General features: G+C 39.4%; 1 protein-coding gene and 1 long non-coding RNA gene across 2 annotated transcripts; one reads left to right on the top strand and one right to left on the bottom strand.

Annotated features, from left to right (window-relative positions):
• Positions 1 to 18,450: 18,450 nt before the first annotated feature.
• Positions 18,451 to 41,565, bottom strand: TARS1 (threonyl-tRNA synthetase 1). The gene is made up of 19 exons (XM_081231806.1): positions 41,208 to 41,565; positions 37,279 to 37,359; positions 35,229 to 35,419; positions 31,760 to 31,883; positions 30,092 to 30,213; positions 29,476 to 29,593; positions 29,011 to 29,075; positions 28,848 to 28,926; positions 27,642 to 27,788; positions 26,166 to 26,264; positions 24,979 to 25,145; positions 23,843 to 24,005; positions 23,603 to 23,740; positions 23,164 to 23,241; positions 22,945 to 23,045; positions 22,746 to 22,850; positions 21,113 to 21,185; positions 19,431 to 19,545; positions 18,451 to 18,991 (listed from the first exon to the last, which is right to left on the bottom strand). Exons 1-19 carry the CDS (start codon positions 41,223 to 41,225, stop codon positions 18,843 to 18,845), a joined length of 2,133 nt encoding a protein of 710 aa, XP_081087932.1. The 5' UTR covers positions 41,226 to 41,565; the 3' UTR covers positions 18,451 to 18,842.
• A 98-nt stretch (positions 41,566 to 41,663) lies between these two features.
• On the top strand, positions 41,664 to 48,430 carry LOC308615930. The gene is made up of 3 exons (XR_014015640.1): positions 41,664 to 42,066; positions 44,384 to 44,501; positions 47,511 to 48,430. It is a non-coding gene; the product is annotated as an uncharacterized lncRNA (long non-coding RNA).
• The last annotated feature ends 23,659 nt before the right edge of the window (positions 48,431 to 72,089 follow it).

The following is a 72,089-nucleotide window of genomic DNA, read 5'->3' as shown; positions in this document are numbered from 1 at the left end:
ACTCTAATTCCATCCCATGCCCTTAACTACCTCATCTCGTTTGCTGGTTTCCACAGGCTGCTGATCATTAGTTCACTCCACCAGGGGTCTCCAAGACCCAGGAAAGAAAAATCTACCTGGCACATCCCTTCATCCCTTTACAACATGGTATGAACAGGGGCCTTGGAGTCTCAAAACCTGGGTCCCCAAACTCTGACACTTATTAGATGAATTCACTAGCTGTATAATAATAATATTGTCCTCATAGACTTATTGTGATGATTAAATTAGTTAATGCAAGTAAAAACATATGAAAGAGTGCTTTTCAAAGTGTATTTTATGGGTACCCTCCTACACTGTTGGTGGGAATGTAAATTGGTACAGTCACTATGGAGAACAGTATGGAGGTTCTTTAAAAAACTAAAAATAGAGTTATTATATGATCCTACAATCCCACTCCTGGGCAGATACTCAGATAAAACTATAATTCGAAAAGATACATGCACCCCAATGTTCACTGAAGCACTATTTACAACAGCCAAGACGTGGAAGCAACCTAAATGTCCATCAACAGATGAATGGATAAAGAAGACTTAGTATATATATACAATGGAATATTACTCGGCCATAAAAAGAATGAAATAATGCCATTTACAGCAACATGGGTGGACCTAGAGATGATCATGTTAAGTGAAGTAAGCCAGACAGAGAAAGACAAATATCATATGATATCGCTTATATGTACAATCTAAAAAAAAAAGATACAAATGAACGTATTTACAGAACAGAAATAGACCTACAGATATAGAAAACAAAATTATAGTTACCAAAGGGAAAAGGGGGGAGGAATAAATTAAGAGTTTGGGATTAATATATACACACTATTATGTATAAAATAGGTAACCAACAAGGACCTACTGTATATCACAGGGAACTATATTCAATATTTTGTAATAACCTATAAGAGAAAAGAATCTGAAAAAGAATATACATATATATATATAACTGAATCACTGTGCTGTACACATGAAACTAATACAATATTGTAAATCAACTATACTTCAATAAAAAAATAATAATTCTTAAAAAACAAAAACAAAGAGTATTTTATGGATGAATGCCATCCACAAATTGCGTGCTACCAGTCTGCAACTAGATCAATATGAAAGTATAGTTAAGTAGAGAAACTTAGATCGATGAGTTTATAAACAAAAAGAAAGCTCGTCTGTCACATTACAAACTCTAAATATTGACACATACAGCATTTATTCAAAGTGTGTATAAAGGCCCTTAATATGGGGAATCACTATTCTACTCTGTGAAGTTATGCTTGTGAAGTAACAAGGTATTAATAATAGAATAGTGATTGTATTAGTCACTTAAACTTTCAATGGACAATATGTACAAGTTTTATAGTTTTTTTCTATGTAACTTTTTATTAATTCATTTTTATTGTACTTTGCAAAAACATTGCTCTGTGTCAAGTTGGAAATTAAAGAAGAAACTAGTCATTTGTTTCTTTGTTTCTCTGAAACTAGTCATTCTCAGAGAATTTGAGAGACACTGACTTAGGAACTACCTGGTATATTATAAAGAACACAGAAGAGTGCCAAATATAGTAAGTGCTCAATTAACATTAGCTACTGTTATTTTCATGTTATGGATGAAGAATCTTAGGGAGAGAGAGAGGTTCAGCCACTTCCCCAGCACCCCAGGTCCATGGCCCTGTCCACTGGAGCTGCACAGGACCTGGACATACCTGCCTGTCTGTCTTGAGGAAATTGCCAGAAGTTGTCTTAATTGGGACAAGGGGATCCTGCAGAAACTCCTGCAGGACAAAAAGCAGAAGCTGGAAACAAATGAGTGTCTTAGCCTGCTCTCTAGTTGTTCATGGTGCCAGCAGGAGCTGAGATGAAATAAGATCACCCAGAAAGCACCTCTGAGTGCACTGCCTGTGGAACAATAACAACCTGAGTCATACCCACCCAGATGTTACCCAGCAGGAAAGACAAATCATCCAGAAACCAGGAAATTTATTGGGCAGCACAGGTATCTAGGGCTTCCTGGGGACCCCACCTTCCCTGCAGAGCCACAAGGTCAAGTAAACTACTATATTCTTCAAAATCAGACACAATCTTAATAATAAAGATGGGAAGAGAAGTTATATGAGGGATTGAGCATTTTTAACTAATGGAAACTGAATCCCACTTAAAGGGAATACGCTTTAGACAGGATTGAGATGTAATTAATTTTTGCCTAGTATCCCACAGGAGAGGTCTCAGGAGAAAGTTCTGATTACAGAAAACATAATCTCCCTTTCCCTGAACCTCTGAGTTGTGACGAGCTGAATTTTTCTGTCTGGCTGCAAGAATGTCGGCGGGGAAGCTAGAGAATGAATTAAGGAAAGAACCTATGAATCTCATGCTCAGTGATCCATTTCTTTCTTTCTTTTTTTATAACATCTTTATTGGAGTATAATTGCTTTACAATGGTGTGTTAGTTTCTGCTTTATAACAAAGTGAATCAGCTATACATATACCCCCATATCTCCTCCCTCTTGCATCTCCCTCCCTCCCACTCTCCCTATCCCACTCCTCTAGGTGGTCACAGAGCACCGAGCTGATCTCCCTGTGCTATGTGGCTGCTTCCCACTAGCTATCTGTTTTACATTTGGTAGTGTATATATGTCTATTCCACTCTCTCACTTTGTCCCAGCTTATCCTTCCTCCTCCCCGTGTCCTCAAGTCCATTCTCTACATCTGTGTCTTTATTCCTGTCCTGCCCCTAGGTTCTTCAGAAACCATTTTTTTTCTTTAGATTCCATATATATGTGTTAGCATACGGTATTTGTTTTTCTCTTTCTGACTTACTTCACTCCGTATGACAGACTAGGTCCATCCACCTCACTACAAATAACTCAATTTCATTTCTTTTTATGGCTGAGTAATATTCCATTGTATATATGTGTCACCTCTTCTTTATCCATTCATCTGTCGATGGACGCTTAGGTTGCGCCTGTGTCCTGGCTCTTGTAAATAGAGCTGCAGTGAACATGATCCATTTCTGACTCCTTCCCTCCAAGCCACCGTGAGAAGTGAGACCCAGCTCACAGTGCTGGTCTCTGCTGTGTCTGAGCAAGTGTCAGCCCGTACCTCACAGCCCATTAGCTGACTGGAGGACAAGGAAGTTAAGTGCCTGCAGACCACAGTGGAGCGTGTAGGTGTGTTTTTTAGCCGTGGGGAGAGTGGCATCTTGAGGAAGGTGCCTGGGGATTCGAGGGTCAGGTGGATAGGGCTTCTCCCTGCTGCCAATGAGGCATTTCCTGGCAGAGGTACATCCCTCTCCCCACGCTGCACTAGTTCCGCGTTGATGGGGAAAGGACAGGAGAGGCAAACATTCTCTGCAGTGAAGGGCAGATCTCATGCCATGCCCCTTTGCTTGTTTTATCATACGATTTCTAACCTGTTTAAGAGAGTCAAACATATTTTAGTATTACATGTTCCATATCTGAATATTTGAAAGGGAATTGTAATAAAATGTTTAATATTTATACCTGTAAAATAAATTAGAGCATTTCTAAAAGCCCAACTAATTCCTTAACAATTTTAAAAGTCAGAGACATACACAGTTAAGGTTTCTATATGTTCATAGTGGTTACATGACTATATATGTTTGTCAAAAACTCATTGAATTATACAACCCAAAGGGCTGAATTTTTAGCATGTAAATTATACCTCAACGAGAAAAAAAAAGTTAAGAGGAACTTCTTAAATCCCAAAAGCAATTTTAAAGAAATACATACATCTTTTAATCTTTTTTTTGGAAATAACTTCAAACTTACAGAAAAGTTCCAATAATAGCACAAAGAACTTTTCTTCCTTGAACCCATTTGAGAATAATTTGCTGATCTGATGCCCCATCACTCCTGAATACTTCAGTATATTTCCCATAAACAAGGACCTCCTCCTATATAACTGCAAAACAACCATCAAAGTCAGGAACTCAAGATTGATACCCATCCAGCATCCAATCCACAGACACGATTCAGGTTTCACCAATTGTTCCAGTAACGTCCTTTATAGAAAAGGATCAAATCTAGAATTACACCTTGCATCTACTTATCATATTCTCCTTCTGTCTGGAATAATTCATCAGTCTTTCCTCGACCTTTATGGCTTTGACACATCCAAAGATTACAGGCCAGTTGTTTTGTAGAATGTCTCTGAATCTGGATTTGCCTGATACTTTTTCATAATTAGATTCACGTTATGATTTTTGGCAGGAATATCACAGAAGTGATATAATCTTCTCATTGAATTCTATCGGGGGCACACCATTTGAAATTGTCCCATTGCTAGTAATGTTAATTTTGATCACTTGGGAATTCCCTGGTGGTCCAGTGGTTAGGACTCCGCCTTTTCACTGGTCGGGTAACCAAGACCCCGCAAGATGTGAGACACAACCAAAACAAAAATTTTTTTGGATCACTTGTTTGAGGTGGTGTCTGTGTAAGTGTGGGTATGTACACATGAACAGTCATAGCTATATTTATTTTCATACCTATCTATATATACTGAAAATCATGGGTCCACAATGATATCTTCAGTTCCAAAGCAGTACCACAGATTGATTTGAGTTTCCCTTCATATTTGTAACTCCCTGACTCCCACTCTGCTCGATAAATGTACTTGTGGGCTCCCCTCCCATCTCCTACCGCCACCTCCCCCCACCTCCCACTGACCCGTCCCTCCCCTGTGCTCTGACTTCCGGTTCTGGGCCACCACCGCTACCCAACATGGACGCCCTCTTCACCCTGCCAAGACTACCAGGGGTGCAGGGCCTCTGCTCCTGTCGTTCCTTCACCCACACAAGTGCCTCCCTCACCCCGTGTAGGCTCTGACACCCTGCTCTGGTACTGTCCCTCCCCTTACAATAGGTGGTCCCAATTTTTCTCAGGTCTACCTAGTGATATTTGGACTAAATTATTCAGGAAACAAGGAAGGAAGGAAAGGAGGGAGAGAGAGAAGCCTTACCCAAATGCTGGTGCATGAGTTTCTGTAGTCTTTCTAATTCAGTCCAGAGCATACCTAGAATGAGTTCTCCCCTGTCTTGAGGCTGGGCACTAGAAGGGTCCTGTCTTTCCTTATCCTTACTCATCAACACCCCTCTGTTTCATAGCCACCACCTGCGCCTCTAACCTTAACTAGCCACCACACAGTTAAGCCCACCACAGACTAGCTCAAGTCTGGGGAGTCTCAGTGTGTACCTACCTCTTATGGGCCGGGTGCCATCCTGGGTCCCCATTTCTGCAGAGGAAATGGTACTTTCAGGGTCTTGAAATGGTATACCTTACAGATAACACCAAGACCAAATGGGCTCTATTTAAATCCAAAGGGAAAAAATACTCCTTGGGGAGATTTCAGACCCTATGACATGCCTTCAGGGAAAGGAGGAGAGGAGGGTTATTCCCAAGGACCCACACCTGCAAGTGCCTTGTTAGAAGGGGTCAGGTATCAACCGAAGGCCCCATCTCCCTCCCAGGTAAGGGGAAGCTCTGCTGGCTTGATCAGGGCAGCTCAATTGCTCTCACCTGAGCTTTGCTGCCAGTGACCTGAGCTGAGACCCATGTGCCAAGGCTCCCTAAGGAGTTCATCCATCCTCACTGGTAGCTAGTGATGGCTTTCAGGCCATGATCTCGGGCAAGACAACTTCTTTGACCTTCAGTTTTTTTAAATGAGGCTGATCATAATAATGTCTTCCTCACAGGGTTGTTGAAACGAATAAGCAAAAGTATTAACTTCCTAAAGCCCTAAGAGGTGGTTACATATCACTGCCCTCAGGAAGCACAGCCCACAGGTGAGAAATGATGATGAACAATTGGGCTCCATGTCTCCTCCACAGGTCACTGCAGCGTCTCTGCAGGTACAGCCAACACAGGGGCACAGCCCTGGAATTTCTGTACACATGATGCAACACTTTGATCACCCCAATTTGTCTGCATTCTTCCTGAGTCTGAGACTTCACTCATTAGAAACTGTCCTACACAATTCAGCTATCCTCCTGTGATTATGACAGAAGGATAATCACAAGGGGATCTGGGGCAGTCCAAGCAGTTTGAAGGGTGGTTCGTGCACCAGCATCCACTGGGGTGAGTGCCCAGTGTGCAGACCCCACCCACATCCCAGGCTCACTGAGTCAGAAGCCTTGCAGACTCCACAGCTCTCTAGATTTTTCTGATGCACATTAAGTTTGGGAAGTACTGGCTTCAAAAACTTAGCTCATGGGAAAATTTGATGGAATATTTTTCCTTGAAGGAGGATGACTGTTACATTTCAAAAAATAAACGCCAATTCCAGGCTAAAAGCCCAGTAGGAGGGGAAACAAGCTCTATTTCTAGTTCTGCTTTCAAAGACAATGATTTAGAAACTTAGGTAAGAAGCTGTGCCATGATTGTGATGATTGGCTTAGAAAAATGTGGACTAAGGACTCCTAGGAAACGTTTAGACATTTGAAATTCAAATGTACTGATAAAAGTAAGACACTGTCACTTTGGATTTTGTAGACTACAACGTAAATAGCAGATATTACACCGAATCAACAGAGACTAGAATAAATAATACAGTGTAAATGGTACACTGCTATATTAATTAATTAATAAGCTTTAAATTTTTAAGCTTTGTTTCCTCAGGGTACCTATACTTCCCATATAAAGCAGTAGTTCTCAAGGTTTGGTATATGGAAGAAATCGTTTAAGGAGCTTGTTAAACTATACAGGTCTTGACCTCCACTTACGATGGGGTTACGTCCCCCTACACCCATTGTAAGTTGAAAATATCATAAGCTGAAAATTCTTTTAATACACCTAACCCACCAAAAATTATAACTTAGCCTAGGCTACCGTAAAGGTGCTCCGAACATTTACTTTTGCCTACAGTTGGGCAAAACCATCTAACACAAAGCCTATTTTATAATACAGTGTTGAAAATCTCATGTAACTTATTAAATACTGCACTGAAAGTGAAAAAAAGAATGGCTGTATCAGTTGTTTGTCCTCATGATCACATGGCTGACTGGGAGTTTTGGCTGTTGCTGCCCCCATCACGAGAGAGGATCGTACGAAATATCGCTGGTCCAGGAAAAGATCACAATTCAAAAGTCAAAGTGCTGTTTCTACTGAACGTGAATTGCTTTCACACCATTATAACCATCGTATATTCCAGATGATATTCCCCAGGTATCGATTCATTAAGTCAGGAATCAGCCTAAGATTTTAACAAGGACCCTAGGTGATTTTGAAATGTGTTAAAAGAGCTAACCCCTGCAAAACAAACACTTCAGAGCTGACTGACCCCTCTGCCCAACTACTCTTCCTCCCCTCAAAAATCCTCTTTAAGACAGCTTATTCAACCAACCTCTCCATTTAGCTGCACATTGAATTAGTATTCAATGAGACATTTAACCTAACACGTCCTTTTCCAGAGCCGTGAGCACAGTAACAACTTTCACTCCCCAGAATTGATTTTTTAAATATTTTTCATGTGATGGCAAATTAACATAGGGTGGTTCTCTGGTCCCATGATGTATGAGCATTCACAAGCAAATCAAATGCATTAAGTGATGCATTAAATCTCAGTTTCCTGGATTTCTGCCTGTAGGATGATATAATCACAGCGGGCAGGGACATTTGCTATACTCTTTGGTGACGCAATATTTTTGAGTTCTGTTCCTACATCTGGGCAATTACTCCCTTAGGCATGTTACCTCCCTGAGGCAAAGCCCTCTACCAACCTCCCTTGAAACTAGAGCACAAGGAGCAAGATTTTCACTGGGAAGAAGGAGGCAGGCACGCTGACAATCCAGCTGGCCAAGAGAGGGGAATGAATGATGATGGCAGAGAGATGCCCAGCTTTACTAGGCAGCCCTGGTGGAGATGCGAGGCGGAGCCCCGCCCCAGCGCAGGTGCGGTGAGCTGGAGTCCTCTGGAGGCTGTAGCAAGGGCTCCACCAGGAATCCAGCACTGCCCTCTGGGCTGTTCCTTCTTGCACAGTTTCCACGTCCAACCCCAATCCTGACCTGGAGGTTCTGTGAAGTAAATACTTAGTATCTTTTAACGGGCTCTTCTCCACCAGATCTAGAGCCAGTTCTGCTGTTTTCTGCTAAGAAACTTTTTTGGTTTTTTAATTAATTTATTTATTTATTGTTATTTTTTGGATGCGTTGGGTCTTCATTGCTGTGTGTGAGCTTTCTCTACTTGTGCCTTGCAGTGCATCTCATTGCGGTGGCTTCTTTTGCTGCGGAGCACGGGCTCTAGGTGCATGGGCTTCAGTAGTTGTAGCTCATAGGCTCCAGTAGTTGTGGCTCATGGGCTCTAGAGCGCAGGCTCAGTAGTTGTGGTGCACAGGCTTAGTTGCTCTGCGGCATGTGGGATCCTCCTGGACCAGGGATTGAACCCATGTCCCCTGCGTTGGCAGGCAGATTCTTAACCACTGCACCACCAGGGAAGTCCCTCTGCTAAGAATCTTGATAGAGAACAGTAATTGTCAATTCTGCCATCTACAAACCTTTATTCTTTATCTGAAATGTCATCACATCCACTTTGCTGATTTTTTTTAACATAGGCATATCGTTAGTAAAATACTATTCCTTTTGTACATTTAAAATAAAACTCGTGTTAAGGTGGAACGATGCCATCATATTCGAACCTCTCATTTTATGCAGGAAATCAAACTGAAGCCCACAGAGGGGAAAGGATTCGACCACTTCTAGTTGGACTTTGGAGCCCAGGTCCCCCGCCTTCCCCTTCAGTTCCACTCCCCCCCCACTGCCCTGCCCATGTCCAGCTTACACATTGCCCAGGATCAGCCACAGATGGAGGTTTTATCACATAAGTGCTGTTTCTTCTCTTAGTGCATGAGCTGGTGCTGAGACTTCTCAGTGCATTGAATTTATTCATTCCAAATCACATAAACCAAGACCTTGGGCCTCTGTGTATGCAGTCAATTGAGGATAATTGAGGTTCCAAGTGGTAGATGCTTTTTGAAAATAGTGGCTACAGAAAAAAAATTCAGAGTCTCACTTATATTTCAGAGAAAAGGCCTGGGCTGAAGTTTTGACCTTTGCAGCCAAAATATGCGTGTGTGAATTCTCTCTTATCTACCTGGCCATTCTCACTGGCTGGAGTAAATTTGAATAGGAATAAGAATCTAAACAGTTTCTAAGAGGGGATGTTTATTCTCTACTCCTATTTAGACCCAGTGTCCTGGTCCCTCTCTTCAGCTTACTTCACTCCCCACTCCCCAACTAAGGGGACAGTTATCTGATAGAGGAGAAAGAGCCAGTTGTGTCCAATCAGCCCTATCCCCTTCTTCTTGTGAACCAACTAGTCCAGGAAGCAGGTATTCTCTGCCTCACATTTTATCAGGAGAGGGTTTTGAAGCCCTGCCTGGACTGTATGAAAGAATTTAATTCTGTCTTTGTAGAGAAGTGGCAACTAGCTAAGGTTATTTTAACTGATTTATCTCAACCTTGTCAAATGTATGTCGATCTGCATAAGGAGGGCAAGATTGCCCTCTGCTGCTTAGAGGTAAAATAGACGTGAATATTCATAGATCAGGCTTTCCCTGCGTAAATGAAGTTCTGGCATCATTGGAGACTCATAATGAACTTTGAGATATTGAAAACTCCAAGAAGTCATACCTCGAAGAAACTGTTCTACCTAAATCTCTCCCAGATTGATTATCTTTAAGAGCCTCTAGAAAGCACATGACTTTGTATTTTCAGTCAACATATAAATGTCACTTCACACAGGCCACTGTGAGTCTAAATACAATTATCTATGCAGTACCTCCTAGGACGGCACCATCCCTTAATCATACCATCCTCAATTCCACAGTAACCCTGCCTCTTATTCCCCAAAACTCCCCCCATCCCATCTCCCTCCCATGTCCAGTCACTTCTTTCTTGTGTGAAATAAAATTCATATTTTATGGTGAGACAAGAAAAATTTAAATGTAGAAATCCTTCTCTGCCCTTTGGCCTCCTCTCTCCCCAAACTGTGCATTGTGTGTCTGCATTATGCACTGACCAAACCTCCCCCATCAGTGGAAATACCTGCTCAACCATAAAGGGCAACATTCTCCTAGCATTAATAAGACAACTCCTTAAAAATAACATTCCTTCTTGATAGGGGTCGCATGGTGCTTAGATCTGGATTGTGTAAACTGTCAATAATATGTCATTTCATGTACAGCTTCTGTCTCAAAAAACTTATATAACTGTGCCTTGACTTCTGATGGGTGGAACAGTTCTCAGAGCTTTTTTTGAGATGCTCTTCCTAGGTTATAATCCTCAAATTTGGCTTGAATAAAGATTTCTGTTTCTTTTTTAGATCGACTGATTTATTTTTCATTGACATATGCTTGGTGTAGTCAGCAGGATATCAGAGACACCTGGCAGAGGACACTTGGAGTCCACCTGGAACTGGCCCTCAGTACCAGCATGGCCCATTGAGCCCCACTGCTTCTCGGTACTCCTCAGGAGTTCCGGTGAGTTCTCCTGATATTTGGATCTTATTGTTTGGGTGATGATCCTCAAAATTTTATTTGAGCTGGTTTTCACTTAAGACTTGGAATCTTAAGGGGCACTGGTGCGTTTCCTAGGCAAGGCCTAGGGGGTCTGGGCAAGAGGCCCAGGGAAACATAGGTGGTTGGGTTTTTGTTAAATTTGGCTTAAATTGAAAAAAAATGAGTTGATATATGGCCTGAACAAAACTTTTGCTAGTGAAATGAGAGACTGAATTATTCAGCTCCAAAGAATAAAAGGATATTTTTCTCCTTCCAGCCACACGGCATCCTCAGGTGACTGAGGACCTTGCAGAAGTGTCTGAGGATCAATCCTCGTGACACGCAGTGGTCCCATAGGGGAACCCTCACCATGACCACTAAGTAAATAGTGCTCGTCTAGGGGGCTTGATGGAAACTGATCACCGAGCGCCTCTGAGCACCCGTGATGGTTTTAGGCTGTCATTGGGAGAAACCAAGCCTCATAAAAGAAGTCAAACCGACCCTCCTTGGGGAGCTAGACTCAGAAGCAGCACATGTGTGATCCACTACACTGTCCTCAGAAAGTTGTTCGGATATCTCATATCTGAATTGAACTATGAAATTAATACTGGGAAATTGTGCCTCAAAAGCCAAACAGCCACCTATGGGAATACCAGCCGGGCTTATGTATGCTTGCAAGTACTTAATTGGGAACTAAAGGAAATCAGGCCCTGAAATGGCCAAGCTGGGGTTCTTTTGACACTCCAAAACAATTTTGAGTGCACAGTTAAAGCCATCAGTCTTCAGGATCTGTGCCTGCGGGGTCTACTGGAAACAGCAGTAGTAAATGTTTTTGAAACCGTGCAATTCGGATTGGGACGTGAACCCACGGTCTTTTAATTGAGATCACACACCTGGTCTCAGGACTTAATGAAGCTCAGGTTCTTGATGTCTCATCTCAGAAAGAATTCAATGAGAGACAAAGTGATAGTTAAGCAGTGGATTTATTTAGAGAGAGAAACACACTCCACAGAGTGTGGATCATCTCAGAAGGCGAGAAGCCCTGAAATATGGTGTGGTCAGTTTTTATGGGCTAGGTAATTTCATTGGCTAATGAGTGGGAGGATTATTCCGACTATTTTAGGGGGAAGGGGCAGAGATTTCCAGGAATTGGGCCACTGCCCACTTTTTGACCTTTTATGGTTGGCCTCAGAATGGTCATGGTGCTAGTGGATGTGTCATTTAGCATATGCTAATGTATTACAACGAGCATATAATGAGGCTCAAGTTCTACTGGAAGTTGAATCTTCTGCCATCTTGGACCTAGGTGGTTTTAACCAGTGTTTGTCATGTCCTATGACTATCTCATTCTTTTAAAGGTTGTCCCCTGCCCTTCCCTCCTGCTTCATTTTCATCTTTTATTAGCAGGGAAAAATATTCATAGAGCTACCTCCACGGATCCTTTGAACTGGAGAAATATCTAAACTTAAAATTTTAGAGAGTCCTCATTTTAAACTATTGTACCTATTTTAATTGGTACGCAGAAGCCCCAAAGGGCTTCAAAATTCCAAAATAGCCTCATTGAAAGATTTATTATAGAAGGCTAATGAAAGATTAATGGTATAAAAGGTACCTAAAATTTTAACCACCGCTCCCCTCTATCCTTCTTTGAGTACTCATTCTAGTGATCTTCTGTCTGATTGCCTTTCCACTCTGAAGACACTACTAAACAGTTACCTTTGGAAATGGGACTACCTGAGGGTGTAGGCAAATCTCTTCAGATCAAAGGCCAAACTGAGCACCATAGTTGAAGAATTTCTTAAACCCAGAAATTTTTCTGGGATCACACAGAACTTTTGAGGTGTGTGACCCCCAAAAGTGGTTGTAAATAGGTTACCAAAATGCAAGGCCACCAGTCTGACTAAACTGACTGTAGCTGATATTTGTAGACTGATAGGAATTTGGTGGGGAGAACTTCTCTGCTAAGGAAAAGGAGGGAGAGTAAAGCATTCCAACACAGGGAACGGGTGTGTCAGTCCTTCGATCTCATTGAGGTGACCACCCAGTTCTCTGAGGAAAAAAGAACTGTCCTTGTTTTACAAATCTAGTCTTTATGAGACCAGAGGTGTGGCTCCAGAAATAACCTGAAAACCCATCAATCCTTTTACCACTCCCCAAACTGCCCCTACTTAAGAGGCTTGTAAGTACTGAGGAAAAGACTTTTTTCTGGCCTTCAGGAAACAAAGTTTTCCAAGGAGGAACTTGCCTTTCTCCTCCTATGCCTCTGAGATGCAAGTGTTCTACCTGCACTTCTCCAGGAACCCTTCTTTCTGCCAGCTTTTTTAAATGCAAATATATTATGGGGGTCTTTTCCATAAATATTAGTAGAGAGGGTTTAGTCATCTAGACAGGTGACCTTAATTTGTTCCATCTACCAGAAACCCAACTTGAATCCAACCTCCTTTGTAAGTGATGGGTTTTACATTGTCGTGCCTGATTCATGCCTGAAATTTTGGAATGAGAACTCATGGTCTCTGTGTTTGTGTGTTTGTACGTATCTATGTGTGTGTTGTAGATGTATGGAGTTGCCAAAATTAATTTGTGAAAGGTCTATTTAATTGGTTTAAAGGAAATTAAGCACTTACTCAAGAAATATAAAGGAAGCTGGGCAGAATGAATTTCAGGTTCACATGATCTGGGAAATATTCAGTATTGAATTAATACCTGGTATTAACATTAGCTTAAGCTTGTTGGTTTGATTAATTCAGAGTCCTCAACATTAAGTATAATATTTTTATTGTACCTAGGTTTACTGAAATCAAATAAGACCTTATTATTCCTGTTACAAATTTTGTTAGCAAGAAAAATAATAACATGGCAAAAACTTTTTTTTGGCCACACTGCGCAGCTTGTGGAATCTTAGTTCCCCGAACAGGGATTGAACCTGCACCGTAGGCAGTGAAATCATGGAATCCTAACCACTGGACAGCCAGGGAATTAGGGAATTCCTTTTTTTTGGCTGTCAAAAACTTTTAAGTAAATAAAATAGAGGTAACTGAGATAAGAGCTTTTAAGTAATCTTTTTAGGAATAATTGAATTTGGGGAATGTCTGCTTTAAGGATAGTATCTACAGATTAATAAATCAGTTGTAAAGACTCCCAGTTCTGCTTCCATGGTAAGGATTAGCCTGAAGCACATTTTTGCAGAATTTAAACCCCCCTTGAGCACTCAACCACCTGATCAACTGGAGACTAAGGGATGATGATGTTGACATTTTCTGACCCTTGTGACTTCATTCAACTAAAGCTTGGCATCTGTCAACCTTTGCCCCAATTCTATGCTGAATTCTCCTCTGTTCAAACAGCTTCATGAATATGCGGGTACCCTTAGCTTAAAACTTCCCCAATTTTGCTGTTGGGGAGATACTGCTTTGGGAGAGATCCCCAGTGTTCTCCTTATTTCCTGCAAGTAATTAATCCTTCCTTCTCCAGATCTTTGGCTTGGTTGTGTCTTTTGGCTCAACACCCACCAAGAGGCGAACCCAGTTTTGTGGTAACAGAAGGTAAACAGGGCATTGGTATATGATGCAGCAGAGAAAAGGAAGGTCAACTTTAAATTCCTGTAAAGGGTAGAAAGAGCAAGATCATTTGCCCTGAAGAACCCAGGAAGTCTCAGGAATTAGAGGCACTAGGTACAATGGAAGAAAGGGGACTAAATATAAGGGTATTATTTCAAAGTCTTCATAAAGAGTAGTTAGACCTCTGTCTGCAACCCTACCTGCGTAGTCAGGTGATTGTTCCATGCTGCACCTCCCAGAAGACTGTTTGGTTTATTCTCTGGAGAATCAGAGAGATTGTAGCCTTCTGGGACACCAGGGTCCAAGGAACACAAGGATGAGGTTCTGCCTGGACATTGGGAGAGTAAAGTTACAGTCTGCATACTGAATGATAAGACTTCCCCTCCCAAACCCTTCCTGCATGCAACGCCAAAAAGCCATAGGCTTACCTTGCAGGGAGATTGGAAGAAACTTTTCTAAAGAAACTTACAACCCCTACAGTATATTATTATATAAGGAATAGGCTGAGAACAAAGAAGAATGCTGGAAACCTAAAAAAGTGACAGTTGAAACCTTTTTTTTTTAATCAATAGAATGAATGGGAAGACAAAGTTAAGGAGAACTCTTGAAAGTAAATCACCTAAATGATAGAAATTCCACTAAGAACAGAAGGAAAAATAAACTGCCCACCAGATCACAATTCAGTACAGTTCTCCAGTCTGTGCATGTATACACACACACACACACAAACACACACACACACATGAAATAATGGAAAGAGAAAGTTAAGGAAATCTCTCCTAAAGTAGAACACCTAAATAATAGAAGGCCCACTAGGAACAGAGGTAAGGGAGGAAACCATCAAAGACAACACAAAAAGCATTTCTCAGAACTGCAGGGCACCATCTCCAGAATGAAAAGGCTGCTCGCCAGGATGGGAGGCAGAAGACCTTCACCATCACCATGAAATTTCAGAACAATAAGCCTAAAGAAAAGAGATCTAAACTTTTCATAGAAAAACGTGACAGGTAACGCACAAAGGACTGGGAATTGGAACGGATTCCTCAGAGAAACACTAGAAGGCAGAAGGAAGTGACGGCAATGTCTTCCAAAGTCTGAGACAAAACATGATTTTCAACCAAGGCTTCTATACCTAACCTCATGCATCCTTCTTTGAAAAGCAGCTGGAAAATCCTGTCCACCAACATGAAGTAGTAAACGAAGAGAAAGGAAGACATGGAATCCAGGGAAGAGGATCAAACATGGAGGGAAGGTGGGAGCTGACCCAGGTGAGGGCTGCCATGAGCAGGACACTGGAAGATTCTAGAAGAGACTTGCCTTGGAAGATAAATGGAACTAGTGAATTGTCTGTCAGATTTGACGTTTGGATGGTAATTAGAGGGGATGGAGATGTTAACTAACTTTACTGCAGTAAATCATTTTGCAATATTTAGGTGTATCAAATGATCACATTGTACATCTTAAACTTATTACATATATGTCAATACCTCAATAAAGCTGGGGAGAAAATTGACTTTTGGGAAAACGGTAATGAAAGGTATAACAAAGAACTGTTTAAGTCAGATACTCAAGGAAAACATTTTTTTTTTTTTTTTTTGCGGTATGTGGGCCTCTCATTGTTGTGGTCTCTCCCGTTGCGAAGCACAGGCTCCGGACGCGCAGGCTCAGCAGCCATGGCTCACGGGCCCAGCCGCTCCGCGGCATGTGGGATCTTCCCGGACTGGGGCACGAACCCGTGTCCCCTGCATCGGCAGGCGGACTCTCAACCACTGCGCCACCAGGGAAGCCCTAGGAAAACATTTTAAAAGAAAAAATTAAGTCCAAAAAAAAGGTTGTACTAGGAAAATGTAATCACAGAATATGATTTATTAGACCATAATATTTGTGGACATAGTAACAATAACACCTACTATGGATTTAACAAAAAGTTGAGATATATTAGGATGGAGAGAGGAAATAAACTGGTGTAAATTAAAATCCACATCTTCTAAAACAGTAAGTTGGCAGAAGGGTTTTAAAAGTGATGAATCAGAGAGTAATGTATTTAGAAACAGGAACAGAAGCCTACACCAGCATGGCTAAAGTGGTTGCCTGGGAGCATGGGAATCAGATGAGGGTCCAAAGTACAATAGGCTGGTTTCCTTATAGGCCTTTTACTACAATTTGATTTACCTTCTCCTCAGACTGTGCTTCTCAGCAACAACTTGGAGCTCGTTAGATGCAGGATCCCAGGACCCAGACCTACAGAGTGAATGCACATTTTCACGCTATCTCCTGCTGATTCCCATGTCCAGCACAATTTGAGAAGCACAGTCTAGCAGTCACAGCACAGATGTCTGGGGATGTATAAAGGTGAGGAAGTGAAGCAAGTGGAGGCACTGGGCACACAAGGTCACTCCGGTTTGACCTCAGCTCACCGTCCCAGGTCCTTCGCCCTTTCACTTGCCTAAACCATCTTTACCTGCCTGTTCAGTACTCCTGACTTTATGTCTCTACAGATTCTGGTTTAACCTGATTGTGGTTTTGGTGCCTGTTTTACACATCTTGGTACCTACTTTATTTTTGGTACCTATTTTACTTGACAAAATCTGTCTTCGCAGATTGTTCTCACATAGCTCCTGTCTGTATATTTCATTACCAGATCATATAACTCTCGATAGTCGTAGCAATTGGGTTCTGTCACTTTTTTTTTTTTTTTCTTTTTGGCTGAACCGCAGGGCATGTGGGATCTTAGTTCCCCGACCAGGGATCAAACTGGTGCCCCCTGCAGTGGAAGCATGGAATCTTAACCACTGGACCGAAAGGGAATTCCCAGCAATTGGGTTCAGTCAATTCTTCATTATATGCCAGAAGAGATCAGAAGGGTACAACGATAGAAGTCTCTGCTCTCCAGAAAAGAGAAGGAAAAGAAAACAAAGCAAACTACAGACATAAGAGCTTTGATGGGATATGATTTGTCCCCTACGCTTCCACTGGAAGTGGGGACTAAGCTAAGAAGGTGTCAGTTACAAAGAGGAGTCTTTGATTCCCAGTCCTGCCTACCTATGTCTTTATTATACTTTTATATCTTATGTTTTGTAAGATTTATGAAGCTCCTCCAAATATTTCAAGGAAATTATTAATATACAAGCCATTTGTTGCTTTAAGGGTAAAACAGGTACTAAAAAAATCTATGTAAACCGTAGTTGGTCTTTGGACTACGTTATTACAGAAGCCATTTAAAATAATGCTGTAATATGTTTTTTTTTTAAACTGAGGAAAAATCCAAACTAAGATACTGTGAATTTAAAAAAAATAAAAGTCAAATACAGTTTTAAAATGAATCAGAAATTTTGGTGTCAATGACTTGAGAATGCAAAGTTCTGGTTCAAATACAAAATTGGTTTCCTAAGGATAAGCATAGAAGTTAATTACAAACCTATCAAAGGCTAAGTTATAAGACAGTCATAAACAAGGCTTAATTATGAAGTTTCAGGAAAAAAAATCCCTATGATTAAAGATCTTATCTCCTTTATTAAAGTGAGGATTAATCTATGCAAATGGGCTCTGCTTTGAAGTGACCCTAGCAAACAACTACTGGAGTTACTGGCGAACTGACAAGATGTTGTCTTTTTAAGATAACTAAAGAGGAACTGATATGTATCCACGTAAGAAATTCCTTATTTTGTGGTGTTCTCCCAAACACCATTCAATGGTTTAAAAAGAAAATCATAAATTATCCTTTATGAGACAACAGGGAATTTGTATAAAGGATTCTATGGCCCAGAACAGTCTGCCATAAACACACATTTCTTTTTTTTTATTGAAGTGTAGCTGATGTACAATATTATATAAGTTACAGGTGTACAACATAGTGATTCACAATTTTTAAGGTTATACTCCATTTATATTCATTATGGAATGTTGGCTATATTCCCTGTGTTGCACAATATATCCTTGTAGCCAATTTTATACCTAATAGTTTGTACCTCTTAATCCCCTACCCCTATTATTGCCCCTCCCCTGTTCCTTCTCCCCACTGGTAACCACTAGTTTGTTCTCTACATCTGTGAAGACTCATCCTTCTTCTTAAAAATTTGTGCGAATCTACTCTAAATTAGCTTCATGGTTGGTTTTGTTTTAAAAGGTTTGTATCCCAAAACAGTTAAGTGACATTCCTACACGATGTCACCCTGTGACTGAGAAGCAGGCACCTGGTTCATACCCCAGTTTGAGAACAGCAGTACACTACAGATTTTACCCCTCCACCCAACTTACATCATTTGTATTATAAAAGATGAAAGATAAATATTGAATCACGCAATTTGTTCCAGGTAGGTTTGTATGGACACGAGGGACAGAGCAGTTGAAACTTACGTGAATAAAAGTTTTTATTTCTATATCATAATCCAATTCTAATCTTTCTTTTCCATTAATCAAATTTGAAAAAAATTTTATTTTAGCTGTATTAAATTTACAAAACCATTCTTCCACATTACATCAGAGCATTCCTCATGTTTTTATTCCAGTGTTCAGAAATTTAATGAATAAAATCACTTTACTGTGTCACTTTTAACTACCTCCTTCAAATACATATTTTCTAAAATCTGTCTAGGTCAAAAAAGGTTGATCCTGCAGTCATCTCTGCGGACTCTGCCAAACTATTCCAAGGTCAGTAGAAGCTGATGTTTTCAACGGTACAAAGTTACTGTTATGGAAACATGCTCATCCTTTTCCATTGAGCCAATCTGGGCAAAGTTCTTCCTTAAAATTCTTCTTCTGCCTGTTTGCTGCGGGACTGCTTGAGCTGCTGGAGCCACTCGATGGTTTCAGAAATAGTACGTTCTCCGTGCACCTTATTATCTCTGGTACGGATATTGACAGTGCTGCTGGTTTTCTCTTTCTCACCAACAACTAAACCAAAACCCACAAAGTTTTGTTAGGTGAAAGGACTCCTATTGAATATTGGAACAGAAACCCACCCTGTAGCTTCTGATTCATTAAAATGTACCAGTGACCAAATCTAGTCATTAAAAAACAAAACAAAAAACCCCAACTCACCACTTTGCAATGACTAGAACTGCTGTGTTTACCAAGTCACTTAATCCAGCCAACTTAATAAAAATTCACCATATGAAAAAATAGGAGGTGAAGGGGAGATTTTTAGACAAACCTTTCAAGTACTCTTTTTCAAACCAAAGTGTTTCTTTGTTACATCAACAAAACAAACATACAGTTTGAGATCAGGACTGGAAAGAACTACTGATGACCGCAGTTCTCTTAAGCCTAAGTCTCAGCATTTCAAGTTTCTCTAAAGGTTGGCAGGTTTTCTTTGGTGAGTCTCCTTTCTTACCTAGGATGAAGTTATACTGTGCTAACTGTGCATTTCTGATCTTCTTGTTTAATGTACAGCCCGGATCCAGATCAATGTCCACCATGAATTTAGCATCGTGGAATTGTTGCCGTACCTATTTAAATAGAGATAGAGGATTCTTCAGATCTAAAATCAGAATTATATTTTGATCTTAAATTATTTTATTTAACAAACAATTTGGATAATCATGCCAGCATTAAAAAGGAATGTTAATAGATATACTGAAGCATATATTATTGTGACTTAGAACTACAAAACTACATACTCTGCTCGAGAGATAAATTGTGAATTAAATTAAATAAACTAGCTTACATTTTCCATCTATCTAACAACCAATTACCACTAATAAGACAAAAAGATCTGAATGAACCATTTTTATTTCACTAACAGGTTGTTGTGCCTTAGTGATCATTAACCAATGAACCTCCTGGGATTTTATAAGTATGCAAATTTCAGAAGGGTTCTTGCTTAGTTTATTAGAGTGCCAGGATAAGACTACACTCTCAACTGTAACCTATTTTAAAGAATAAGCACCAGTGTCTCTCTTTTTTTTTTTTTAACATGAGTCCTCTGCACATGTGAGTTGAGCTATTCTGTAATTGGGGAGGAAGCCTGGTAATTTTAGGCTGTTTAACAACTGTGGTCTCTAGTCATTAAGTATCAATAGCAGTGCTCACCCTCCCCTCCACTCAATATAACCAAAATCCACCCCACATAATTCTAAACGCTACTCCACCCCCAGATGGAAAGGAGAAAGTCAGTACTATCTCCAGTTGAAAAGTGAGTTAACTAATACAGACTTTTTTCCTACTGTGTGAGCTTTCTTAATGCAAATACAATAAAGTAAAATCCATTAAACATGGAGCATAGCTGATTCTGATCATTTCTAACTAAAACTATCATGTGCAGTAATAGGAACACGGTATATCTTGAATGGTTTGCCTATCAGCTGTTTTAATGATCATTTACTTCTTAAAGACAGTTGAGACCCGAGTGCAATTTATTTTGATGACCTGAAAACATGGTGGTTTTGATGTTACAATGTTATTCATTGATATTTAGATTTTTGTCTGTTTTAACTAGCCAATTTATTACTTTGCCAGTTATGAAACAATGCTTTTTTTAAAAAAGCTTTTGATAATTTGAAATTCCTTAGTATGAAATTGTTGCTATAATAGAACAGATTGTTTTAGTCTTTAAGGTATGAAGTATGAACGGATATTTGTACATTTGTTAGTAAGGTAGCTTTTTGGTAGGTAAGGCAAACATTTCTCCGTCATGCCATTAACCTGAAAAAAAGTTTCAAATTAAAGAAATGTGCATTTGAAACAAAGCAAAATTACTGAGTCAAAGAGCAGTTTAAACTGCACTATGCATTTGAATTTACATGTCATACTGAGGTATTTGCTATTTACTAATGCTAAAAACTAAAAAATACAAGTATGTACAAAACATTCTCTAAATTAAGTCTGCTAAGCATGGAACCACATAAAAAAGCATTAAAGAGGTAATATGATCTACTGAGGCTTACCATAGACTGAAAATAGAAACATTTCTCTATATCGCAAGCAGCTTGCTTTACCAAGAATACATGTAGTTTATGAGAATGAAAAGCTGAAGGACAGCTCTTAAATTTAAAGTAAGTCATACTTAAGGATTACCTTTTGGGCATATTCATCACATGTTGGTCCCACTGGAACTACCATTACCTGGCGAGGAGACAGCCAGAAGGGCCTTTAGAAGAAATTAAAAACATTTAATGTGGATTTGTGCACTTTCCTCAACAAGGATGGCACATTTCTTAGTTCACTCTTAAGTACCATTTCCTGAAACATGCAAGGGCCACTCTAAAAAACTTGGCTTTTTTTCAATATCCGAAAAGAACTAAAGGGAGATTCAGGAGCAGAAAACTAACCCTAAATCAGGAAAATCTGTAACTAAGATTTGTCTCGCTAAGCAGATATAGCGAAGCAAACAGAGGGCAGGGACTACACCCCACAAATCAACACATCAGGTAACAGAACACCATATGCCTGCTGCCAGAGGGCTTAACAAAGGTTAAGAAACACTTAGTGATTCAAGTTATTTTACTCAAAAAGTTATTTTGTTCAAGGGTTATCTTATTACTTTTTCTTCACTGGGGGACAAAGACTGTACCTTCAGTTTATTCAAGACCCATTTTGCAGGATTCAACAAATTGGAACCGATAATAACTGGTGATGGTACTTGGTAAAAATGAGTGTGTTTTCACTACTTATTAAAAGGTGACCCCATCCTCAATTCTACCTTTCAGGTATTTCAGGTGTCCAACCCCTCCCCATGCTGCAGACATCAGGCCAGTGTTTCTCTTGGTCACTCCTCTATGTTCAAGTTGTTTGTTACATTAGGGAAAAGGCTGGAGTAGGCACTAAATTCTAGTCAAACTGTGGGCTTTCCCCCACCTCCTTCAGGTTTCGTAGAGCAGTTATCTGAGGATCCCCCTATTCTCTAGACTGTGCATAGAGAATACTGCCCACAGTTGATCTGATTTCATGAAATATAACTAAAAGATTAGCTTATTTCATTTAAAGTATGACACCGCCACCCCACCCCATGTCTGAACTAACCAAATTGCAAGTGAAACTGAGATGACTGCGGTGTAGTCTGTCAGGCTCTACAACATGGGGGTTTTATAACCATGTGCTATGTTCAACTGCCTTTACAAAATGTGGGCCCAGATAAAGCTGCTTAGAAAATAAAATGCAAGTCATGTGCTTATATCTTGCCAGTAGAAACATAAGCTTCTAGAAATAGGACACAAAAATGTTGAGCAGTTTGGAGTCTGTACTTACAATCAAAAAAGAAAAAAAACCTTGGCTTCTAAAGAGTCTAAAATACTTGTTTAGTATGATCAGCAACACTGAACAAAGTATTGCTAAAAGCCTACTCTTGTTTACTCAGACAAAAACATCAAAGTTTCATAAATGCCCAGAGTTACTTGAAAAGCAATCAAAACAATAAGCTTCTTACTGACTACTAATTCCTAGTTAGAAAGCATTTGTATAATATTCAAACAAATCAAGTGCTAAAATAAAAATAATTACTCATAACAAACATTCGTAGAGCTAAAAAGTTTGGGTTTAGATTGTGATTCCTTACTTTTTAGTGAATACTTATCATTAATTAGAAGTGACCAACTAGAATCATTCTTCCTTTCCATCATATAACTAAATTGGACAGCAGACGTTTCTGACATTTACAAGTGACATTTACACGGTCCAGACCAAAACAGAAGGAAACAATGACAAAAATTACCATTTGCCCCCATAGTTTTCAGTGAGGATAGCAATCATTCTTTCCAATGACCCCAAGATGGCTCTATGGACAATCACTGGCCTTTTCTTATCATCACCATCATGGCTAGAAAGAAAAGATTTGTTTTGCTTTATTATATATATATATTCCTTTTTATGTCCTTGAAGAAGAATATTGAGAGCAGACACTAGAAACTCACCTTACAAAAGTAAGATTAAATCTAATGGGCAACTGAAAATCCAACTGGATTGTTGCGCACTGGTGGTACCGACCAATGGCATCTTTAATCTGTATGTCAATCTAAGAAGCAAAGATTCGGTTGTATTAGGGTTGAATTTTTTTAAACTTATTTTAAAATAATCTCTTCTTCACCCAAAAATGAAAGACATATTACTCTCAAATAGACTTTGGTACTGACCTTTGGACCATAGAAAGCTCCATCTCCAGGATTTAATTCCCACTTTTCACCAAACTCATTCAGACTGTTTTCAAGTTGCTAAGGATAAAGCAAAATGATTTTAACTTTTTGTTCAAATGCAACTTCTTCCAGCCTAATTTGAGACTAAAAAATACTACAACTACTTTCATGTGTCACTATTCTTTGTTTTACCATTTTGTCCACCTAGACATACTCATACACAAACCCCTTTAAAGGTTACAGCTTGATGACTGAAAGAACATTCAACCATTTCTAAAATACAAAATCATAGAGAAAAAGAACTAGCTTATACAAGCCTAAAAACCATTTCCAATTTTCTTTTGCTTTTATCCATTTAAAGAGGCTTTGCTTTCTCACATTATGGCGCAAGCCAATTTCAGTCAAATAATATTGAAGCATGCTGAAAATCACCACTTACTTTCTCAGCTTGATTCCATACTTCAATCTCTCCAAGGAATTTTTCCGGGCGAGTAGACAGGTTCAGTTTAAAAGAAAACCCAAATACGCTATATACTGTACGCAGAAAATCCAAACAACCTTTTATTTCATCCTCAATCTTTAAATAAATTAAAAAAAAAAACAGGGACACAGTGGTCATTAATTTTCCTCAAGTTTTGTGACACTTCTTTTCCAAGTGTTTCATCCCAGAGTCTCATACCTGCTCTATGGCACAGAATATGTGAGCATCATCCTGCTGGAACCTTCGTACCCGAGTGAGTCCTGTGAGCGCTCCCGACAGTTCATTCCTATGAAGCACCCCAAAATCAGCTATTCGCAGAGGCAACTCTCGCCAGGATCTTGGCCGATGATCAAACATAAGGCTAAAGAAAACAGAAAAGTAAAATCCACTGATATTTAATTTCACAAGAATAAAACTGCTTCTCTAATACTGTAAGGAAGGCTGTAAAAAAGCTACTGGTTCTAGTTGTTCACACAAACAACACTTTTCAAAGTCTGGGCTTCATACAACAGTGTAAGCACTTGCATGAATAAAGTAGCAAATAAATTTTAATACAACCATCTATAACTAAGAGAAAATAAAAAATGTATTCCCATAAGTCTTGTGCTCAATCTCTATTAATTTGAGGACTGCCTTTAAGGTTCATATTTTAAAGAAAATCTTATCTATATACAAATCATTTATATCAGCAGAAACTAAAGTCTGTACTTTCTTGTTGCTCTCAAAAGTGCTTCAGTTCCCTCTTAGTCTGAAAGTGCTTCAGAAACTTTAAAGAATCTGGGAAAACTAAGAATGAACTTGACCTTGGTTCCCTGACGTACAAGCTAGTCCCCTAGTGGAGACTCCTCTGTCTCGGCCCTCTGCCCTCGAGGTCTTGCTACTGGGAGCAGTGCTAGGAGCGATGACTCAGCTACCTACAGCCACAGCGCTCCCTAGTCTGCCGCCACGCTGCTCTTCACCCAACTTCCAAGGATAGAAAAGTGAGCGGCCTCAAGGCAAGGAAGATTTTCCAAGGAGGTCAATTCATCAGCAGTAGATTTTGTTACATGTTTCTTTAAAAAAAAAAAAAAAAAAAATCTGCTGTGCCCCACATTCAGTTGGCCCTGTTCTGTATTCTGCCTGTTCACTTCTGCTACCCCAGTTCCATTCTTGACTATCTGTAGATCTGAGGATCTAGCTGGGCACAGAAGATGTTACAACACCACAATGATGGTGCATTTAAATACTCCTCTGATTACATAATTTGTTTTTCACAAAATACTTTCAAAGGAGGGAAAACAATCTGGGACTGATTGCAAGAAAATCTTTGATAGAAACTCAAAATTGCAGAATACCAGTGTCCCGGGCAGTTCATGGGTTTCAAAGCAAACAGCTCCTTCTCCACCTCAAAGGAGAACATGTTCTCACTGTAATGCTGCCAGTGGCCCGAGGTCATCCAGAGTCGGCTATTGTAGATGTTTGGGGTGACCACCTCCTGGAATCCTCGTTTCCTATATTCACTCTGTTAGCAAACAAATACAATGCCTGTGTAAGGAAGAGATGCTCATACTTCTGGTGGAAGTAAAAATTTCAAGAGCAATTTTATACTATCTAGTAAAGTTCAAGATGTACATCTTATAATCTAGAAGCTCCACCTGGAGGTATACACCAAAGAGGAAGCTCCTGCACATGCACATAAGGCGGCTACTGCAGCACAGTTGGTAATATGGGAGAATGGGAAATTACATCAGTGTCCCCCCAGTAAAGAAATGAACACTGTGGTAGTTATATGACAGACTAATACGAAACAACTGGAAACAAACTGGATCTGTACCTATCTAAAGTGAAAATCACAGTGCAGACTGATATACAATGGGGCTTCATGTATGTAAGTTTGAAGCACACAAACAAACACTATAAATTAGGGTACATATTTATGAGATAGATGTAAAAGTAACATGGACAAAAAGGATCCATCCACGCTAACTTCTAAACAGTAGTTTCTTCTAGGAAAGGAGGGAAATGGACCAGAAAGGGGTCTCAAAGGGGAGTTTTTTTTCCCCTTACTGTATACGTATTACTTTACCTCAATTAAAAAATCTGAAGCAAATATAGCCCAATGCAGTTGTGTTAAATTAGGTGGTGAGTACAGAGATGTTGGCGGTATTATTCTCTATAAATTTATGCTTGAAACACTTCATAGTTTACAAAGAAAAAAAGCAACGTAAAGATTAACTTGCTTTTTCTAGGAAAATACAAATGAACGGTCGGAAAGCCACAGAGCTCCTGTGTAAAGGGTTACAGGCCCCATTTCAAGCTCACCAGCTTGTCTCATGCGTGCACACCCATGTATGTGGACAAGATCATGTATTAGAAGGAAAGAATTTTTTAAACATTTTATGAGACCCAATACGTCCATTTTCATTTATTATTTGAAATGTTTCTTCTCAAACAAAAGATTATCTTTCCCTTCGGCAGATCTTATTTAATAAAATCAACTTATGTCTTAAATCTACAAAAGAAAGTAATGAATATGGTTTACCCTGATGAATTCAATAAGTGTATTATAAATGTATGCTCCCTTCGGCAGGAAAAAGCAACTTCCAGGGCTGAGTTCATGGAAGAAATATAGTTCTTGGTCCTGGGTAAAACGAAAGCAAAAGAAAGTTTATATATGTATATAATATCAATGTAAATTTCAGGGTTCTTGAGTTTAGAATATGGCCATGATGCTTCATATTTTGATTGGTGCCATGCCCAAATCAAGGAAAACATGTTGACATTTCTGGTGTTGCAGGTGCTTTACAACTTAGCACAAGTACATTCTCTGACATTCTCTGTTACATTCCTGAATCCAGTCAAGTTTACCCAAGAGTCACACGGAGCAAGGGTCTTAGTTCTCTTCTACTATGCATAGCAGGGGCTTCTCAGAGTCTTAATTCCTCAAGGCTCAAAGATCCTCCCTCCCCACCTTTTCTTCTCTCTCTCTTTTTTTTTTTTTTTTTTAAGTAAGAACAGCAGGAAGGAGACTGAGTAAAAGACACTGATAATGAAATAGAAGATGGAGAAGAAGTTGGCAACTTTGGGTCATGGTGAAAGAGGCACACCCTCCTACCTTTTTGCCCACCAAATGCCCAAGTCCTCAGGGAGGGACCCCACTAACTGTTGCTGGCCTCCTTCCTGCTGGATCTTACTTCAGGCAGTCAGCAGCACAGGACAGTGGATGCTGCCTCCTGCTCAAACTTCACAACCTAACAGCCGTGACCTGACGCCCAGCACACAGTAAACACTCTTCTAGAAGGGAGTATTTTTACCAAACCTAACTGCCAGCTTAGAAAACAGTCAGGGGTAGAAGAATAAAGAAAAGGACACCACAGAATCCATCAATGACTTGCTGTGTCATCTTGGGCAACAAGCAGATGAATCTTCCTGGGACTTAAGTTTCCACAATTTTTTTTTTTTTTTTTTTTTTTTTTGCGGTACGCGGGCCTCTCACTGTTGTGGCCTCTCCCATTGCAGAGCACAGGCTCCGGACACGCAGGCTCAGTGGCCATGGCTCACGGGCCCAGCCACTCCGTGGCATGTGGGATCTTCCCAGACCGGGGCACGAACCCGTGTCCCCTGCATCAGCAGGCGGACTCTCAACCACTGCACCACCAGGGAAGCCCTCCACATCTTTAAAATAAGTCAGTGAGACCAGGGGATTTCTAAAGCATCTCCCAGCTCTATGAAATGCTGCTATGCTGCTATACTTTTTTAAAAGAAAAATGTAGGTTATCAGCATTTGTTCTCAATAAAAGGAGTAGTCAAAATGAACTTCTGTGCGGTACTGAACACACTCTAGAAAGATAATGTGGACAATGAATAAGTAATTTATAGCTTTCACAGGACAGTACAATAATTACTGAAAGCTACAGCATCTCTGCAGAAGTAAATTCCTGGTACGTAATACAATTTCAATGCAAGTGAAAATAAAGAAAACGCAGTCTACACACATCTTTATTCTTTTTGAACATACCCTTCCAATTTTCCTATGATCTCGGTTTTTAGCCTCCTCTTGGAACTTCTCCCATTCTTTCAACATTTTAGGATCTGGGAATGAAATGCCATAAATTCTCTGCAGAGTCTCCATATCTGCCTTGCCTTCCCAGTAGGTGGAGGAATTCTGAAAAGAAGGGATAACCATGAGATAATATTCCAATTTTTTTGAAAAATAGATTTATTTATTTATTTTGGCTGCATTTGGTCTTCGTTGCTGCACGCAGGCTTCCTCTAGTTGTGGCGAGCGGGGGCTACTCTTCCTTACAGTGCACGGGCTTCTCATTGCAGTGGCTTCTCTTGTTGCGGAGCATGGGGGCAGTAGACTACAGGCTCAGTAGTTGTGGAGCACAGGCTTAGTTGCTCCACGGCATGTGGGATCTTGCCGGACCAGGGCTCAAACCCGTGTCCCCTCATTGGCAGGCAGATTCTTAACCACTGCGCCACCAGGGAAGTCCCCAAATTTTTTAATATCTCATTTATTTTAAGAGTTTGATGTTTTCTCTCTCAGTCACATCATGAGTCAAATTCATATTTAGTCCTTATGACAAGAAAAATGGCACAGAAAGTGCACATGTAGTAAGCATCTCAGTTGCTGAGGCCTCGCTAGGGTGGTTGTACTCATTCCACAGCACAAAGCTGGCTGCTTAATGCCCTTGAAATTGCCCTGCCCTCAAGACCCACTCACACCACAACTCCACGAACAAGACTGACTGCAGGGGCATCTCCCACAAGATGATTCAGCAAAAATGGAAAATCAACCAACCAACCAGCCAAAAAAAAAAAAAAAAATCTGATTGGCAGGATTAGTTTGGTTAAAAAAGAACAACTTGGGTAATTACTACCTTAGACATACAAAAGGCAAGAGCACACACTCCTACAGTGAGTCTCAAAGCTTTTAGAGCCACGATGGCCCATGACTGTGATTTTGTAAATCCTCCAAATCTCCATCCCCGTGTGCTCTGGTGATGAGTGGTGAGTCACTCAGTCAGTGCTTGAGAGAATTTCAGTTAAAATAAAGGCTAGTGACATGTAGTGCCCACAGTCAGTAGACAGCACGAGAAAAAAATCCAGACTTAAATATGCAAGAGAAAAATGGCTGAAAAGAGAAACGAATGCAAGTTTAAACATACATCTTTAGTATACAAATATGTTTATATAGTGCCTTCAAAGTTACATTGCTTACTTTGTGTATTTTCAAAGTCTTGATTTTGCCAGTGTGTCTGACATGAGGACCCCGGCAGAGATCTATCAAGGGGCCACACCTAGAGATAAATTAAAAGGAATTTTAACATAGACTTAAAATGACATATACACCAATGGTAGTTAATGACAATTGATATTCTCACCTATAGACCGTGGTAGTTGGAGTATTCACTTTTTCATTCAGTATCCTGCATTTGAATTTGTTGTACTGAAAATAGGAAAAATTATTTTTTAAATAACCATCCTTTAATTTTTACTTCTAAATACTATAGCTAAAATACAATTAAAAGTACATCTAAGCACCGTATGAATATAAGTATGTATTTCATGTTTTAAAAACATTGTTAAATTTTTCTAAAGAACTTAGTACACTAAGCCCCAATGTACTTTATTTTTTTAATTAATTTTTATTGGAGTAGTTGCTTTACTATGTTGTGTTAGTTTCTGCTATACAGCAAAGTGAATCAGCTATACATATACGTATATTCTCTCTTTTTTGGATTTCCTTCCCATTTAGGTCACCACAGAGCATTGCGTAGAGCCCAATGTACTTTACGTAACATTAATGAGTGAAATAAAAGTGGAGGCCATGTTACAGTTCAATTTACCTTAAACATTTCCAGTAAAGTTTCCTTCTTAACGTCTAATCTTTCAAAAGCTTGTTTTTCTTTAATGATTTTCTTACATAAAGCCTCCAAAGAAGAGAAATCATTGCTGGACACACCCCTGAAGAAGAAAATATAATTAATCTCTTTCCATTCCATTCCACTCACACCGCAGCTTGGGAGAACATTTCTTTAGAATACTTCAAGGGTTTTAATATAAAAAATTAGACCCCTGCATCATTTATTAAGAATTTTAAACTAGACATTTTTTAAAAACTATTTTCATAATTTCAGTGGCTTTGACCTTGGTCATCATGAAGACCATTCCAACTAGTGAACACTCCTCTAACTTTATAACCAGGTTTAAAGAACAGGAGAGGTCCAAGCTTCATTTTATTTCCCGACATAGCTTAGGGTTCCACCTCCACTGATCTAGAAGAGAACTCTCTACTACTTCGTGAGTTACTACAACACTTTAAGTTTTGTTAGTGGGAGTACTTGGTGACTATGAAGCAATAAGTTTTATATCATTCCTCCTTAATTGAGAACTCTTTAAAAATAATGTATGGACCCACAGTAATTCAGATTTTATTTTTCTTTATCCAGTTACATAACTTACCCTTCTTCAAGGTACATGTCGTAATAGAATCCATTTTCTATTGGTGGACCGTAACACAAACACCCACCATAGACTCTTTCCATGGCTTCACCCATTATGTGAGCACTCGAGTGCCAATATACCTGAAAATCAAAGAAAAATGGGATGGTTTGAGTCTGGGCATACAAGCTGTAAATTAATTTGTTTGTTTTGAAAGATATATAAAGTTTATTATAAATAAACCCAAGACGTGAAAACCTAAATTTACAAATCTATAGACTGCAGTGTGATTCTATTCAGAGCCAAAATAATTTAAAATGATTCTAATTACTAAATTGTATTTGTACCTTAGAAATTATCTATCTGGTTCAGTTGTTTTCAAACTAATTAAAATACAAGTTTAGCATCATTAATTAAACGGGATGGATTTTGTTTCCTGAAAACAATAGGCACTCACAATGTGACTGTCTTATTAACTGCCATGGCCATGGGATCTTTTGAGTCAATCCCTGGAACTGACTCAAAATATCTGAGTTGGTGGTCTGGAACTGAGCCTGCAATATCTCTGAGGTATGCCTGTATATTATATATAGATGTACATTTATCTTTCTGAAGTAAAATGAAAAAGTGACAAAATTCAAAAAAGTCCCTAAGAATATAACTAGAAGATGCTGAAAATTCAGAACACTATTATTTGACCTCATTTAATGCTTCTTGTTTAAGCAGACATGGCAACTGTGATAAACAATAACAATTTCCAGTAGTTTATCTTTAAATTTCTCCAAAATTAGTAAAGGCTATGCTCTGGCCTTTACTTGGCTGGGGAACATCACTTAAGAATTATAGCTGCTTTTCTCTTATTGGCCCCAAACAAAACTAAGATGGTACAACTTGACCCTACAATACAATTATAAAACCAAGGACCAACATACGGGCCTTGAAATCAAAAGGTAGTACTTGGTTTTAAGGTGGTAATTCAGATGAGATAGAATATACCCAAAGCAATGTTTTTAAGATTAATTAGTAAGGTACCAAAATAAAAATTTTTTTAATTCTCATAAAAACTGTACACCTGAAACTAATAATGTGAGTCAACTATACTTCAATAAATAAATAATAAGTAAAATTAAATTCTCATAAAAAACTTAAGGACTCCAGAATACATTTGAAAACCACTGATTCACATACATAAGTAAACCATTGTCACTAAAACAACGTATTTTACTTCTTATATGGTATTCCATCATGGGGAAATAAGGAGAAAACTTTGTCATCAAATGCAGATTGATTTTTACAGTGCTTTCAGCAGATCTGCATTTTAAGGTAAGAAAAATACAGAAATCAATTGCCCAATACGAAGAGAACTTTAAATCATGCTCGAATTTGTTAAATATATGCATCTTGATTAAGTGTTGACTAATAATGCAGAAAACAATTTTTACTTGCTTAATCAATTTTTAATAAAATTCCCAGCACTTTTTCCCACTGAAGTATCTAGAGTAAAAATAAACTTGAATAAGTGCACTTCTTAATTTTATAAGACAAGCACTTTTACTATGTTTCCTACATGAAAGACAAAATGAAGATTTCAAATATGACAATGAGACATCAATCAACTTTAGCCACCCGTTGTTGGCTTTAGTAATAAGCTGGAAAAGTCTGCAAATGTGAATCTGAATAAAAACTTACTGCTTGGGCTTCCTCGTCCTCAAACTTGAGAAGCTCCAAGGTACAATCTTCCTCCAGAGCACGGTCTAGGTCCCAGACGACTTTATTCACTTTAGCAATAACAGTGTTGTCAGCCAGGCCTTGACTTTTTAAAAAACATACACACATGTATAAAAACACAAGACTCTAAAAAAGAATTTTCTGCAGCACAACAGTTAATTTGAGAACAAGAACAGGAAAATAAACATTATATACAAGCATATCTCTCCTTTTTTTGCACTGTGAAGATACTGCATTTTTTTGTGTGTGTGTGGCAACCCTGCATCAAGCAAGCCTATTGGCATCATTTTTCCAACAGCATTTGCTCACTTTGTGTCTCTGTGTCACATTTTGTTAATTCTCACAATATTTCCAACTTTTTCATTATTATTATATGTACTTGTTATGGCGATCTGTGATCAGTGATATTTGATGTTAGTACTATGACTCACTGAAGGCTCAGATGATAGTTAGCATTTTTTAGTAATAAAGTATTTTTAAATTATGACATGTACTTTAACAAACAACTGCACACTTAATAGACTGCAATACAGTGTAAACAACTTTTATATACACTGTGAAACCAAAAAAATTCGTGTGACTTGCTTTACTGTGATACTTGCTTTATTGTGGTGGTCTGGAACTGAGCCTGCAATATCTCTGAGGTATGCCTGTATATTATATATAGATGTACATTTACCTTTCTGAAATAAAATGAAAAAGTGACAAAATTCAAAAAAGTCCCTAAGAATATAACTAGAAGATGCTGAAAATTCAGAACACTATTATTTGACCTCATTTAATGCTTCTTGTTTAAGCAGACATGGCAACTGTGATAAAGAATAACAATTTCCAGTAGTTTATCTTTAAATTTCTCCAAAATTAGTTTTCCATAAAGCTAAGCTATTTAGATTCCAAAGGAAAAAAAGGAGGGTGGAGGTGCTTCTAAATAACCTCTCTGCTTTCATCCTGCTTGAAATCTATCACAGATCTTTCCTCTGAGAAGCAATGCTAATCTCATAATTCTGCAAATGCCTAAGATGATATTAGTTATAACAAATATACAGGTGAAGTGAAATACTATTTAATGAAACATTTTATAATACGGATAAAAATGTCATCTAAATGTACAGTACACAGTACAAAAGACAACTCTCTCCTCAAGTGATGAGATGTTAGACCCACCAAAGGTAGAAGTCACAGGAGTTCTGAGGAGGGGAAAGCAGCACAGTTCAGAGTAGTCTGGACGGGCTTTAAAAAATAAAGCAGGGCTTCCCTGGTGGCGCAGTGGTTGAGAGTCCGCCTGCCGATGCAGGGGACATGGGTTCGTGCCCTGGTCTGGGAAGATCCCACGTGCCGCGGAGCGGCTGGGCCCGTGAGCCATGGCCGCTGAGCCTGCGTGTCCAGAGCCTGTGCTCCGCAACGGGAGAGGCCACAACAGTGAGAGGCCCGCGTACCGCAAAAAAAAAAAATAATAAAAAATAAAAATAAAGTAATGAGGGGATGAAGCATCAAAAGATCTGGACAGGAAGAAAAGGAGAGGAGATGGCACTTCAAATGTTGAGAATGGGCATGGATGCAAGCAGGGATATGTTAGGAGAGGTCCAGGAAGCTGCGTGGCTCAAGCAGAATTAAGTAAGGTTAGCCAGATTATAGATGTGAATGTGCAGCTAGAGAAATGACAGTCTATAATAGTCTAGCAGTTTCCCGCCTCAAATATTTTCAAACTAATATGTTATGACACTTACACCGCAATAAAAGTTTTAATTCAAAAAAAGAGAAAATTAGTTTTCCAATTGGCCACTTGATAAATTACAACATAATCTGAAGAACAATATTGTAGCATGTAGAGAAAAAGTTCTTGCACTAACAGGAGCCTGGATTTTAGTACTGACACAGCTACAATCTCATTGTGCAACAACGGAGGAATCTTTTAACCTCACCTGCGAAATTATCTCTCAAGTGAAAGGCTGAACTGATATTTAAAGGTCTATCTAGTTACTTATGATCTCACATGGAAACTTGTTTAACATTACAACTTTCTTACTTACTTCCTTTGGAGTAAGGCAGAAGTATGTTAGGTAGAAGTACTTGTCAAATTAACAGCAACATTCCATTCCTTTTGTAAGAAGGCCAGGGCATATACCAATACATAGCTCGTGGGCCTAACTCCCACCAGTTGCATAGTAGGCTTACCAAGAATCAGCTGTGATGGTTCCCAAATTTGTTTATACACTTGTTATTTTATGTCATAGGTTCAACAATATGAAACTGATGATAATCAACCACTTTTGACAATTCATATATGATTTCATTTGTTTCAGCTCAATATATAATTATTATAAATAAATAGAAATATATAAGTAATACAACGAGGGAATTACAGTTTCTTGGTTTGAATTACATTCAAACCAAGTTGAATGTTTGGGAAGGCTTGATAAAGGGAAGTCACTAAAAAAATATTGTCAAGTCAGGTGTGGATGAAACAACTACATAAAAATCAGGAAGGATTCTGCACTCAGATGGCTTCTCAAGTGTGTTAAGATAATGTAGAAGTTTCATTAGCACTCCACCCCCCAAACTTTGGCCTTATATACATATTAGTGAATAAATGAATATATACATGTTTTAAGTTAAAATGTTTAAATGGCGGTTGGCAAACTTTTTCTGTAAAGAGCCATATAAATATTTTAGACTGAAGGCCATATATGGTTTCTATTGCATATTCTTAGTTGTCTTATTTTTTTCAAACCATTTAAAAACATAAGAACGATTCTTAGCTCTTGAGCTGTACAAAAACAGGCTATGACCAGTTTGCCAACACTTGGTAGAAGATACATGTATCACTTTATGCCTTCCCAACTTTATCATTTTTTTGATAAACTTACCAACTATTCATCCCAATCATATTAGATTAGGAAAGCATTTACTCTATTACAAAGTATGCATCTAATTCTCAGTTACCTGAAATAACTTCTCCCCAGCCTGACAAAAGTTTTAACATTAGCTTTATAAAAACAGTACATTTTTTCATGTTAGTTTCATATATTTCATATATAGTTTCATAATATATTTCATATATTAGTTTCTTAACTTTCCCATTTTGAGATGAGCTACCTTCATTTTTAACTTTAAAACTGAGACTTTTTAGTCAAAATAGGTAAAGTACTCTCTACTTGGTTATGTGACATTTTATGATCAAAGTAGAACTAATTATATAAAATCTTTTGTAAAATAAGACCAAAGTTGACTCTTTCAGATATTAACTTTGAATCTTGACTATAAAGCTGTACATTATTTTGATTTTTTAAAAATCCCAAATAAGGTAAATTAAACAATAAAAACATTGAACAGGAACATAAAAATATTATGAGGATAAAACTGGGCAAGATAAAACAAAAAAAAAGTTTAGTTACAAACAACAGAAGGTCAAGACAGGTATAGCTTATACCTAATTCCACAAGCAATTTGATATGGTGTAGTTTTCCAGGATTCTGCATCCAACTGTTTACCGTCAGGCAGGGTGACTTTAATTGGCTTGCTATCTTTTTCTGCTTTTTCTGCCAGAATGGAATCGTGTTCTGCTTTTAGTTTATTATACATCTCAAGACGTATGTTAATATATTCAGGCCAAGGATTCAACTGCAAGACAACAAATGAAGAAATAAATAATCAGTACACACTTGCTTTCCTTTTTAGAAAAGTGGAAGAAATAATAAAAACAAAGTTTACCTTATATGAAGTACTGCTTTTATTATTTTTCCCTTATACAAAATTTCCTTCTCATTTCAATCATATTTTTTCTTGTCCTTCAATTTTTTAAATGGAAGAGCCTTAATATCTTTATAATTCCCTCTGACCACAGTCCTTCCCTTTCTTTAGTCATTTAGGTGCTCTTTGGGGGATTTTCATTAAATTGTCACAGGGGTCCAAAATCCTCAATGAAGAAGCATCAATAAATTAACTAAAAGCTCAAAGCCTATCATTCTACAACCCTGCTCTGAATCCCTCAGGCCAAAGCACATTACATGGTCCCACATACTCAGACATCACTACAGTCCTACCCACCCACATGACCCTCTGTATCCTACTGCAGTTTATCTCCACATCCATTTGGCACTTCCTGATCAGAAGAACTTAGTGTCAAACTTAATTTATTCAACATTCATGGAGCAGATACTCTCTGTGCCTGGCTCTGCGGATGCAAGAGAAGAGTAAGACCTGCCCACTGCCCTTAGAAGGGGAACAAGACAAGTACACAAATGATGGGAGCATGGAGGAGGAAGAAAGGTCTTTGACATCTCACTGTACACTTTTTTTCCAGACAGATCATTTAAAACATATATAATCAACCACATGTCACATGCACAATTCTCTATTCAAAAAAGTCCTCTAATTATACCCTTTGTTTCCTATTTCCAGGCTAAATCTCAAGCTGTAACAGAACAGCATGTACTACTTGTATTGAAAGTACAAAAAGGAAATTAGGGAACATACGCATTTTCTTACTTACTTGCAAATTCTGAAATTCACAATCAACAATTCCCCACAATTACGGTGGGATATAATGGACAAAACACAACAGAAGCGGTCATGCAGGGCTCTCGCCAACACTTAGTGATTCTTGATCATCTACGAACTTACCCTAAATTAAGTGGAAGCACTATAAATTTAGCAATGCAACATTTATAAAAACAGCTCTTTAAAGTCAGTTTACTGTGCTATATAGCATACTTCTTAAAAGCCTATTCCTTTGTCTTGCATTCTGGTCGTTTTCTAAAGAGTCTCTAATAAAATGGTTGCAATGACAAAAGCAAAAAGTCAAGCACGGTTCACAGCAGTTCAACTTCAAAAACTAAGTAGGAAGACAAGCTTAACTGCCTCCTAAAGCAAGACCCAGGAACCAGGTCAATTCTGGATGACTCTTGAAATGCCAGTTCCTTTTAGTGTGAGCCTGGTGAACTGAAAGCCTTTTCTCTACACTTGAGAGGCATCAAGGAGATTTGTCCTGGCTTAAAACCAAACTCCAGTGGCAGGTCCAGGTGGAAACAGTGCTAATGGGGTGAAGGAACAAGGCTTTCTTTGGTTTCTGTTGTGGTCAGTAAAAGCCCAAACACCAAGTCTCTTAACGTCTCATCGAATGAAATGGTCAGACAGCTAGCATTCAACCTGGCAACTAATTACCACAGTCCTCTTTTCACCAACGTTTGTTCTCTCTAATATCTAATCTCACAGATTATTTTGCAATCATACTTCAGTTGTTTTCATATCTAATCCCACACATTATTTTACAATCATACTTCAGTTGTTTTCCTTTTTCAATAACAAGTAACTGCAAGTCTTTCTCCCCCTCTCAGAATTTCCTAATTCTTCTCCCTGATTTTTCCATCTAGTGCCATCTTATAAACCCCACGAAAACCATTAGAATCTCGCATAGGATGAGTGTGAGACAGCTCCCTGCCTCTGTCAATCTTCGATGACAGAGCCCTGAAAACATTTACCTCTGCTCGACCTCCATCCCCAGAGCCTTCTTTGTTCTTCTTCTTGCCTCCTTCCTTTCGTTTCTCCTCACTGGCACCTACCTAAATAAGCAAAAGACATGAAGGTTTTACCTTTTTTTTTTTTTTTTTTTGCGGTTCGCGGGCCTCTCACTGTTGTGGCCTCTCCCGTTGCGGAGCACAGGCTCCGGACGCGCAGGCTCAGCGACCATGGCTCACGGGCCCAGCCGCTCCGCGGCATGTGGGATCTTCCTGGACTGGGGCACGAACCCGTGTCCCCTGCATTGGCAGGTGGACTCTCAACCACTGCGCCACCAGGGAAGCCCAGGTTTTACATTTTAATCTCATTTGACACCCACCCATGCTGCCTCCAGAAAAGTTTTGAGGATGTTATTTTAGCATCTAATTTTTTTAAGCAGAAATCTGATTTTGAAAGACTAGAAAATTTCACCGTCAAAGACAAGTTAACAACTTACAATAAAGACAAGCCCTAAAAAAGTAGAAGAGTTACTTGATAATATTCAAGTCCTCAAATTTCATTCATTTTACCTGTTCACATGACTCTCGCTTCAGGTTTAAATGGACATATACTAAATATATAGCTACAAGAAGCATGCAATTTATTCAGTAGTATTTTCAGGAAAAAAAAATCTAATGCAATATATATCCATCCATTCCACAAGTACTACCCAGAGCCTCTGTGCTCACCGTATTTTTTTTTAAACCCTGTAGAATAAGCAAACATAAGACCCAATCCCTACCATGTACAAACTTAATCTCTTTGGGGAAGGTAAGGTATACATATGTGAGAAACTCCTGGAGGAGAAAAGAACACAGCTGTAGTACTCTGATCAGATGTCAGATAAGCTAAGACACTAGTAACTGTTAGGGCTTTAAAGGACTTTAAAGGATGGAGAAGATTTCAACAGGCTGGATTTTGAGAATGGAGGAAATTTCATTCTAGGTGTACACAGAAACTTATTGTTGGAAATGTTAGAGAGAGAGAGAGAGGGGGAGAGAGAAAATTACTAAACCTTTTAGGAAACACTGTCAGTTAAGACAGATGAGGGCTTAAACAGAAGCAAGCACTAAAAGTTACCACAAAGATGTGGACTTCAATTAGAATTCAATTCAATTCAATTCCAGGAAGTCATAGAAAGTTTTACAGTAAGTCCTGTGCAAAAAGGTAACCAATGGCAAGAACTGGTCTTACCCGTGGTTCTCAACCAGAAGCAATTCTGCCCCCAGCAGACACCTGGCAATGTCTGGAAACCTTTTCAGTTGTCACAACCGGAGGTGGGGAGTGGGGGGAAGGTGGGAGGGCGGTGCGGTGTGGTATGTACAACAGGCAGAGCGTGGGTAGAGGCCGGGGAGGTTGCTAACCATCCAACAACGCACAGGACAGATTCCCACAACAAAGAATTAGCCAGTCCGTGATGTCCAGAGTGTTGAGGTCGAGAAACACGGAACCACGTTATGGAATACTCCAAAGAGTATCTTCTCAGGAATAAATTACTTACTTCTTTGTAACTGCTCAGATAGAAACATCCTAATGCAAATTTCACTACATAAAGTTCTACAGTTCACAAAGTTCCTCCACAATCACATCTGATTCTCATAGAAACACTGTGAGATGACTATCATTATTATTCCCATTTTATAGTTAAGATTAAATTTTAAAAAGTTAGATGATTTTTCTAGGTTCAGAAAACCTACAAGTGGCAGGAAAAAAAGATACCCACCCAGATGTTGACAGTGGTCGGCTCTAAGGGGGGATGTGATCGTCAGCAGTGAAGGAGTTTTGAGGGTAGAACTGGGGATGTGTGTCGGGGGGACTTTTGTTTCATATATTTTTTGATCTTTGAATTTTTAAAAAAAGTTTTATTAAGACATATTTCTGTACCATAAAATTCACCCACATAAAGCATATAATTCAATGGTTTTTAGTGCATAGACAGTTGCCCAACTATCACCAGGATCAATTTCATCACCCCAAAAGGAAACCATGTATCCATTAACAGTTACTCCCTGTCCTCCCCTCTCCCCAGCACTTGGCAACCACTAATCTTTCTGTCTCTACAGTTTTGCCTACTCTGGGCATTTCATATAAGCGGAATCATTAAATATTAGTTTTTTCTGACTGACTTCTTTCAGTTAGTATAATGATTTCAAGATCATCCATGTTACATGTATCAGTATTTCACTGCTTTTTATTGCCAAATAACATTCCATTATTTATCCATTTATCCCTTGTGGACATTCTGATTGTTCTTTTCAATTTCATAAAACTTATGACTTGTATAATTTAAAAAACAAAACAAATTTTAAAAATATGACTCCAAATTTCATGTTGAGCTAACACTTCCCCCACTCAGGAATTCACGAATTAATGAACTTTGAAGGTTCATTTATAGCCAATAGATGAACAATGAACACACCTTAAGTGCATTCTTATCAAGTAAAGTACTAACCAACATGATTATAAGATTACCTGCATGCCTTCACCATACTATATGATTAATGTAACTAGTCAAATATATCAGGTGAAAAGAAGGGTAAAAAGGGACTTCCCTGGTGGCACGGTGGTTAAGAATCCACCTGCCAATGCAGGAGGCACAGGTTTGAACCCTGGTTCGGGAAGATCCTACATGTTGCGGAGCAGCTAAGCCCGTGCGCCACAACTACTGAGCCCATGTGCCACAACTACTGAAGCCCGCGCCCCTAGAGCCAGTGCTCCATAAGAGAAGCCACCGCAATGAGAAGCCCGCACACCACAACAAACAGTAGCCCCTGCTCGCCACAACTAGAGAAAGCCTGCGCACAGCAACGAAGACCCAGTGCAACCAAAAATAAATAAATAAAATAAATAAATTTATTTTTTAAAAAAGAGGGGAAAAATTAATTGCAAGTCTGCCTGTATAGCTTTAAAACAGAAAGAGAGGGAAATAATTCTATTTCTCTGATTAAATGTTTTTGGTTTTGATCATATGGATATTTGCTAAATGAACAGGAATAAAGGTAAAGAAGAGAATTAACATCACGTTTTTTTGTCTTCTAAATACCTCTCCATTTTACAAATGAGAACAACGGCTCAAAAAGAGTAAGTAATTTCCCATTTGTACATCGCTAGTAAACAGTAGAGCCAGGGCGTTAAAATGGATCTCTCTGGAACCTTGAGGCCCATTTCACCTTTCCTATAACAAGTGAAATCACAATGGGCAACTGTTCTTTACTTCCAATGAAAACAAAACAAAAATGGGCGAGTTTACATATTATATGTGAACGTAAAAGCAATCTAAAATTTCAACCCAAAAGTTGGTACACAGAAGAGGATTGGGAAGGTGTTCCTAAGCAAATAATGACACTAAAGGGAAAGTCCAGAGGTGAAATGAGCATTTATGAATGGGATAAGGCATGCCTCCACCACCACGCAGGGAAGTGTGTAACTTTTCTAGAGTTTGTCAGCTGGGGTCATCCGGTCTCCACCATTTACTATAAACCACCCAAAACTTGGGCAGATCTCGATAACTTGGCCTTCCCTTCCTTAAACTGGGGCTTTTTACCCGTACGTGGTTTTAAAAGTAAATGAGGCTCTGCAACATTCTTCCCGACTAAAGTGAGCCAGAGACCCTAGTCTAGGAGTTCGAAGCCCTAGATTCTAATTCTGTCTCGGCTTCTAATTAGTTGTATGTCTCTGAGCAAGACACTCAAGGTCTCAGTGTCCTCATCTACAAAAAGGGGATGGACCCAGAGACGATCTTAAGCCCCGCCCTGCTTTATCAATTTGAGATTCCTCTCCAAAGGGGGCCCTGACTTGTCCGGGAGCTCCATCGCCCCCCTCGGGTTCCTCCACCCCCTCGCTCCCCCGGTTGGGCAACACGGGTACCAGGAGAGACCCAGCCCGGCCTCCAGGCTCCACTCAACCCACTCACCGACTTCTCGTCTCCCATTTTCCCCGAAGGGCTACTGGCCTTCTCCTCGGACACCGGCAAACCACTAAGAGAAAACTAAACCCCAAAACTTCGGTCGGGAGGAAAGGACAGAAGTCGCCAGGCAAAGGTGGGTTGGAACGCCCAGGAACACTGCGCTTGCGCCACGTAGTCCGGGAGGGACCTGCTGATGCAACAGGAAAGCGCCCAAACTCCGCCTCCTAACCTGATGGATGACGGGCAGCTAATCGACAACGGGGAATGGCGGGTCCTCCTTTCTTTAAACCAAGCTTGTTGGGTGACAACCCTTCTAGAAAATCGGGGTGCGGCGGGGCGGGAGATGAAACTACGGACGCTAAACCTGCACTCTCTGCCCGTCAGGTATTGAGCCTTCCCCAGAGCCCAGAAGTCCGCAATGCGCGTGCGCCTTCTTCGGTCTGACTTGGCTTACAATTCCAGGGCCTTTTCGGCCACCGTAGCGAAGAAGAGGGGCTAAGTCTTGAGCTTCCGGCAAGTCTCCGGCAACCTGAATACCATCCCTGGCAGTGGGTTGAACACCGGAATAGAGGCCGAAGTTCCGTGCTGCTTTGGCGCCACGACCTGGTGTGACTGCTGAGTTCTGGGGACTACTCAGGGCCCCGAAATCTGTGGCGGTGAATCGACCGAGCCCTCCTTATTGCAGTCCAGGGTTCCCAAGACCCAAGCCTTGGTGATCCAGGGGCGAGCGCCCTTCCTCGGACATTGCTTAGTACACGCCACCGCCAGTCTATCGGGGAGCATTTCCACAGAGCCCATGAGAATGCAGCGAAACTTTTGCTTAAGAAAATAACCACGCCGACCCCAGGGATTCTCTCACTCAGAGGTCTCGGTGTTTTTAATCCAATGGCTCTATTTTCATTTGTTTTACCAGCCAATTTAAAACAGTTGCTGATTTGAAATCAGAATCAATGAGCTCGTTTATAATTTATATACTCCATCACCAAGTTTTGTGGATTTTACTTTCTCAACATCAGCCCTCGACAGCTTGCCACCTTCAGGGTCATCCTTCCATGAAGCTCAATAATCAGTAGCCTCCTAACCTGACTTTGCGTTCATTTTTCACATGGCACCTGAATAGTGTTTTTAAATACACATATGATCATGGCAACCTCCAGCTTAAAATTCTTTAAGTGGTCTTGAGTATAAAGATAGTCATGGCTTTGAGGGCCTCTGCCCTGCTTTCCCACTTCCCCACCGTACACTGAACTGAACCGTAGTGACCTTATTTCTCAGGTCTTCTCCCACAGATTTTTTGGTACCTGCTGAGATTATTCTCCCCATTGTCTCTGCCTGCCCCACGTCCTTTTTTGCATATTTAGCACATACTTAGTTGTTAGATCTCAAGCATCGTTTCCTTAGGGAAACCATTCTTGACCACCCTTACCAGATGGGGCAAGTCTCCCTGTTATATATTCTGATAGCTTCCTGGAGCTCTCTTTATAGCACCTATCAGTTCAGTTTTACAATTAAAAAATTATTTTATTGCCTCAGATTGAAAACTTCACGAAAGCACAACTTGTGTATTTTTGCCAGCATCTAGCAGGTATAAGCCTGGCACACAGTTGATGTTCAATACATGTTGAGGGAATTAATGAGTGTTGAGACAATCCTTGCTTGAAAAACTACCTCTTAATCTGGATTATGAAAGGAAGAAGCCCAAACCCCTGTACTAATGAGATTTAGAAGAAGCTTTATAATAAGAGTAGATTATTGGTAGTACTTGGTGAGTATTCTCTTTAAGAAGTTCCAGTAGTTAGACGCAATTTTATAGGCTTAAGTAAACCAATCTGACTTGCCATATTTAAATTGCAATGAGAATCAACAGGATCTAGTCTTACCTTCTAATGCAAAACTGTTTAATTATGCTCATTAGACATGTTTTCCCGAGAATTGTATCTTAATTATTTTTAATTTTTTTAAAACAACTTATTTATTTATTCTTGGCTGTGTTGGGTCTTTGCTGCTGTGCATGGGCTTTCTCTAGTTACAGTGAGCGGGGGCTACTCTTTGTTGCAGTGCATGGGCTTCTCATTGCGGTGGCTTCTCTTGTTGTGGAGCACTAGCTCTAGGTGCGCAGGCTTCAGTAGTTGTGGCACGTGGGCTCAGAAGTTGTGGCTTGTGGGATCTAGAGCATAGGCTCAGTAGTTGTGGCGCACGGGCTTAGTTGCTCCGCAGCATGTGGGATGTTCCAGGACCAGGGCTTGAACCCGTGTCCCCTGCATTGGCAGGCGGATTCTTAACCACTATGCCACCAGGGAAGCCAGAACTGTGTCTTAATTTTAAATGAGAATAATGAGGACCAGAAAGATCAAGATACTGAATTTGCTAGAGGCAGAATAATAATGGCTAAAAAATTACAGATTGTTCTTATCCCTGTGAAACTTGGTCTTTAGCAGCCTCTCTTAACCCCTTGTTCTCATGTAACCTCAGAACCAGACCTGGCCTAAGAATGGCAAAAAGGGAAAGCAGAAGGCTTTTCTGAAAGGTTGAATGTGGTGCAGGAATGTATTGATAGAAGCAGCTGCAAAAAATCCGTTGCTGGGGCTTCCCTGGTGGCGCAGTGGTTGAGTCTGCCTGCCGATGCAGGGGACACGGGTTCGTGCCCCGGTCCGGGAAGATCCTACATGCCGCGGAGCGGCTGGGCCCGTGAGCCATGGCCTCTGAGCCTGCGCGTCCGGAGCCTGTGCTCCGCAAGGGGAGAGGGCACAGCAGTGAGAGGCCCGCGTACCGAAAAAAAAAAAAAAAAAAAAAATCCGTTGCTGGCAGTATCCTGATGGCACAGTGCCCTCTGGTGTTAGGAAGGGGTACTTCCATCATGCACATTAAGGGCTAAGCAAAGATGATGGGAGCTTCCAACAGATCTCAGATGCAGAGCACAACATGCTCTTTTGCAACTTTATTTTGTATTTACCAACAAAAAAAATATTGACTGACATCCAGTGTTATAATTTATGCCTACTACTCTACATACTTTCTAGGACAATGATTCTCAACATCTCTGCTTTGAGAAGTGGAACAAAATTACTTAAGAGCTACGCTACAAAAAATGTTAAAAATAATAGAAGATTGCACATAATCAACTTTTTAGAAATATGAATTAGAGAAGATTCAAGATGATCTATAATCTCTTGTTCACTCAGGTAAGAACATTAAAAAAGAAAGGAGGTACAGAGGGTATGTAACAATGGAAGATTGCATGCAAAGTTCTCCTTTGCTGTTAGTACATCTTAGGAAAACATTCAGCTGGAACATAACCAGGTAAGAATGAATCTGATTACAGTGAGAATGGGGAGGTGTGGTCTTTTGGTTGCAAGAAGGAAACTCATTTGGTGATTTTGACAAATAGGAAATTTATTCTTAAACAACATGAAGTATAAAGGGAAAGGAGAATCTCATCTGTGTAGCCAGGCCAGGTGGATTGCAGGAAAATTGACAATTGGGCCTCATGCGAGGCTGCAAAGACTGCAGCTTGATGCTTGATCAGAATCCGAGGTGCTCTGTAGTATAAGGAAGTTGTGCCTTTAAACTCTAGTACTCTGCTAGTAACAAGATTCAGTCAGTCTTGTCTTCGGCTTCTCCTCCTATTACCAGCTGGCCAATTTATTCCACGTGTCCTGGTTCAAGTTACCAGGGAGAATCAGAGTAGTTGTCTAATTACCAAGCCACATCATCATAAATCACAGGCCAACTTATGGATGGATTGGTTGTTCCTTAGGTCGGGTGCCTCCCCTGGTCTTACCTGTAATGGCTGAGGGGCTGTTCATGTGGTTTAGCCATCGTGCTGCAGGGATCAGCTGTTTTCCTCATGGACTGTGGGTACCTTTAGAAGGAGATGCTGAGCATGACAGGTGCTGCAAGTGTTATCTCTAAGGCAAAACGTGTTTGTGATTCATTTAGCAGTATTTACAGTTACTATAAAGGAATTTGGGTGCTATTTCACTTAAAAAGAACTAAGAGGGTGTTTTTGTGGAGGTTTTTGTTGGGGGAGGGGATGCAAGGGTGCCTAACTTCTAACAACATCTGACAAAACTAGTTGTTCCATGCAATGCACTTTGGAAAATGTGACACCACTTATAAGGTGTTCATTATTATGATAAAATTACTTACCAGTCACATTTGGAGTGACATAATGCTTTACAAATAAATCTTGGCTTATGTTTTAGTCTGAAATCCTTAGAGCTATCAGACATATGGTCCTTACTGATATGAATTTTTTCCCTTCTGATTTCTTTGCAGTTAATCCTGCAAATCATTTTGTATCTGAAAAATATGGTTAAAATTGTGAATGCTGTTGAAGATGATACCAATCATCATGCAGATTCATAGCATATAGCATCATTCTAGACCACAGCACAGAAGATAATGCTGATGCAGATTTATTATATATATACATATATATATGCATATATATATATATATATAAAACCATATGTTTACTCAGGGCACAAGCATAATTACTTGGTCAAATTGAAACTCACTGTCTAAGTCTTTGAGTATTTTACACCAATGTTTCTGGTTTACTTTTCAAAACTGTCCAAATGTTCTATGGGCATTTTGAATGACAGTGTCAACCTTTAGTAGGTGCTTCCAAAATAGAAAGCCTATCCACACCTTGAAGAGGGCACTCTGTGGTGTTTGAATCCTGGATTCTTCTGAGTTTTCCAGTTTGTTTAGTGGCTTTGCTTCCCATCCTGTTAGATTTTATTTCAGTGGATCTCATTGTTTTGACCTAATAACATCTAACACATTCCCCATTTTCTACTGCTTTTTTGAGGAATACCTTAGTTCTCTCCTACCTTTTGAGATTACTCCATTTTCTATCTATCTAGCCTTTCCTTAAAGACACACTTTTTCCCTTCTTGCCTCTACCATAGTAATTTTTTTCTTAAGGGAATCTCTCTCTTTCTGCAGCTTAATCAGCTTGTCTTCTCTTGTTTTACTTTCAATGTAACACTGCTGATTTCTAACACTAAAACTGAAGTGTATTTTTCAAGCAACTCTCCTTCCTCTTGATCTCCTAAGAACACCTGCTTCCCTGAGACTGAGACTTCAGACACAGGTCATTTTAATATTTTAATTACCTTCTTCGCCTTCGGGCTTGCAATAATTTAATTGAATTGTTTCTCTACTGCAATCCCCCAAAAGAACATATTGTCTTTGTAATAAAGGCCTATATCCTTGACTTTTTGTCAATAACACATACTAATTAAAAAATTGTTTTTTTAATTCTCAAGAGTCTCTTAAGACCACATAGCTGGTGAAATCGCTGGGTAAACCACAAAAGTCAAAAAAGTCACTCCGTCCAGGCTTTTATCCTTAAATACAGTTCAAAAGTCATGCAAAGAGGAGTGGAATTTGAGACAGCTGATCTAGCTCTGGATACCTAGACCTAGTTCTAAAACTACAGCTAGTCCTAGTACTACCATAGAGCAGTGCTCTATAGTCCGTGTGTATCTTAGCTGCCTTTGTGCTTTAATACCCTGCACATGGACAGAAAAAGACTATAAAAGGCAAATATTATTCCTTCTGACAATACTTGACAGAATGCCCCAGCATGGAAAAACTGAAGCAGCCACTCTCTCAGGCAGATCCTACAGACCCTGTCTGATATCTTCATGTTCTTCAGCTATAAAATGTAGATAAGAGTAACACATGATTCTGGAACTTGTTGGGAGAATAAAATGAAACTAGATGTATAAAAAGTCCTTTGCAAACCCTAAAGGGCTATAAAAGTTAGTTATGTTTGGGGAAATGAATGTTCTGGCTAATTACCCTCTCCGGTTTACTCTAGGTTCATTAGGAACTCTCCTAAACAACCCCCCTGAATTAATCTTCAGTTTTGTCATATCTCTTCTTTGCTGAGAACCTTACCATGGTGTTTCATTGCCTAGAGCAAAGGTTGTTTAGCCTAGCGATAAAGAGCCTTCAGGACGTAGGCCCTCGTAACTTTCCAGTTTATGTTTCTTCTCTGCCCTCATAAATTCCAGTGAAATAGATGTACCCCAGGGGAGGCGACAGTGCTTTTCTGTAGCCTGGCCTTTGCTCACTTGCTCATGATCTTAGCCCTTCAGATCCATCTAAGTCTTGCCATTTGTCTAGGCCCAGCATGAGGCCTTAGCAAACCTCATAGTTACCATTTGTATCTAGAGCATATGTTGGGTATACATTTCTTTTGGAAGTTAATCAGATGTTGGGAACCTGAATGTGCCTCATGGCAATTAAGGGCCACATTTTCAGCGTTTCTCACCTCTCCCTTTTTCTGTGCAGGCTCATAGCACTCAGCTTACTTCCCTTTTCTCTGAAGATGCCAGAAGCTACTTTCTTTCCAGAGACTTTTCTTCCTCCGAGACAGATTGTGAGATGGGATTCTTCTCACCTACTCTCTCGAGTATGTCGCTGAAATGAAGGCCACAGTGTTTCTTATTTTAAGCATTTGCATTTGCCTTTGTGGAGAGTAGATGGGGGAATGACAGAGGACAGAAGTAGCAAATCGGGAGACACGTGATCAATTTTACAGTGTTCTAATAGTCTCCTTCCTTCACCTGTGTTTTCTGGGTCCTTTCCTGCTCTGTGATCGCTTCTTTTATCTCAACACAGAGCTCAAGGAGCACCACTTCTCCAGTTCCTCACCATTCAGGGGCCCTCTGGCTGTAGGATGGTCATTTACATCCCAGGGGCTCCAGCCTAGGTGCTTCACATTTAAACATCTGTGTTCCAGGTGGAAATCTCTACTACTTTTGAGCAACTTATTTAATCCCCATAATTATTCTGCACGGTACCTCATCATTTTGGAAACAGATTTAGGGAGGTTAAGTGGTTTGGTCACAGTTATAGAGTTAGTCAAATCAGGGCTAGGAGTGGACCACAGGTCTATTTGTCTCCAAAATGTATGTTTCTTCCACTCTTCCAAACTGCATTACCTCAACACTGGGTGATTTCCTGGCAATCATGAACTATCACATGAAAGCATATGAAGGCATTCCTGTTGTTATGTTGATCTTAGTGTTTGTATCTTTTATCATTTTTAATTTTTATTTTAATATTTAGGAACATTGTCTCCATATTCTTTATACAGCTAACTGAAGACAGAAACATTGTTTTATGTGTCACTGTATTAGCCAATGCACCTTTACTAAGGGTTTAATGCATAGCATGTGTTTACCATATATTTATTGGTTAGTTGTTCCAGAAAGGTTTTCAAGAATAAATAGCTTCTTTTACCTGTTTTCTTTTTTATATATAGTGTAACTAGGATCATAATTCTAATTTTTCTTCACTGAGTGACAATCTTGCAAGTGAAAAGTGATCTCCGCACATGACAAACAACAAAACAAAACCAAAAGATGTTTAAAATTGTGTGTCTATAACGGGCCACGTAGAAATGGGGTAGTGGTTAAAAAAAAGGTCCTGGACAGAGAAGCAGAATTTAGAGATGATGGCCAATGTATAGAGAGTTTACACTTTTTTTCAGGACCAATGAAGAGACATAAGAAGGATTAGATCTATCAGATTTGTCTTAGGCATGTTTCGCTGGCTGTACCAGAGAGAGTGGATTGTAGTGGAGTGAAGCTGGAAGCAGAGTGACCTGGTCCCCCTTATTTGGGATCTAGCTTTACTTCCCCAGCCCCACCCAACTTCCTACATTACTGTGCTAGCCCGGATGCGTAATCCTGTTAATCAGTGGGAAATTGAGTTTCCACTAGACAATGTCCCACCTCAAATAATCAGGCAGGAGGAGTTTCCTCTTACTTAGCTTTTTTATTCTATTCAGATCTTCAATGGATTAGATGAGGCCCACTTCATTAGGGAGGTGCAATCTGCTTTAGTCTTCTCATTCATTCAGATGTTACTCTTATCCAGAAATACCCTCACAGACACACCCAGAAAAATGGGGAAGACAAACTGGCCAAGCCTGGGTCATGAACTTGTGGGGCTGAATCTCCTCTGGGGCTAAGGGAGACCCACCCAAGTGATGCAGAATGAAGATAAGTGGTTTTCCAATGGAAGGTGGGGAAAACAGTCCAATAAACTTATCTTCTTTTTGGCCACACAAGTAATACACAGTTACATTTTTATTTTATAAAATTGCACACTCTTCACTCCATTTAAAAAGGATATATTGACAATATGTTACCAATCCTTGATTGATAAGTAGGTAGATAAATAGCTGATAGACAGATAGTAAATATATAGATTTTAGCATCAGTGATAGTCTCAATATAACTGTAGGTACCGGGGCCACAAAAATGAGTGAGACCTGGGGTTCTTAGTCTCATGAAACTTGTGACTAATGAGGAAATTTAAACAAGTAAACAACCATTATAAAACAGTGTGATAATCACTAACAGGTATGATGACAGATAATGATTGGTGAAATAAAAACTCATATTCTGGGCTTCCCTGGTGGCGCAGTGGTTGGGGGTACGCCTGCCAATGCAGGGGACACGGGTTCGTTTCCCGGTCCGGGAGGATCCCACATGCCACGGAGTGGCTGGGCCCGTGCAGCCATGGCTGCTGAGCCTGCATGTCCAGAGCCTGTGCTCCGCAACAGGAAAGGCCACAACAGTGAGAGGCCGGCGTACTGCAAAAAACAAAACAAACAAACAAACAAAAAAAAACAAAAAAAACCCCAAAAAACTCATATTCTAAGGCAAGTTAAGGAACATTTAAACATAAAATTTTTTCTCTGCCCTTTGGCCTCCCCTTTCGCCTCTACTGTGCATTGTGTAGCTGCATTATGCATCAACCAAACCTCCCTTTTGGCAGAATTACTGGACATTTAAACATAACATTTTTGCTCTGCCCTTTGGCCTCCTCTTTCCCCTCTGCTGAGCATTGTGTAGGTGCATTATGCATCAACCAAACCTCCCTTTTGGCAGAAATACTGGCTCAACCATAAAGAGCAACCTTCTCCTAGCACCAACAACTCCTAAAAGATAATATTCCTTCTTGATCTTGTTACCTGAAAACTGGGCTGTCCTCTTGGTGGGTGTTGAGCCAGTAGACACAACAAAGCTAAAGATCAGGAGAAGGAAGGATTTATTACTTGCAGGAAGTAAGGAGAACACTGGGGATCACTCCCAAAGCAGTGTCTCCCATACAGCAAAATTGGGGAAGTTTTAAGCTAAGGGTACATGTATATTCATGAAGGGGCTTGAGCAGAGGAGAATTCAGCCTAGAATTGGGGCACAGGTTGATTGAAGTCATCATTCTATCCTCCACCTGGGTAGGGGGCCTTAGTTCCTGCAGAACTCAAATATATGTTATGTATATACCTTGAGGAACCAGGACCCTGCCCCAAGGCTGCACTATTGTTTCTTGACTGCTCCTCCCTAGTTTCTGCATTCCCTCCCTTAAAATCATTAATTACGTTGACCTGTATAAGGGCAAGCATTGTGGCCAGGCTTAGGTCACAAAATGGCTTAGGCCAAAATGGATTCTCTTATGTCAAGAAAGCCATTTATGGTTCTCTTTCTCAGGGGACCCCCTAACCTGTCTCCTTACAGTCTTGTAAAGGGTCACAATGATCCACCATTTTGTATTTTCAGATTTGGATTGTGCAAACTGTCTACATCATTTAATGTATAGCCCCATCTCAAAAACATATATAACTGTGCGGTTTTTTTTTTTTTTGGTAATTCTTCTTTTTTTTTAATTTTAAAATTTAATTTATTTATTTTTGGCTGCATTGGGTCTTTGTTGCTGCATGCAGACTCTCTCTAGTTGCGGTGAGCGGGAGCTACTCTTTGTTGCGGTGCATGGGCTTCTCATTGCGGTGGCTTCTCTTGTTGAGGGGCACGGGCTATAGGCATGCGGGCTTCAGTAGTTGTATCACACAGGCTCAGTAGTTGTGGCTCACGGGCTCTAGAGCACAGGCTCAGTAGTTGAGGCATGTGGGCTCAGTAGTTGTGGCATGTGGGCTCAGTAGTTGTGACTCACGGGCTCTAGAGTGCAGCCTCAGTAGTTGTGGCGCATGGGCTTCATTGCTCCATGGCATATGGGATCTTCCCAGACCAGGGCTTGAACCTGTGTCCCATGCATTGGCAGGCAGATTCTTAACCACTGCACCACCAGGGAAGCCCTATAACTGTGCTTTGACTTCTAACACCCGAAATAGTTTTTGGAGCTTTCTGAGAGGCTGTTCCAGGTTAAAATCCTCAATTTGGCTTGAATAAAATTTTGCATTTCTTTCTTAGATCAACTGATTAATTTTTCATTGACATGATCTTGCATAAAGGAATAAAATCCTTCTTGGTGTTTTATGGTACTATTTCTTGCCTTTTTTGGCATTTGTGGGGAACATAAAAATAAAGAAGACAAACACACTGGATTTAGAGTAAACAGTCTGTGGGTAACCTCTAGCTCTGGGTCCTTAATTAAACAAGGATATGACCACTATTTGTTCTGTTGTCATGAGTGTAAAATGAGGAGGTTGAACTAGATTATCCTCTAGATTGCTCTTTTAAAATTCTAAATATTTGCATGTATGAGATTGTACTAATCCGTGGTGACTTCATTGGAATTGTTGGATAGTCAGGATGTACATGAACTGAGAAGCCACTAGATGTCATACACTTCATAGATTTTGCTTATCAAACCCTATTTTAAATGCCAGGTTATATGGGAAGCTGAATGGGACCTTAAAATTCATGTTGTTCAATCATGTCAGTTAATTAAAAACAAAAATAGACTATTTGAACTAGATAAATCAAGTGATTTAGCTAAGATCACATAACTAGTTAGCATTAAAACTAGATTTCTTGACTGCTATTCCAGTGGACTTTCCTCTTATTAAAGTAAGTAAACCTTGGAAAAGATGTTTTTGCATCAGTTATCACCTTTGATTTTTTTTCTTTTTCTTCTTGAAATTATTCAAAGTAATTTTGGTGGTCTGGAGTAGATTGTTCAAATTGTTGTGATTTAATGTAGTACCAGTAACACTGGGCAAAAAGGTAATATTGTTCATAGATTCCTACTCTGCTTTGAGACCTGTTGGCAGATAACTCACAGGAGGATATAAGAAACTGGGTAGATGTGAATGAAAATGGAAATCAAAGTTCACAACCACCTAGCTTATCTGAAGGTTAGACTTTGGCAACCTCAGGTTTTCCTTTCTTAACATGGTCCTGGATGGAAAAGTTGAAAAGGGCTTTCTTTGAAAAGTGCAATAGCTTTCTTAAGATCTCTGCACCAAACTTATTAACAATAATTTCTATGTCATTCCTTGAACCTTATCATACATGCAGTTTTTAATAAACATGGTTGTCCAATTCTTGGTTTAGATGACTTCAGGGTATTTGAAACAGAAATGGGCCTGTAAGAGGCAGGCCCACTAAAATAGGAAGTTACAGCAGATAGCCTGAAAGGAATAAGGGGGAAAATTGCTAGACTCAAAGAAACAAAACTATATTAGATAATTATAAAATAATGATATTTACATTTATATTCGGCTCTTCAAGAAAAGGTTAAATTGCATTGACTATCCTTTATGACATATAAGTTTTTTGGGAAGGATTTCTTACAAAATGATTAAAATGGGGCTTCCCTGGTGGCGCAGTGGTTAAGAATCTGCCTGCCAATGCAGGGACACGGGTTCGAGCCCTGGTCTGGGAAGATCCCACATGCCGCGAAGCAACTAAGCCCGTGAGCCACAACTACTGAGCCTGCGCATCTGGAGCCTGTGCTCCACAACGGGAGAGGCCGTGACAGTGAGAGGCCCGCACACCACGATGAAAAGTGGCCTCTGCTCACTGCAACTGGAGAAAGCCCTCGCACAGAAACAAAGACCCAACACAGCCAAAAATAAATAAATAAGTTTAAAAAAATGATTAAAATGGAACTTTGGTGTCCAAAAGGAATGTTTTGTTTATATGAGAAAATCATTTATGTAATGCTTATAAATGAGAAGTTATAATAAATCCTTTCTTCGGGATGGGTCTGGGAATGGATCATTTATATAAACAATGAGTCTGTTAATACTGGTTTCATTTCCTGAGTAAATTGAGAATGATAATACTACTGCATAGGGGCGCTATGGGATGTTTGAAAAAGTGTGGAAGGTGGAAAGTGCTACATAACTGTAAGCCATTAAGATGAAGAAAAGTGAATGCACATGCCCTCCCAAGAAAAGCTCTCTGTGGGGAGATGAGCTGAGAAAACAGAAGAGCTCAGAATTTAAAAAGACGGAAGAACAGAAAGGAGGGTGGGCCATGGGTTAACTTCTCTGTGGTGGTAAATAACAGGACTGATCTTCTACTTTCTGAAAGATAAGAAATGATCAGAGAGATTCTGCCAGGGTTTGGAAAATGGGGACACTCTGAACCAGTACTGAGGTGTGACCCATCTGTGTTCATGAATGCATGTAACACTATAGCTCTCCAGCTGGGATGGAGCTTTGTGAAGCTAAGGGACCAGATCTTGTATTCTCCCAATTTTTTTTTTTCCTGCTCAAATGCAACATGAAGGAACACCAGGACCTGTATAGCATCTTCCTTAAGCTATTTTCAGTTTTATTTTATATCTGCCCTGGGTTGGACAACTGGGGTATTCTGCTGTTTTTCCTATTTTATGTAGTCTGGCTTCAGTCTTTTTCTCCCTCTTTTTAAATTGCTTGTTGAATTTATGCTCACAAAATAAAAGTTGCTTGTTGTAGGCAAATTCCATTGGTTTCAATGAGGAAGCAAGACAAGTTGGCCATTACCTGTGTTTGCATTTTTCAGGCATGTGCTGATTGAATTTCTGTATTCCCTCAACATAGAAATACTGGTTATTCCTAGTAACTAACCAGCAAATATGCTTTATTTCAATGTGGGAATTTCATATTCTCCTATATATTACTGGAAAAAAATTTATTTCCCACATATTTTGATTCCATCATAGTAGTGCTGGTCATGTTGTTGTGTGTTCCCATTATAAACTTTGTTTGTCAGGCTTTTGTAACTTGGCTGTAAAATTCTGCCTCAAGTCTGAGACTTGCTCTTAATCCCAGAGCCATTTAGGAAAGAAGAAAATAAATTTACCTTAAATTGAATAAAATGTTAAAAGAGTCAAAATAATTAACAGCTACTCAATACTCTGCAATGGCCTATATGGAAAAATAATCTAAAAATAGTGGATATATGTATATGTATAACTGGTTCACCTTGCTGTATACCTGAAACTAATACAACATTGTAAATCGACTATACTCCAATAAAAATTAAAAAAAATTAACATCAAAACCTCCAATGGTTCAAATCTAGTTGCTATTTTTTTTATCAACTCCAAACCCCTAAAGCATAATTTTTGAATTCACTAAGTTCTTTCATTCTATATGACTTTTAGTATAGTTTGGAAGTTCATCTTTGCATCAGAGAAAGACGTTGTATCTCTGCAAATAAACCGACATAACATCTGGGTGAGAAAATAATTCTATTTGTAAAAGTTTCTTGTTTTTAACAAAGTAGCTTTGTAAGGGTTACATAGTAGAAGGGCAGACAACACAATGGGCCAGGGGAAACCATTTATGTGTGTTCTGATGCTGTCTTTTTTCAACTTCAGTAATAAACCCATGGAGGGGGTTTAATAAGCAGGATTATTAAACCTGTTTATTAACCTTTTCTCTCTTGAGTTACTTGCATATGTTTTCCCTTTTTAAGGATTTAGTTCAAATTCTACTTTTTATTTTAATAGCAAGGGTGTTCTGGGGATAGAAGTGAAGAGAACAAAGCTACACATCAAATTCACTTTGTAAAAGTGTCTCTTTAGAGTTTATCAGTAAGTGAGCCCGGGTGTTGTACAAGTAAAATGCTTTTTTCAGTTGAACTGTCTTTCTGGACACCTAATTTGTAACTGCCAATTTGTCTGCACTCCTCAGTTTTTAACCTATGGGCTCAATGATAATTGGAGTGACCCTGAGGCTTTTGTTGAACTTACTTTCAGAGATCAAGCCTCCAGTTGGGGACACTCCCCCGGGGACGTTTTCTGCATTCACTGACTTCAAAGCAAACTGAGCCCAGAGGGAGATAAGCAGAGTGGGGGGATGTCTGAGCCAAATTTTTATCAAAGGAAACCATAAACAAGACCAAAAGACAACCCTCAAAATGGGAGAAAATATTTGCAAATGAAGCAACTGACAAAGGATTAATCTCCAAAATTTACAAGCAGCTCATGCAGCTCAATGACAAAAAAACAAACAACCCAATCCAAAAATGGGCAGAAGACCTAAACAAACATTTCTCCAAAGAAGATATACAGACTGCCAACAAACACATGAAAGAATGCTCAACATCATTAATCATCAGAGAAATGCAAATCAAAACTACAATGAGATATCATCTCACACCAGTCAGAATGGCCATCATCAAAAATCTAGAAACAATACGTGCTGGAGAGGGTGTGGAGAAAAGGGAACACTCTTGCACTGCTGGTGGGAATGTGAATTGGTACAGCCACTATGGAGAACAGTATGGAGTTTCCTTAAAAAACTACAAATAGAACTACCATATGACCCAGCAATCCCACTACTGGGCGTATATCCTGAGAAAACCATAATTCAAAGAGTCATGTACCAAAATGTTCATTGCAGCTCTATTTACAATAGCCCAGAGATGGAAACAACCTAAGTGTCCATCATCGGATGAATGGATAAAGAAGATGTGGCACATATATACAATGGAATATTACTCAGCCATAAAAAGAAACGAAACTGAGCTATTTGTAGTGAGGTGGATGGACCTAGAGTCTGTCATACAGAGTGAAGTAAGTCAGAAAGAGAGAGACAAATACCATATGCTAACACATATATATGGAATTTAAGAAAAAAATGTCATGAAGAACCTAGGGGTAAGACAGGAATAAAGACACAGACGTACTAGAGAATGGACTTGAGGATATGGGGAGGGGGAAGGGTAAGCTGTGACAAAGTGAGAGAGTGGCATGGACATATATACACTACCAAACGTAAAATAGATAACTAGTGGGAAGCAGCCGCATGGCACAGGGAGATCCGCTCGGTGCTTTGTGACCACCTAGAGGGGTCGGATAGGAAGGGTGGGAGGGAGGGAGATGCAAGAGGGAAGAGATATGGGAACATATGTATATGTATAACTGATTCACTTTGTTATAAAGCAGAAACTAACACACCACTGTAAAGCAATTATACTCCAATAAAGATGTAGAAAAAAAAAGAATATTTTGGGGTAGGGTTCTTGGGATGAACAAAGCTATGTACAACATTTAATCATCTTCAAAGCCCTAAATGATAATGTTTGGTTTCAGTAAGTTCAATTTGAATTGAAAGCCAATCAGTTAAAAAAAATAGCAAATGTGTTATGGGACCCCAAGCTAAACATGCTTCCTGAAAGAAATGACCTTATTTAAGGTTCTGTAAGTGCAGGAAGGAATATGGGGTGCAATGGGGATAAGAGAATCCCCGTCACCACCTTGCTGGGTGATTTTCAGTAAGTTGCTCTACTTCTTTGAAAGTCAGTTCCTTTCTGTACACACACACACACACACACACACACTCACAGAGAGAGAGAGAGAGAGAGAGAAAAGAAAAAAGAAAATTGAGCTATCGTTATCATAATAGTTGTTTTTTATTGTTCATCCAGGAATTGGAAACTCTTTCTGGAAAGGGCCAAGTAGCAAATATTTTCAGCTTTACAGACCACATGGTCTCTGTTGCAACTACTCAGTGCTGTTGTAGACAGAAAGCAGTCATAGACAATATGTAAATGATGAGTGTGAATGTGTTCCAGTAAAACTTTACAAAAACTGGTGGTCTGCAGGCCATAATTCGCTGACTCTGGGTTTAATGCATGCTTGCATACTTATTATGTGCCAGGCACCGTGTTGACTGCTTTACATACATTAGTACATCTAATGAGGAAGATATTATTTTTTCCTCATTTATTTATTTATTTATTTATTTTTGGCTGCGTACGGTCTTCGTTGCTGCGAGCAGGCTTTCTCTAGTTGCCGCGAGCTGGGGTTACTCTTCGTTTCAGTGTGCAGGCTTCTGATTGCAGTGGCTTCTCTTGTTGAGCACGGGCTCCAGGCGCGTGGGCTTCAGTAGTTGTGGCATGTGGACTCAGTAGTTGTGGCTCACGGGCCCTAGAGCATGGGCTCAGTAGTTGTGGCACACAGGCTTAGTTGCTCTGTGGCATGTGGGGTCTTCCTGGACCAGGGCTCAAACCCGTGTCCTCTGCATTGGCAGACGGATTCTTAACCACTTCACCACAAGGGAAGTCCGAGGAAGGTACTCTTATTGTCATCAGCCTATGAATGAGGAAGCCAAAGCTCAGAGAGGTTAATCCACTTGCACAAGGACACATGTAGCTGGTAAATGGCAGAGCTGAGTGCTGGCATCACATCCACCTGCCTCAGCCTCAAGACAGACTTACCTACCTAAGAGAGCTTCCATAACAGAACTGCTAGGCTACATCACTGTAGACTGGGAAATGTGACCCAAATCTTAATAACTCCAACTGGTGAGTGCCATAGTATATTTTGCCACCAAACATATTTTCCAGATGGTTCTTGTAATTTAGCTTTGGTAATAGGGGTCAAAATAATTTTTTTTCAGATATACGACTCTACTTGTTTCATTCATATTTTAGCTTACAAGGGAGGGATTCTTCTTCTCTCCAAATGTGTTTAATCATTTTTCCACTTGTTTTTCTCCCCTGAAAGCAAGAGAAGAAGTGTTAAGATGTACTGTTTACTTAGATCTGAGTTCCTCATTTTAAGTGAAAAAATCCCGAAGCATATTATTTCTGTTTTTCCCCCCAAGGGAAAAAGGAAAAGAAATGGAAACAATGAGAAAGCTTTGGCAAATACCATAAAGATGGTGAATTGTATTGTAATTCAACATTAATGCCATCCACAGCCTCTTGTGCAATTTGACAGTCATTGAAGGGCTTGTGTTTTTAGCTGTCTGGCATTTGTAATGTGGAAAGTGTATGCATTTTTACAGTAAGGATGTTGGACCATTACTCAGGCAGAACAGCTCATCTGTCAAGACTTAGAAGTAAGTATACAGAGCATCCAAGTTGGTTCATCTCCATCAGGGAGGAGAGAGCTCCCCAATACCTCATGTCTTCCAACTGGTTCTGCCTGGCTCTCAGGGCAGGCTGGGACTGAATAAGAAAACAGCAGAGTATTGACTGGAGAGTTCCCATATTTTCAATGTAGTAGAAAGAACCAACTGTCAAGACTTTCTGTACATTGGCTGTGATCTGTGATGCCCTTCACAACTCTTCTTTTAGATTTCCCAGGAGATCTTATCAGAGGGCCTCTGAAAGGAAACATGGGCTCAAAGGAAGGTCTGTAGTACATCAAAGATTCCCAATGAACCTGACCTAGGAAGGTGAACTTCCTCACTTCAAAGGTTACTCTTAACCAATTAGGTCTGGAGGGCACAGACAGACCCCAAGATCTGGGCTTCCACAACAAAGTATACATACATATCCATGTATGTATGTTTCCATGGCTAGGTCACCTGGAGCATCCTTTCTTTATGATGGAGACATTCTGGCTTCTGAAGCTTGGCGAGTTTGCCCTGGACTTTGTACTGGAGTCATGCATGTTTTGTGGACAGTAAACGTCCTTGGCAATTCTCTGAAGGTCTTCTTGGATGAACTCTGTTGAAGGTTGGATTCGACCAAATCAGCGTTTATAGTTTATTTTCTGGGAGTAGTGCTTCAGGTGCATAGCTGCCACTAAAACCATCACCAAGCAGTAATTAGTGATTCGTTTGGACAACAATGTACATCAGCACCATGACCTCTCTTTCCAGAGTCTCTCACTTCCAGGAATCTCCACATTTTGGGGTCCCCATGCTGAACCCTCATTTCTGTGCCCCACTCAAGCCTGGCCTTTCCAGGCTTGCTATGTGTCTCTATTTCATATTCATTTCTCTAATCCTGGCACAGACATGTTTCTTGTGTTGACATAAAATCTCATTGCATTGTTTTTAAGAAAATCTGTCATTTTTTAAAAAATTGCAATTAGATCTGAAGGGGGAAAAACTAGATAAAATTTCTCATTGCTTTTTTTTTCTAACAAAGGAATATCAATTGTATCAGGTATTAGATTGAATTAAAGTTCTCCAGGAGAATAAAACATTTATGTATATAAAACATTAAGGTACATGGTTACATTAGAGGTAACATTAAACTTTTGAAGACCAGATGTTTCAAGGGGAACTACTTACAAATGAATTAGAACTGCCACGTTTATGGTAACAGAATATAAAACAAGGCACACATGTAAACCGTTTCATCTCTTTATAGAGACACCAGGGCAAAGATGTGGCATTTAAATTCTTGAATTATCTGAAGAGTTCAATTAATTATCTACTTATTCATGTAGAATATATCTTCCAAGGAATTACAGAGCTTATTTTTATGATTGTTCCCAGAGAAAGGTAATAACCCTCTTCTTTTTCATTTCTGGTAAAATTTACTTTTCTGGAAGGAGTAAAAGATGAAGTAAGATTAAACATTTCGTTACAAGTCCCACTCCTGGGCATATACCCTGAGAAAACCATAATTTGAAAAGAACACGCACCCCAGTGTTCATTGCAGCACTATTTACAATAGCCAGGCCGTGGAAGCAACCTAAATGTCCATCAACAGACAAATGGATAAAGAAGATGTGGTACATATATACAATGCAATATTACTCAGCCATAAAAAAGAATAAAATAATGCCATTTGCAGCAATGTGGATGGATCTAGAGATTGTCATATTGAGTGAAGTAAGTCAGACACAGAAAGACAAATATCATATAATATCGCTTATTTGTGGAATCTAAAAAAAGGTGTACAAATGAACATATTTACAAAACAGAAGTAGAGTCATGGATGTAGAAAAAACTTGTCTTAACCAGAGGATATGAGGGGAAGGGATAAATGGAGAGATTTGGGATTGACATAGACATACTACTCTATATAAAATAGATAACTAATCAGAACCTGCTGTATAGCACAGGGAACTCTACTCAATACTCTGTAATGGTCTATATGGGGGGGAAAAAGAGTGGATACAGGTATATGTATGACTGATTCACTTTGCTGTACACCTGAAACGAACACAGTGTTGTAAATCAACTCTAATAAAATTTTTTTAAAAAAGAAAGGACAATTAAAAACCAAAACCAGCATCCCTACACCCGTCCGCCTGAGAGCATCATCAGAGAATTTAAAAGCAGCTTCCCTGCAGTGCATGGTCCCCCCCAACCCCACTGTCATAGGGTTTTCATGGATGTAGGTACAGGGCCCAACCCCAGAAATGCTCAGTAACCATCACTGTTACTGTTATTATTATTATTACTGGCTGAAGGAGTTCACAGAAGGAAAGACTCCGAGGGGACAGTCCCAGGGGATGGCTGTAAGGCCCCTGCATGGGGGCATGGCAGGTCTCATTAGCTAGCACCATCCCAGGGAACGTCTGACACAGATTAAACCAGAGTTTATAGGAAAAAAAATTTACAAAGAAGCAGAGAAATTTGTCGATTCTTGTTTTCATAAGTTTATCATGAAAGACACGTCTTTTAAATTTTTAGCATGGTCCGAATTTACCTTAGAGAATCATGCTATCCAAAGCAAATTAAATTAATGACAGGGTAGTACCACCTCCTCCTTTACAAAAGAAAAAAATTCTTTTTCTGCTTATAATAATAATAAATATATATATAACCACCATAGAACATTTGGAAAAGATAATATTATATGAAATTATATAAAAATATTCATAATCCTACTACCCATAAATAACAACTGTTACCATTTTGGTATATTTCCTTCCAGCCTTTATCCATGCATGGATACGCAGTGCATACACACTAGTGTGCACATACCAGTGGGGTCACAGTAAGAATATGAACCAAAATTTAGCTGGATTGTGCCCCATCTGCATAGTTCAGCCTTCAACTGTAGCCCTCCGGCTCCACTTCACCCTAGTCAACTCTGGGAGCCTCTGGGATATTCCAAAAGAGCTCCAATAATTTCTCATGGGCTGTTCTATTTCTCTGATTGCTTTCTTCTGCCCTTGCTTCTTGCAGTATCCTCAGAATGTAGAATTATTATTGGCACAGAGGCTGCTCATAAGCATTTATTGAGGTGTTCAATAAATACAAAGTCTCCTTGGGAGACATGCCCCAACAGTGTCCCAACTGTTGGTACTCTTTCTGAGGAAGCTGTTGACCCACAAAGAGTGCAGTCTCCTTATGCTTCCCAAAGTTGTCACAGTACTGGAGGGATGCTTCACAAAAAGGTGTAGAGAAAGCCCTGCCTCCTAGCTCTGTGCCACACTTTGTCATCCAGAACATCAATGTCTTACTGAGCAGGTCTCCACACCTCATGGAGTCCCTTTACAAACATTTCCTACAGCTTTTGCCTGTAGTCCCCTCTTCACTGGACTCAGTCATAAGGTTGGGAATAATACCTGAAACAGGCACGATGATATCTTCTCTGGATTTGTGTGTCCTGATTTCTCCTCTCCAAAATTTTTCACACAAGTGAAATTTGGTCACAAGAGAGAAAAGGAATTACACAGTTGGGACTCAGCCAATATGTTTAAAAGGCTTGAAGAGTGGGCAAAATCACCTCAATGACTTAGTGGCCTGTTTTGCCTGAGAAAGTGGGAGAAAGATGATACTACCTTATGTACCTTGGTTATTTGGAGCTGTGCTTGCCTCTCTGCATTTTTGTTTTTTAACCTGAGCTAGACCAGCTACCTTCTTCATTTTTTCCTTCTGAAATCCATGCTGCTCCTTTATCCCAGAATCTCTCTCTCTCTGTCTCTCTCACTTTCCACATGTATGTGTGCACACACACATTAGAAGGATCACCTCTAGGCTTAATGGACTACAAGAGTGAGGTGTGGCTTCTCTCTTTCTCTTTTTCTTTTCTCCCAGTAATCTTCCTGAGAAGCTGACAATATTAGTGAGCTGACTTCCCTCAGCTCTTTCCTGAAGAAGTCTTGTCAATGGATCTTTTTCATGTTTTGATGAAATTTTCATGCTTTAGGTTTATTTATTTATTTATTTATTTATGTTATTGGATTAATTCAACTTTATAAAACCATACAGTCAGATTCACTTTTCTTATGATTTACATAATCCATTCACTGATGCCAGACTCATCCCTTGATACAAGGGGTAAATTTAGCTTGTGTAAGACAAAAAGAATCAAGTCCATTTCAGTGTTCAAGATCAAATACTTAAGGGAAGGAGGTGATGAAAGTTGCGGTTTTAGAAGCACAATGATTGTTTCTGTTGCTAGTGCTTTGGTGTGTGAGAATTTTTTGAGTTCATAATTTGAATCATAAAGATGATGCCTTTTCGGGCTGGGCAGCTCCAAGGGTGCTTAAAACTTGGGGATGCCTTCCATCTCTAGTTAAGCTGCTCCCAAAGGCCCTCTCTGAGCCAGTAGGGTATTCACAGTTGAAGATTGAAGAACAAATGTGAGGATGATCCCCAGAAAAGAAGGCAGTCTGGGATGCCTCAGAATGATTTTGAAAATGATCCCAAATCTTATTTTTATTTTTCCCTGTGTGAACTCAGTTTCTGGCTCATATCAGATGCTGTCTTGCCTCTCTGTCTCCTCTCATGTCATTCCCAGATTGACACCAAGTCCATGGAAAAGATACGATTGGCCCTTCCCTGAAGCCAGGAAGTCAAGACACTTAATGTTTTAGCCCAATTCATTTACTAGGTAGATGTCCTTAGGTCATAATGCCTTTCTGACTTTTCTGGGTCTTATTTTTCTCATATAAAAAACAGGGGAGTAGGTAGATCATCTCTAAGATGGCTTTTAATTTAATTCTATTACTCCTGCAGCTCAAGGAGATTTTAATTGCATGCAGAACCATATCAGACCCTTCTATCTTCCTCATGCCTAGCTAAGTGCTGTATGCAAAGAACTCATTAAATGAATAGTTAATGGCTGATTCAAACCCCCGGAAAGAACAAATATTTTACTTTTTATTCTATTCATCTTTGAATAGGGGAATTAATATCAAACACTTACTGTTGTGTTTTGGACTCAGTCTACAATTAGCCCAAGGTTTTCTACATTTCCTACATCCAATAGGATTGTTAAATGGGAATTGGTGGTTAAAAGGTGACTCTGAAACCCTGTACAATTTTAAGGATCTCTTCCTGCATGGCAATATTTCTCCACTGGGGCAATTTTATCCCCTATGAGATATATGTAACAATGAATAGACATTTTTGATTGTCAAAATTAGGAAAGTGCTACTGGCATTAGTAGATGTGGTTAAGGGTTACCATTAAAGATTCCACAATGCACAAAACAGCTTCTTACAACAAAGAATTTTTTGGCCCAAAATATAAATAGTGCTGAGGTTGAGAAACCCTACTGTATGGTAGGCCTAATGAGGGTAAAGATCTTATCTTATTCATATTTGTTCCATAGTGCTCAATACTTATTTCTCTCATCCTTCAAAAACTGACCTAATTCTGTCAATCTGGTTTTAATATTAGGCATATTTTATGGAACTAAAATTGTTTCAACATTGATCATCTATGTGGATCTTTTATTTGGTATTTTTTAAATAACAAGAATATAAAAGTAAAACAAACACCATTCTAACAAAGTTTGGCATCAGAGCCTTTAATACCATAGTTCTCTGTATATTGAGCCTACATAATACTGTTCACAAATAATAATATAATCCCTTTATAGGGAATTTCCTGAAATTTATATTTCCCCCTGAAGTCATGTTCAATTATGGTAAATAAATTTCATGCATATGAAGCATATTTCCAGACCTAAAGATGAAAGAGTGATGATATCCAGTTTTTTTGTAATTGAATTAGTGAGTGAAGAGAGGAGAGACATTTGGCACTTCTGCCTTTAGTGTTAATATTTTCATTTTCCCAACTTTAGCTTTGAGTACAGTACTGTTTTTTTTTAATGATTTAAGAATTTACATACATTCCATTGTTATTTGCCAATGACAGTTTAAATATTTAGAAGATGCTAACTCCTAGACTGATGGATCCATTTAATCAAGCATGTATAGATTCCTCTCATGTACAAGGTCTTCTATGGTAAACACCGAAGAACAAGGAATCTGCTCTTTTGTATTGTACAGGCAATTAGAACAGCTAAGACCTATCTGTATATATCCATAATATAAAAAGTAATTTTAAAAGTTTATGAGAGGGCTTCCCTGGTGGCGCAGTGGTTGAGAGCCCGCCTGCCATTGCAGGGGACGCGGGTTCGTGCCCCGGTCCAGGAAGATCCCACATGCTGCAGAGTGGCTGGGCCCGTGAGCCATGGCTGCTGAGCCTGCGCATCCGGAGCCTGTGCTCCGCAACGGGAGAGGCCACAGCAGTGAGAGGCCCGCGTACCGCAAAAAAAAAAAAAAAAAAAGTTTATGAGACAAATGCAAATAAAGATCTAGTTCAGAGGAGGAGAGATTATTTCCAGTGGAGGGAACAGTCAGGAGAGATAAGTCAGGAAGGAAGTTTGGGATCAGGAAATACGGACAATCTTTACGGAGAAGTGAAGTACTCCTTTGGTGCGATAGTCTTTGTTCTCCCTGGCCAGTAACAAACTACCATTTATTGTGTGTGGAACTTCTTAGAGCCTTTGGTATTATAAGTGAACCTCAAGAGAAGGAGAGATTATGCAGCACATCTCAAATTTATTAGTATTTACATGTATCACTTTATTTATTTATCAGGATTAGGGTTCCATAGAACACATTCCAGAAAATGCTATTCTACTTTAATGGAGCTGAGTGAATGTGGAGGAAGGTAGGACTTTGGATATCTTTAACAGCACATTTGGGGAAGGAGAAGAGAAGTATCAATTCTCATGTGACAGGAATTGTGCTGCATCTTGTATGTAACCAATCTCACAGGCCATCGCAAAGCCCCGGCCCAAAGAAAGCCTTGATCTGGAGACCAGGGTTGAGCAGAGAAAGGCCTCAATCCTTTGGGAGCCACGTAGGATTACACAGTGTTTCATGTCTGTTTTCTCCATTATAAACCAAGAATCTTGTTTACCTCCATATTAACAGACAGACTGGCTGCATCACTGAGCCTGTTCTTTGCCTGCTATTAAACAGGAACAGTATACGAAGAGCAGGTTTCTGGGTCTTTTGTTTTTGTTTTTTCCATTTCCAGATCAAGGATTTAATCTTTGGGATTATACTTTTCTTTTTTTTTTAATAAAATAACTCTGGCAGTTTTGAAGGATGTACGAAATGCTTCTTTCATTGTAAATAATTTTTGCATAATACTGCTTGGCAACGGGGCCCACTTGGAACTGAGGGGTCCCTAGGTCAAAATGTGGAACCCATTCTGACAACATCAAAGCCTCCTCTTTCCTCTCCAGAAGGCAGAGAGCTGACACACCAGCTTGATCCAATACATGCTTTTCTTGCAACCAATGGGTTATTTATTGTTGTTGCACACACTGACAAGTAATGAAACAAGGCAGGGACGGCGAAAGCATCTTTGCCAAAGACTGTCTTCCCCAAGCATCTGTAAGGGAACATTACAAAATCACAGAATACTAGAGTTAAAGGGAACTTAGTGGCCCAAATTAAAGAAACCATCTCCCCTAGACAAGAAAGAGGGAAACAGGCCCAGAAAGTTTAAGTGACCTGCCTTAATCAATCAGGCCATAAAAGCAGGTTTTGGACTCAGCCTCTCACTCCTAACACAGCATTCATTTTTCTACACCACAAATTAAGATTCATGATCTGGATTTTATTATACTACACAGTCTCTATCCACACTTGATTTTTTCACTTTTAGTTTGTCTGAATGTAAATTGGGATGCCTTGCTATCCTTTCCTCAGCACGAGGCTTTGGAGGCTTCTACTTAGAATCGCTAATTCTAATTAGAAGGCGAAGTCTAATTCTGGTGAAGTCGAGTTTGGATGGACTAGAACGTAAATCAGTCTGCAACAGGGATTCAGTTTTTTTGAAAACCCACTGAGGTTTAAAAATGAAAGACAAAACTGCCAGGTAGGATTGTTTTGGGTTTTAGTGAATCTAGAATATTGAGAAAGAGTTGAAGAATTTGGATCAAACTGTTCATTGCTTGACTTGATCAGCCCTGCTCAGCACTCTAGGAAAGTTTGGTAGAAAACACTGGAAATAGGTTTAGTCTACAAATATATCAACTGGTGAGATGGAAAGCATCCTAGTGGCCAGCAGGAAACATTTCTGTCTTGGAATTACCCCAAATGTAAGAGCATAACAAGGGTGGAGGCAGTGTGCAGACATTGCTTCAAACCAAAGAATTACAGCTCTTTCAGGAAGCCCTCCCTGATTAAGCCAGGGCAAAAACCAGCCTCAAGATAAAATCTTGAGCCCATGCTTTTATTCTCAATATATCCACTAAACAATTAGCAAATATTACTAAGTACCTACTGTGTGCCAGGCATTGGGGCATATGATGCCTTTCAGAAGTGCTTTTTTCCCCAAGCAGGTCATCTTTTATCACGGAATTTCCAGAGGACCTCTAGAAACTGTCCTTGACCTGCAGTTCAAGGACACTGCAGCAAGTGTCCAAGTATATCCTTGGCTTGTTGTGGGAGGGAACTTTCACTCAGTCTACAACTGAAGTTCAAATACTGAAACTCTTGTCTGATGCACTGGGCTAGGGGATAGGGTGGCAGTCAGGAATCATGGATCCCCTGAGAGAAAATCATCATGAGTGAAGAAAGTGGGCTCAGTGCTTCAGATATAGAACCTCATGGTCATTTTCTGGATGTTGGAGAGAACAATGGTTCCAGCTTTGCTTAGAAAGTATACTTGACCCAACCAATTGTCCCTTATTTCCATGGGTGCTCATTTCATTCTACCATGTATTATGCTATTTACATGTCTCTTTCTCTATCTAGACTGTAAGTCTTTTAAAGGCAAGACATGTATGTTTTTAAATAGTGACTTTTGTTTTTTCTCTTCCCTCAAAGGAAATATATGTTCATTATCAGACACTTAAAAAACAAACAAAATGAAAAAAACAAACAGTTAATATAATGCTGCATAACTTTTTAGTAATATATAGAGATCTAAATACCTGTATAGGCTCATATATATTCACATGCCCATGTAAAAATCACATAAATGGATAATAAAATGGACTATGGATATACTGCTTTGTTATCTACCTTAAAGTAACCATATATCTTTGTGTTATTAAATATTCAACAACACCATCATTTTTTAATAGCTTCAGAGCAATCCATCTTGTAAATATACCATGATTTATTTAATTAAATTCCTTAGAGTTGGACATTATTCCCAAGTTTTTGCTATTATTATTATTATTATTTTATTTATTTATTTTTGCAGTACGCAGGCCTCTCACTGCTGTGGCCTCTCCCATTGCGGAGCACAGGCTCCGGATGTGCAGGCTCAGCAGCCACAGCTCACGGGCCCAGCTGCTCCACGGCATGTGGGATCTTCCCGGACCGGGGCACGAACCCGCGCCCCCTGCATCGGCAGGCGGACTCTCAACCACTGAGCCACCAGGGAAGCCCTATTATTTTAAAAAATGAAATAAATACCACTGTGGCAAACTCTTTCCACATATCAAAGGTTTCTCCTTAGAACAGGTCTTTAGAATAGAATTCATGGGACAAAATGCACAACTTGGTGAAATCCGACAAATGTGCACAGCTGTGTAACAATCATTGTAAGAATGATGTAGAACATTTCTGTTACCTCAAAAAGTTCCCTTGTGTCCATTTGCAGTCCATCCCCTCTCCCTGTTTCTTGGCTCCCATTAACCACTGACTTGCTTTCTTTCACTATAGTTCTGCCTTTTCTAGAATTACAAAAAAAAAAAAAAATTCATATTACTGGTACTTACTTATGATGCGTTTGAGATTCACATCCATATTGTGGGTTTATCATAGTCTGTTTCTTTTTATTATGGAGTAGTATTCTATTGCATGAGTATATCACAATATGTTTATTTCATTTCCCATATGATGATTATTTGTTTTTTCTCCCAGTTTTTGTCTATTATGAGGAAAGCTTTTATGAACGTATGAGCACAAGTCTTTGTGTAAGCATGCATTTTCATTTTTTCTTGAGTAAATATTTAGAATTTTAATTTCTGGGTCATATGGTAAATGTATGCTTAACTCTTTAAGAAATCTAAATTTATGAGCATTTCAGTTGTCCCACATTCTTGCCAACCCTTGGGCATTGTCAGTCTTTTTGATTTTAGAAATTCTAGAGTTCTAGATTATGAGTGGTAGTATTCGATTATGGTTTTAATTTACATTTCCTTGATGACTAATGATGTTGAGACTCTTTTGCCATCCATATATCTCCTTTGGTGAAGTGTCTGTTCAAAACATTTGCTCTTTTTGTTGTTGTTTCCTTCTTAGTGAATTTTAAGGGTTTTAAAAAATATAAAAAGTCCTTCAATGGATATATGTTTTACAAATATTTTCATATAATAGCCTGTGGATTGCCTTTTCATTTTCTTAACAGTGTCTTTGGAAGAGCAAAAGTTTTAAATTTTGATAGGATTCAATTTTTCAATTTTTCAGTATTTAGTGCTTTTTGTATCCAATTTAAGAAAACTTTGCCTAACCAAAGTCACTAAGATTTTTCTTTTATGATTTCTTCTGGAAATTTTATAGTTTTAGCTCTTACTAAAACTACATTTGGTTCTGTGATCCATTTCAAGTTAATTTTTACATAGTGGAGAATGTAAGAGTTGAGAGGTTTCTTTTTTCTTTTTTGATAATCAGTTATTTCAGCATGATTTGTTGGAAAGATTTCCTTTTCCTCACTGAATTGCCTTGGAACATTGTTTCAATCCAATTAATTGAAAATCAATTGGATGTATATATATACTTTATATTTATAGAATAAATTTTTCTGTTATAGATTTTAAATTCTGTTCCTTTGATCTATATATTTAACTGCATGCCAGTATCATTCTTTCTTTTTTACTGTAGCATTATGGTAAGTTATGAAATTAACTTTGTTCTCTTTTTTCAAAATGATTTTGGCTAGTTTAGTTCCTTTGTATGTCTATATACATTTGAGAATCAGCTTGTCAACTGGGATTTTTTATTGGGGTTTCATTGAATCTATAAATTAATTTAGAAAGAACTTACATCTTAATATTGAGTTATTGAATATTCAGATCCATGAGCATGGTATATCTCTCAATTTCTTTATGTCTTTTAAATTTTCTCAGCAATGCTTTATAGTTTTCCATGTGCAGGTCATGACATATATTTTGTTATGTTTATACCTAAGGATTTTATGGTTCTGATATTACTGTAAATGATAATTTAAAAAAATTCCATTTACAATCGCTGGTAGTCGATAGAAATACAATTGATTTTTATACTGATCTTGTATGCTGCCAGTTTGCTAAACTCACATATTACTTCCTGTTCCTTTCATGTAGATTCCTTAGGATTTTCTATAATCATGCCATCTTCAAATATAGATAGTTTTATGTTTCCTTTCAAATCTGTATGTTTTTTATGTCTTTTCTTCCTAGGAAAGGATAGGTCTGGTACTCAGGTGTGTGTGGAATGGTTTGAGTGAAAAGAGAAACAAGTAACTTTGGTTTTTATTAGGGTTAGGGGATAGGGCCAGGATAAGTGTTATCTCTGGCCAACATTTGTGTGGTTTGAGTAGTCTGTTGGTGCCAAGGGAGAGAGTGTGTGTACCCTGTTATGGCTTGCTCTGGTGTGGGACAAAAAGAGGCAGTAGGAGGGGTAGGGCTTGAAAGCTGGCCAACATCAAAACTGGAGGCTCTTTATTAGAATTTGATTTGCTAAAATGATTTCAAGGAAATTGACCATTAGCAACAGGAATTTCATTGTTGGTGATCTAGGAACAAGATGACTACAGTGGTTTTTGGTTTTAGTTTCATCTAGATGGCCTACGGGAACTTTAAGGAATTTAATAACATGGACAGCAAGAAAATAATATTGCCAGCAGTGTGCTATCAACTGTAAGCTCTACCCTACCACCTAAACACCCTTCCCCTGCTTAGTCATCTTTTCATCTGGCTTTATTTTAAAAGATGGGTGTAATCCCAGACCATCGTTCTTTAGGCCATTAATTTTTATCTTTTTATCAGGCCAAACCCATTACTAATTGCTTGGTTGGGGAATCTAATAATTTTTTTTTCATATTTTCATGTGGACTAGAAAGATTGGTATCAGAGCCGATTTTACTCATTACTGAATGAATCTTCAATAACTTGATTTTGTGCTGTTAATAATACTATAACTTCTCTTTCCTCCCCCCCTTGCCCTTAAATTCAGAGCTCAGCACTTAGGGCAACTCCGGTCACTCTACATTTGAAACTAACCCATCACTTGAATTCTTGAACTTCCCCCAACCAAATTACTAAAAGAATGTATTCCTGAGGCAACTGCTCTGGTGACTACACTGATTTTTTTCTTTTCCTAGTGACAGGTGTTAGGACCATGACAATTATGACTCACTGGGAAAAAAATTCTAAAACAATTTCTGCCCAGAACCTAGGCACCCAGGCTGGGATTTGCCATATTTATTAATGTGGGAAGAAGTTCTTGTTTTCTTAGTCACAACTCGTTTAATGACAGTCCCTCTCTCTAGGCTGTCTGTGTGTCTGGCTGCCTAGGGAATGCTGGAGATTTGATACATTAATTTAGATTCTTCCTGGTTGCTAAGGGAAAAAGAGACCACGTGTCCCTCCAAGAATTCAGTTACCCCTGCAGAGCAGCACAGCTGGACTTGCATTTAAGGGTGGTATTTTCTTTCATTAGGAGGGAGGTTAGCAATTGCCGACCAGAGAGCAAATAACACTAAACTATGAATACCTCAAATTTCTCTGCCCTCCACAGATAAGATGTTTTGGAATAATGTGCCTTCAAGAGCTTAGACTCATAAAATGAGCGAGTGACTAACTACAGAAGAGGTCCTTAGTGTGAATTAAGAATCCTTAGAGGAAAAGTAGAAAATACAGGCTATAAAATGCTTCAATAATAAAAAAATAATATTTCACTACTGTGTGCCAGATATTATGCTAGTACTCCACATACTACAAGATAATTATTTCAATGATAATAATAATATCTACTATATGCCAGACTGTACCAAGTACTTTAATAGAAAACTTCCTCATTGTTCAAGGTAGGTGCTATTACCATCTCAATTTTTTTTAAATAAATAAATTTATTTATTTATTTATTACTTTTGGCTGTGTTGGGTCTTCATTGCTGCGCACGGGCTTTCTCTAGTTGCGGTGAGCAGGGGCTACTCTTAGTTGCGGTGCATGGGCTTCTCATCGTGGTGGCTTCTGTTTGGTGTGGAGCACGGGCTCTAGAGTGTGGGCTCAGTAGTTGTGGCGCATGGGCTTAGTTGCTCCGCGCATGTGGGAGCTTCCCGGACCAGGGCTCGAACCTGTGTCCCCTGCATTGGCAGGTGGATTCTTAGCCACTGTGCTACCAGGGGAGCCCCCATCTCAATTTTTAGAAGAGGAAACGGAGACTCAGATGGAGTAAGCAACTTGCCCAAGGTTCTACTGAGAATCAGCGGCATAACTGGGATTCTGACTGTCAAAATTATATTTCCCCCCTCTTCTATGTGATTATTCTATGGACAAATGCCTACAGAAGTTTAAACTGGGATGACAGTCAGAGAAAACTTCAGAGACAAGACCATATGAGATGGCCTTGAAGTACCAGCTGGAATTTGAACAGTGGAAATGGGAGGGAGAGAAGGGACCTGGCATTGCAGGTAGAAGATGTAATGAACAAAGGCTCCATGAGCATTGTTTTCTCTTTTATCTGTGGACTCATCTCCCCAGTGCCCCCTGCCTGTTTGTACATCTTGTACAG

The sequence above is a fragment of the Mesoplodon bidens genome (genome assembly GCF_964165515.1).
Source record: "Mesoplodon bidens genome assembly, chromosome: 4".
NCBI lineage: Eukaryota > Metazoa > Chordata > Mammalia > Artiodactyla > Ziphiidae > Mesoplodon > Mesoplodon bidens.
The sequence above is the reverse complement of the archived record's forward strand: the minus strand, read 5'-3'. Positions and strand labels throughout refer to the sequence as shown.

Bases quoted from the DNA above. Each gene is read 5' to 3' on its own strand.
- TARS1 (XM_081231806.1), bottom strand. The intron at 31,884-35,228 runs GTATAAGCTATA...TTTTTTAAAAAG, and splicing joins CAAATTGCTTGTGGAATTAG to TCAAGGCCTGGCTGACAACA. The intron at 23,741-23,842 runs GTATGAGACTCT...ATTTATTTAAAG, and splicing joins TATTCTGTGCCATAGAGCAG to ATTGAGGATGAAATAAAAGG.